The following is a 72,089-nucleotide window of genomic DNA, read 5'->3' as shown; positions in this document are numbered from 1 at the left end:
CTCTTCTGAGTTCCTTAGAAGGCTACTTGCTGCAAAGTTTTCAGCGCTATCAGTCTCGGTTCCAGAAGTTTATCCTAAGAACGAGTTGGCAAAAGGGACCCCAAAGCAATTTGCTAAGGCCAATGTGATAGAGACTTGGGAAGGTCCTAGTAATGTTGATGCGGAACTCAGTGGCTAAGATGTCGAGCTTGGTAATTGGAAAGATGCTCTTTTCTTGGCTAGCCGGGGAGGAGTCTTAGTGGCTTATTTTGTTGTCATTTCTGTTATCAGGGTTATTTCCGGGTTGTAATCCGAATATTGTCTTGTGACTCTTAAACCCTTCTATCCTTTTATTTTGCCTAGATCATTTAGTTGTAATAACTCGTTTAGTGTTATCTGGGTTTGTTCCAGGATTGTAACCCCAGTTTAGTTTGCTTGGTTTGTTGTTCGAACCCTTTCACTGTCTGTCTAATGCAATTTTCTGTTTTCTATTATTTCTAATCATTTTTGTTTAGTTCTCTTTTTCTTTCATAGTTTTTTTTTCCTTGTGACTCTAGTGACATGACATGCACGTATAATTCTCAGCCTGGTCTTAAAAGTTAGTTTAATCATGAAGCAATGAAATAATTTTGAAAATAATAGGGACACTTGAGGGAAATAAATACAGATTTGGACATTTTGAGATCATTGGAAGCTCGAACTGTGTGAAACTAGGGCAGATAATTTGGGAAGTTAATAGGATGACAAGAATTCGTTAAAGGAGAGTGCATCCTAAACAATTTGAAGCGAGCAATTTTGAGTTCAAGTGCACCTCAAGTAACAAGATAAAGCCAAGGAATTTTGCTCCAAGCAGGCGGAGGGTATCCATTGTGAAGAAGAAATAACCCAACGAGAGTTCTGTACTTGACAAAGCACTAAAAAAAAGAAGTGGAAAGCATATCAGTGATATCAATGTCGAAGCTGTAAAAGAAATATTGTGTGTGCTCTTCTTTTTTCATTTCAAGTTGCATGTGGTGTACTTGACATTTTCAAGGATTAGGAGGCCCTCTTTCAGCTACCCAAACACTTATACCATTCGATATCCTTTTGAGCCTGTACTGATTTCTTTGACCTCCTCTCTTTTGGAATCAAGTTAGAGTCATACGAAAAAAAAGAGTTCATGTCCCCATAGGTTTATTTTAGAAAGTTCATTCCAAAAGGAAAATTCAAAAAAATGAGAGAGAAAAAATAGAGATAAAGAAAAAAAAGAAAAAGAAAAAAAAAGAAAAAGAAAAAAGAAAGAAGAAAAAGGCAAATAGTAACAAAAAAGTAGTCTTGTGAACTACGTTTGACCTGATTCTTGTCACCACAAGATACGTAGGCAACCTTACGGTTCGGTCATACCAAATAAAATATTTCATAATCGCATAAAGTCAAGAGTGGGGAAGTCTTTTTTAGAAATTCCATCTCAAAAAGAAAAAGGAAAAAAAGAAAAAGAAAAAAAGGGGGATCAAATTCTCTTGTTTTGGAAATTGGGGCAAAGTTTTTAGAATGGATTCCAAAAGTGTTAAATAAATTAACCCCGTTGTCTTAGTTATTTTGAGCCTTTATGGCATCCTTTCTTTCTAATCCTGTCCAAAAGCCACATTACAGTCCAAAAAGACCTCCCAGATAATCTTTGAGAGTGCTGAGTTAGCCATGCCAGGAGCATATGATGTTTTTACTATGGTCAATGCCTTGTCATCTACAGTACCAGAGGAAAGAAAAAGAAAAAGAACAAAATGAGAGAGTCTTATCGGTGAAAACCATCATAGGCACCGTAAGACGACGGTAAGTTGAAAGAAAGAACAAATGAGAGAGGCTTAATTAATGGTGAAACCCCTCTTTGACTGGAAACATGAAGTATTTTCAGACAAAGAATTATCATACGAACCTATTAGAACCGTCAAATCCCGATTTCGAGGTCGTTTCCTCAAAATGTTGACCGAAGTCAAACTTAGCCTTTTAAGCCAACATTAAGGGACCAAGTATTCTGATTTCAACCCGAACCTTTCTAAATCCTAAACTAACTATCCCAGCAAGTCATAAAACAGTAAAAGAATGTACGGAAAGTCTTATTTAGGGAGACGAGGTTTTAAAAAGCAAAACAGTCGGTCAGGTCATTACATCTGTTATGGATAAATATTACCCCCAATAGAAGATTATCTATACCTGGTACAATAAGTTTATCCTTTCGGTAAGCCGTTATGGATAAACATTACCTCCGGTAGATTATCCATACCTGGTACAATAGCAGCTTATATGGCAGCTTGCAGTAACAGCTTATACAACAACTTCCTTTCTTCTATAAATAGAGGAGATTTTGATTCATTATGTACATCAGTTTGAAGTTGAATAATATATTAGTTTCTCTCTATACTTGTCTTTATTTTACACTCTTTATTTTATAACACGTTATCAGCATATTGTAATCATATATTATATTGTAGATGTTCATTAGTACTCCGTTGTAAATAAGCTTCTTAAAGAAGCTTATCCATATGGGACTTCGTCGTAAATATTATCTATTTAGTACTCTATTGAAAATAAGCCTCCTGAAGAAGCTTACCACTCTGGTACTCCGTTATGGATAAATATTACCCCTAGTAGAAGATTATCCATACTTTGTACAATAAGCTTATCCTTTCGATACTCTGTTGTGGATAAACATTACCCCTACTAGATGATTATCCATAACTGATACAATAAGCTTATCCTTTCGGTACTCCATTATAGATAAATATTACCACCAGTAGAAGATTATCCATACCTGGTATAATAACCTCATCCTTTTGGTACTTCGTTATGGATAAATATTACCACCTGTAGAAGATTATCAATACCTAGTACAATAAGCTTACCCTTTCAGTACTCCGTTATAGATAAACATTACCCCCGATAGAAGATTATCTATATCTGGTACAATAGCAGCTTACACATCAGCTCGCAACTTATATAACATCTTCATTTCTTCTATAAATGAAGGCATTCTTCATAATATGCTAAAACTGCTTCAAGCCAAGAACCAAGAACCTGGTCCTTCCCAGCCTTAAGACCTTCCTAGCCTAGTCAGAGAAACCTGTGACCCGAATGGGATTTTTTTGTTCTTTTTGTGATCCAGTATCTTTATTTCTCTTTATGCTTTGCGGATGACTAGTATCAATGATAATCAACTATTTTTGTGCTCTCACTGTTTGTTGATACTTCTTAGATGTTTAATATCATTCTATTGATAAACGATGCTTGACTCCATGAATGCATTTGAAGTAGTCCTAGTGGCCATGAGTAATCTCTATTAAAATCTGGTTATCTAACATAATTATGCAACTTTTCGATGATGTCAAAAAGAGAAGATAAGGTTGTGCTTTTTTACTTTGGACTGTGATGTTTATAACCTAATAAACCTGGTCCTTGATGATTTGTAACTTTAAAATGGACATTGTTCTAACATTATGTTGATGTTGAGCTGAGTTGAAACAGGGCTTACGCCTATGAAAAGCACTGAGTTTGTCATCATCAAAAAGCGAGAATTTGTTGGCCCAAGTAAAGTTTGTTTTGATGATTGACAAAGGAACTCAAGTATGAACCAGGTCCATACACAGTGTACATAGACATGGGCAGATTCGAGCATAAGAGATGCACGTGAAGGAGATAAGCTTAAGTTGTTATATCTGATATCTCATAATAGAAAAGGTTGTATAAATAATAAGGAGAAAGACTCCTTACTCGAAGAGAACTTTATCCAATATAAAGGATGAGTTAGAAATTGAAGATAACTAGAATTCTTCCACCAATGAAGAATATAATATTGGAACTCTAGTTATTTCCTATTCTACTAACTCTATATATTTCAGGATGTTCTCATTTACAGTGATGCACAAATCGAAGTTAAACGTGAGTTAAGAGCAAAATAGCAAGGCATTTTGCAGGCAATTCGGGTGTGATTCAAGTGTGCAAACCTGAAGTTACATGAACCAGATGGAAGAATCGGTTCCAAGAGTCTGTCTTTTAGTCTAGTTTCATTGTATTAGGGTTTTCAAGTTGTACCTTTCAACTTTATCTAGAAGCAATTATATTAGGTACTCTGAGTATTGTATTCAAGTTAGAGTTAACTTGAAGTTGTCACAACAATTAGAGGTTGGATGCCACAACGAGATTAGAGGTAATCCTTAGGTTTACAAAGAGTTTTGTAAATGCTGTTTTGGCTCAATGATTTAGTGAAGTGTTGGAGAAAATCTTACTGAGTAATGCGTCATGGTTTTACACCTTTTGAGTCGGGTGTTTTTTCACATAAATATAATTGTGTTTTGTACTTTCCGCATTTGCTATTTCCGTAACAGTAGTATAAGGAACACATAGAAGAACTATGTCCTTCTATAATTTATGCACAAGAAAAATTGGACACCATACAAATAACTCATCCCCTTGTATGACATTAAAGTATAAAACATCAATTTCCTTTATTCCATTTGTCAGAGTTACTTTATCGTCCCCGGAACGTAGTTTTTCCGCCTAGCGGCAAGAGTCAAAGTCCTGCTACTTTACTATCACCACATTATGCACTGAAAGAACCAGGGTACTTAAACTCTGTAATTGGTCAATTGGTTTGTGGACCATCACAAATTATTTTTAGTTTTATGTCTAATCTCGCAAGAGAGATTTATTTTTCCCTTTGTTTTATGGCATGGAGAGTTCACGTACACCGTGCTATGCACTCCGACATGGTGTATATGCAGAGTTTAAATACACCATCATAATACTTCCTTCAGTTCACAATAAGTGATCAATTTGCTTTTAGCACGCCCATTAAGAAAATACTAAATTCTATACAAAAATACCTTTTATGACTAAACTACCCTTAATTAAACATTTAATTGAGAAGTAAGAAAACTTTTTAGGGATATGTACATAGGGGTTATTTTGTAAAAACAAATTGAATTCTTTCTTGATTACATAACTGGACACTTATTTTGAACCAAAATAAAAAATCAAATTGATCACTTATTGTGAACCGGAGGGAGTAGTAAACAAGGAAAGGTTTGACTCTTGCAATCCGGAGGAGGAAAATACTGAGTTCAGGAGACGACAACAAATCCGGTACTGTCAATAGTACTGCTGTTACCACTGAGAAGGTTTCCTTTTGGAATCTAAAAACTATTGCTACTAAGCAAAAGGTAGCCATAATCAGTGTCGAGTTCAGTTAAAGATATGTGTGAAAGCAAAAAAAGAATATGTATTGCGTACGTATGTGCAACTTTTGATTTCTGCCAAACACAACAACGTCTACAACCCAATTTTTTTTAATTGATACTGCCAAATGCTTTCTGAAAATATATACTGTAAAGAATAATGAGTAAATTCGGAAATTGTGTTTGTAGGAATTAAAAAAGAAACAAATAATTTTAAAAGTAGTAGAAACAGTTAAGTAAACGAAAAATAGTGAATTGGACATAAATTGAGAAGACACACCGAGATTGTAGAGAAAATTGAATTTAGATAAATTGAGATAGAGAAACCTAATTCTGAATAAAAGAGCAATATATAAGACGAAGAGCTGTATAAAAATTTCAAAGGATACAATATCACCAATAATATATATCAAGACAAAGTCAAGTCAACTCTGTGTATAGTACAGGAAGTACATTTGATAGGATTAAATATATCTGCTACGTACTCCTATTATTTAGGGACTATTAAGATATTATATTCCCTTTTGAGAAACTAAAATAGTACTACAAGTATGTTCTTGGTATTTACATCAGTTTCATAAGGGTGCAGTACATTCAATTCAGTCGAATATTGTACAAAAAGATTAAAGTCAAATGTCGTAATTAGAGGCAAATTCAATATTTAAACTTTGTGTATTCAATTTTCAAGGTTCTTATCGTTGCTTGTATTTTTAAAATTATTGGTTTATATATATTTTTTGTTGCAATTTTAGTGAATTTTTACACAAAAAATTGTTCTTAGCATCAAAAGGTATGAGTTCAGTTAAATCCAGTATCAGAAGGCTAGATCCGTCTCTGCTTGGAATTATATTAAACTACAAGGAATAATAACTTGTTTGGTCAAGTTTCTCGAGAGGCCAAAAGTGTTTTTTCCCCAAAAGCACCTTTTATTTTTCCTAACTTGAGGTGTTTGGCCAAGTTTTATTGGGAGAAGGGGGAGGGGGAGTGCTTTTGGGAAGAAGCAGAAGCAGTTTCTGATAAGTAGAAAAAGTAGCTTCCCAAAAGCAGAAGCAGAAATAGTTTTGACTTTTCTTGTTACCTAAAATACGCTTAACAAGATGTAGTGTATACCAAAATAACCGTTAAACCTAATACTTAGGATATTAATGTATAAGTATTTCTTCTTATTTTTAAGATAAACTTTCTAATATATAGTGACTTTAGGGGTGAATGCTTTTATATTTGTTGAATGAATTTTAATATATTTAACTTATATTAAAAGAATTAAATATTTTTTAATTTTATTTTAATATTTTTCTTAAATAAAATAAAAAAATTTAATTATTGCATCTAGTAACAAATTTTTGAGATTATTTATATACTTATAATATTAACTATTAAGTAAATCTATTCATGTCCTTATTCGTAATTTGATACTTAAAGAACTTTCCGAAAAGCTTGGTCAAACACAAATTATTGTTCAAAAGTGCTTTTCAGAATGATTAGCCAAACACAACTTATTTTTCTCCAAAAGTACTTTTTTCAAAAGCACTTCTCAAAATAAGATGATTTCTCCGACTTGGCCAAACAAGCTATGAGATTCTAAAGTCACGTGCTTCTTAGTATAAGATTGAAGTTACAAACTGCAATCAAGTTTTAAAACTTTTATTAATGTTTTTTTTTTTAAACGTTGCAAATCCACCAATTCAAAAGGTTGGATCAACTTGTACTATATTGCTAATGCAAATCAACTCGTAAGAGAGTATTTTTTTTTTATCAACTCCTCAATCTAGAACTTAAGTCCTTAACTATTTTGATCGAAACCAACCTTAAGTAGATTGAAATCAATATTTGTTTATTGTCTTGACGAATTTTAACCCACTTAAGTACTTAGTCATATTATTTGTCACGTCCCTAAAGTCAGCATCAGGGAAGCAAACAAAGTGACAAATTAATGATGACCTAGGAAAGTTAGGATGTAATGCAGTCTATTCCACTGTATTTCTAAGTAAAAAATTGTTTTTGAACTTTCCGAATTAAGGAAAAAGACAACTTTTATAAGATGGATAAACTAGACTAAATTTCGAGAATAAGTCGTGAAACTTTCTCTAGGTATACTATTGATTAGGGGTGTATAAAGGAATCCGACAAACCGCACCAACCCGATAATTCGAGTCAAATCGACAAAAAAATCTAACTATGGTTTAGTTTGATTTGGTTTGGTGTTGGAGAAAAAAAACTCAACCATAATTGGTTTGATTTGGTTTTAACGGGCGATTTGCAGACGTACCCTATATTTTTGCCACCTTTTAACCTATACCCTATTTTTAAAAACTATTGATTTCGTAACTAACTAACAAAAAATCCGTAATAATATGACCATTATACCCCTTTCAAAACATATAAAAGATGCATCAAGCATACCCAGATTCAAATTCCAGATCTCCTCCATCACTCCGTCTCTCCTCAGATCGCCTCTCGCAAACCAGATTTGAACCAGATTCAAATTCAAAATTACAAAATACATTATAAGTATTCAAATTCATCTTCAGAATTCAAAATAGTTTTTGAATTATATGTTTTCTGATTGATTGATTGAAGTTGTTTGACAAACTTCACTGATATGCTGAATTTGCATTCTAAATCTGTTTGACGTTGAATTCTAACATTCTAATCCGACAAATATGCTGAAGTTTTCCACTGCATAATATGCTAAAAAATTTGGTTTATTTGCTAAACAAGCTGAAGTTATTTAGTTCATATTTAAAAAATTCAGCAAAATGAACTGGCAAATAACACAACATTATATTAAAACATTATATGAGTATTATCATTGTTTATTTGCTAAACAAGTTGAAGTTATTTACTTAATCTTTAAATACTTCAGCAATACGAGCTGAAGTTTTCCTCCTACGCTGGCTAAAAAAAATAAAACATAAATTAAAATTACATATTGCACAAAAAACTTCAACATAGGTGCTGAATTTTTTTAGTTAAATATTTAAAAATTTCAGCAGGAAGAGCTGAAGTTTTCCTCCTACACTTGGTAAAAAGAAACATAAATTAAAATTACATATTGCACAAAAAAATTCAGCATATGTGCTGAAAACTATGCTGAAGTTTTTTAGTTAAATATTTAAAAACTTCAGCAAGAAGAGCTGAAATTTTCCTCCTACACTTGGTAAAAAAAATAAAACATAAATTAAAATTATATACTGCACAAAAAACTTCAGCATAAGTGCTGAAGTTTTTCAGTTAATCTTTAAAAACTTCAGCAAGAAGAGCTGAAGTTTTCCTCCTACACTTGGTAAAAAATAAAACATTAATTAAAATTTTATATTGCACAAAACTTTAGCACAAGTGCTGAAGTTTTTTGGTTAATCTGTAAAAACTTCAGCAAAAGGAGCTGAAGTTTTCCTCCTGCACTATGTATTTTATTATCATTTTTTTGGAAAACTTCATACCAAAAAATACTTATATTTTCACGAATATGTAAAATATTTTTCATATAATTTTTTGTATGCTGAAGTTTTTTTAGTTCATCTGCTAAAAATGCTTAATATTTTGTCGTGCAATATGTAATTTTCGGATAAGTTTTTGTTAATTGCTCTGTTATTTTCTAAGTTTAAAAAGAATTTTTAGTTCATGCTTGAAAACTCAGCAAAGGGAGCTGAAGTTTTCATCAAGCACTGTGTATTTTATTATGATTTTTTGGAAAAACATCATACCAAAAAATGCTTAATTTTCTGATTAGTTTTTGTTACTTCACGCTGAAGTTAATTAGTTCATTTTTTCTGTTATTTTTCGAGTTTGAATAGAATTAATATTAAAAAAACGCACAAAAAACTTAAAACAAAAACTGAATATTTTATTAAACATTAAAAACATAAATTAAATTTCATAAATAACAAAATAACATTATAATCCTTTAACTAAAAGGATTATAGAAAAAAAGAAAAACTAATCGTCCATGCTATCATCACCATCATCGTCGTCACTACTAGATGGACGAGCATCTTCATCAGCAAGATTATCAAATCTTGCAAACATCACAAGTGTAACAAGCTTGTTGTTGATTTCTTGCAGCTCCCTATCGTACTTTTCTATGACCTCATCAAGCTTCAACTCAAATGCCTCAATGATGTCTTGCTTGATTTCGTCCACTATTTTCCTGATGACAACATCCATTTTTCTCCTTTTTGTATTTTATGTCTGCTAAAATATATGTGTTTGAATGAATAAACTCACAAGATATAGCGTCCTTATATAGGCGAAAAAAAACTTCTGCATGGTATATAAAAAGGCAAAGAGGAATTTTAAACATTGTCTAATGAAAAGCGTGTATGAATGTGATAGGAAAGTAATTATTACACTAACACATACTCCCAACGCAATATAATTACTACTTTAATTGTGTTTGTTATGTTTACTCTTGTAACCTATGCAATTAATCCTGAAACATGCTCAAGTTTGTTGAATTCATTTGCTAAAACTTCAGCCCAATGTGCTGAAGTTATTTAGTTCATTTCTAAAACTTCAGCACTTAATGGGCTGAAGTTTTTTCCCCTTGATTCATGAATCCCTGTCATATAACTTTTTCATAAAAACTTCAGTTGATATGCTGAAGTTATTTAGTTTATTTCTAAAAACTTCAGCACTTAAAAAGCTGAAGTTTTCTGTGCAGGATTCATTAATTATGTCATACATCTTTTTTCAAAAAACTTCAGCAGAAGATGCTTAAGTGATTTAGTTCATTTGTAAAAACTTCAGCACAAACAACCTAAAAATTCTTCTGTTCACTTTCCTAATACTTGCCACTAACGAGTTCGATTCGCGTTGTTATAACTTTCAATGGGAGGTAGACTCCTGATTTCAAATACTTGGATCATGACACAAAACTTGTTCTACTTAATTAACACATATCATTCAATACTTTCCTGGAGAAAATTAGTGAAGTTGCAAATATTGATTCAACCAGATATTCACTAAAAGTATGGTTTGATATCAAACTAAATACAAGCAAAGGAATGCTTGTAACTTCAGATGAAGAACTCAGTACCTGTATACATTTGCTTACAACTGATTCAGCCTACAAGAATTGCCATTTTGTCATCGAAAAAATACAACCTTTTGAATCTGCAACATTCAAACAATCTCTTGCATATGCGATAGATTCAGAACCTTTTGCTGATTATCAACATGAAGTAGGATAGCCGATAATGGAAGTAGACAATGAGCAACAACCTTCTAACATTACAGTTGCTTCAGAATATATAATGTTGCAACAATTACCCACTCCTCCAATAAATTCATACCAGTTTGTCGATGACCAAGGAGAAGAAAGACAGCTAATAATGCAAATTGACAACCAACACACAATCCAACAAAGTTTTTTGTTATCTTCTTCAATGATAAGCAACAACGAAGATGAAGTAAACAAGGAGATTATACCAATAACATCAGATACAATTGAAGAAATTGCTGAAACTTCTAGTGCTTCTCAGAAATCAAGAAAAAAAGTGAGGAGAAAGCTGAAAGAATCTCCACCATGTAAAATACTTAGGCACGATGTGTTGCCTGAGGAAGTAAGAGTCGGATCAATTTTTGAGAACAAACAAAAGATGACTAAATTTTTCTGCAACTTGGAGATAAACCAGAAAGTTGAATTCACTACTGTTAGATTATGTTCAAAGATATACGAGTTGAAATGCATCGTGGACAAATGTGGTTGGAATGTATGTGCTACCATAATAAAAAATTCCACACTATTCAGGGTGATAAAATATCATAACAACCATGAATGCTCTGTTGATGCAAGAAAATCAGATCAGAAGCATGCTACATCAAATTTTATAAGTGAACAAATTATAGAACATGTTTGAGACAAAAAGATAGAGGTTACACTAACCTTTGTAGAAAATGAAATGAAAAAGAAATTTGGGATTGGCATTGGTTATCACAAGGCATGACGTGCTATTCAAAAAGCTGTTGCTTGCATAAGGGGAACACCTGAAGAGAAGTACCAGATTCTTCCTTCATACCTGCACATGATGGTGCGCAAAAACCCAGGAACGTACACAAGCATAAAAAGAGATGGGCAGAATAGGTAAGCAAAATAATACTAACCATCAGCTTGAAGTTTCAAATGTTCCTATTTGAAAAACTTCACACCTTATGATTTGTTTTTTGTGTTTCATTGTACAGATTTGCTTACATGTTCTTTGCTCCTGCGGCATCAGTAGCTGGTTGATCCTACTGCAGACCCGTTATTGCAGTAGATGCAACATTTTTAAAGTCAAAATATCGTGGTGTTCTATTTGTTGATGTATCAAAGGATGCAAACAATGAAATCTTTCCTCTATGTTTTGGTGTGGCAGATTCGGAAAACAATGAGGCATACATTTGGTTCTTCGGGGAAATGAGAAAAGCAATTCAAGTCCGTCGTGAATTGATTTTCTTGTCAGATAAAAACCAATCGATCGCAAATGGGATTAGAAAAGTTTTTCCTGAAGCTCACCATGGTATCTGCCTCTATCACTTTGAGAAAAATTTAAAGCAAAGACATGCAAAACCCATGGTAATAAATCTATTTCAAAGTGCTGTAAGGTCATATAAACGTGAAGATTTTAATAAGTTAATGTACCAACTCAAAAGTGTTGACAAAAAAACATACAATTACATAATGGAAGAGCCTTCAGAGAGATGGGCTCAATCGTGGTTCCCACGGATACGCTAACAACAAACATGGTAGAGTCAATGAATTCCATTTTACTAAAAGGGAGAGAAATGTCCATTTTAAGTATGTAAGATTTCATCCAAGAAAAGTTGGGAGAGTGGTTTTACGAACGGAGAAAAAAGGCAAATGAAACTTTTCACAGAGTATCAATATGGGCAGAAGAGGAGATGACTAAGAAGATGGACTTGGCTTGCAAAATGTTTGTGAGTATATTTATTAACTTCAACTTTTTATATTTGTTGCAGTGAATCACTGCTTACATTGAAAAAACTTCATACTTTTTCTTTTTGAAACAACAATACACTAATATAGTTTATCTTAATTTTTTTATTCCTTGTTAGGTGTTCAGCTTGATTCAATATTGTTTTAGAATAAATAGTGAAGGAATCGAATTCATTGTGGACTTAAAGAAGAAAACTTGCGACTGCCTGAAATTTCAACTTGATGAATTGCCCTATCCACATACAATTGCTGCTATTAATAAGAGATATTTGCAGAAATCTGATTACTGCTCAAATTGGTATTCAAAAGAAACATGGTTGAAAACATATTAAGGACATGTGAATACCGTAGGAGATCAAAAATCATGGGATATACCACAAAATATACAATCTGATATCACAAAACCTCCCGATGTAGAGATTTTACAAGGATGAAGACAAAAGAAGAGGCATATCCCTGCGACTGAATCAGTACCATTGAAGTCTACCAAATGCAGTCGATGTAAACAAGTTGGGCATAACAGAACAACTTGCTTGTCATTTCCAGCACCTCATCCATATTCCAAGAAATACACTGTAAAATACTCCACCGTTCAATAATCCTTGGTCTGAATTTAGACTTTCATTATTGTATGACATATTTGAAATGTGATTTTTTTCATAGGAATAAAAAAAAGCTCTTGGACTATTTTATATACTGCTAAAGTACAAATCATTCATTTTTGTTGCACAGGCTTACAGGTTTGGTTGCATTTTTAAAAAGTATGCAATGACTTCACCAAGAAAAAACTTCAGTTTATAATAAGTGAAATACATATCCTTAACAAACACACACACGCATACGTGTACATCACACAAAATATACGCATGTACAATCAAAATCTTCAGCATCTCTAGGCTGAAGTTATAGAAAATGAACTTAATAACTTCAACATATTCACTAATGAATATGTTGAAGTAAACAAGAAAGCACAGCATAAAAACATAAAAAATGATTACAAAAACTAAACTTAAAAAGCAACTAATTATATTAACTCAAAATTGACTAGAAGTAAAAAAAGCAAATACCAACAATAACAAGGATACTACAACATAAAGCTAAGAAGAAAGATGATGAGAATTACATTGATACAGAAAGAGATGAGTACAACACACAAAGTAACAATAACTTCAACGTCCCTGGGCTGAAGTTATACAAAATGAGCCTAATAACTTCAGCATTTTCTCTAATGAATAAGCTGAAATAGACAAAAAAGTACAACATTAAAAACATAAAAAAGGATTACAAACACTAAGCATCATCATCATCATCACAGTACTCCTCAATTTCTCTAAATATCTCATCATCATCGATATCAGAGATAACTATAGGGTACTCAAGAAAGAGACCACAGAGTCCAACGAGATCATTCTTCAACTTGTTGAATTCATCACATAGCTGACTTTGTTCAACGATTACTCTGTCCATAAGAGAAAGAAGAGTCTTCAGGTTGTTTTACAGCTTGGAATAGTCTTCTGCACAACCTTGTCAAACGAGGTTGAATAACCTCTACAACTACGTTCTAGGTTAAGCCGGTTCTGGAATGATTCATTGGCAAAAAACTGTGGTCTGATTCTCTCCTAATCAGCCTTTATTTGATCCCACAAAAGCATAAGATTAGATATCAGTTTGTTATTGTACCACTCACACTTCAAAGTCTCCCACTTCTGCATGATTTCATCAAAATTAGGCTTCCTACTTCCGCTTCCACCAGACATTCTTTCTTTAACAAAAGCTGAAAGACTAAGGATGAATATAAATTTAAAGAAATATGATGGAAGTCTATGAATGACTATGAAATTTTCAAGTGAAGAGATTGTTAATATAGACAAAGAATTCACCTAATCAATTTAATATCTATAAATGTAAAAGTAACTTTTCAGGTATTTTTACTATTTTACGTTCAGAGAAATTGAATGAAACAAGATAAGTAGGTGGTAAAACAAGTATGTGGTAAATGCAAAAAGAAATGTAACTTCAACCCTAATAAGCCCACGGTTTTTATATAGTAAAAAAATAACTTCAGCCTGAAAATTTTTCACATAATCAATGTAAGTGCAAAAGTAACTTTTTCGGATCATTTACTATATGGTCAAACAAAATTAAATAAAATATGAAGTAGGTGACAAAAGACAAAAAGTAACTAGTAAATGCTACTTTACTAGCTACCAAAACATGCTGAAGTTTTTGTCCTAAACTTTTTTAAAAGCTTCAGCCCTGCTGAAGTTATTTAGTTCATTTCTAAAAATTTCAGCACCTTCAGAGCTGAAGTTTTCGTCGTGGACTCAGTAGTTTTGTCGTAAAGCTTTTTCAAAAACTTCAGCCCAAGGTGCTGAAGTTGTTTAGTTTATTTCTAAAAACTTCGGCACCTTAAGAGCTGAAGTTTTTCGTCGTGGATGCAGTAATTTTGTCGTAAAGCTTTTTCAAAAACTTCAACCCAAGGTGCTGAAGTTATTTAGTTCATTCTAAAAACTTCAGCACCTTAAAAGCTGAAGTTTGTCGTCGTGGATTCAGTAGTTTTGTCGTAAAGGTTTGTTGACACTTTTGTTATGACTTTTAACCAAAACGTAAGCTTAAAAAGCAGAAGTTATTTACTTCATCCTGAAGTGTAGCATGCTGAATTTCAACAAAAATATACTTAAAATTCATGAAAAAAGACACAAAACATATTTGATTCAATACAACTAAACTAAAAAACAAATTAATGCGAATAGAGCAAAAATTTAAAAGACATCACATAATTCACACAAAATAACATCTATTCACAAAATCAAATTTTGTTTTCACTTACATCCTCGAAAAAAAAAATTAGTCTTTTGTTTACAAGTTATTCTCTATTCAAAAAATTTACAGAGTGTCTTCATATTCTCCATAGTCATGTCCTAGTTGCTCTTCTTGGGTTTCTTAACCACGTTCCATTAGTCCAAAGATTTGCAACCAATTCTCTGTTGAATATCAATGCATGCCTTTGGTTATAGAACTCTAAAATTCGCTTCCAACTGAACTTTACTACTATGATTTTTTTAGGAACTCCCGTCTTCTTTCATAACAACTTTACTACTATGATTTCATGCTTACATATGGGACCTAGACACTAGCAAATCTCAGTGTCAAACTTAAGAGATATGCCCATACTGAAGAGCTTCTGGCATAATAACTTTGCACCATATACACATCAACATTCACTATGTCTTCAACTGATTCACAGAAGCAGTAATACGAGCCCCTTACTTTACCACCTTGTACGAACCTCTGAATTACATTTGCCATGTTCTTGCATTTCCCACATATGTGCATTCTGGGAGGAGACACTAAGTGTGAAAAAGCGATCATACAAATTCCCTGCAGCACCATTAGCTATAATACAGTCACGCTCCATTTCACCAAATTTAATTCCACCAAAGCGTTTTCTGTCAGCCACAGGTTGACAAAGTTTACTACTATGATTTTTTTAGCAACTCCCGTCTTCTTTCATAAGAAAAAAATAAGAAAATATTGGCAAAGACATGCTTACTGGTCTGCTGCTGGGAATTCGTGGGAAGCAAAGATAATGAAGGAGAAGTCCAAAATACTTCATATGTGACGGAGAGTGGCCACATCAAAAACTCGAGCTCCAGGAAATTTGCTTTTTTCCCTAAAAGTTAGATTTATCAACTAGTAAAAATAACAAATTGTCTTGTAGCTCGAGTGTTTGATCTGCCCACTCTCCTTCACATATGAAGTATTTCAACTTTTTCTTCGTTATCTTTGCTTCCCATGAACTCCCTGCTACACCCAATAAACATGTCTTTGCCAATATTTTCTTGTTTTTCTTTGGATATAAATTTAAAGAAATATGATAGAAGTCTATGGATGACTATGAAATTTTCAAGTGAAGAGATTGTTAATATATCCAAAGAGTGCACCTAATCTATTTAATATCTATAAATGTAAAAGATATCAATTTAATATCTATAAATGCTGAAGAGATTGTTAACTATTTTTTGTTCAGAGAAATTGAATGTAACAAAATAAGTAGGTGCTAAAAAAAGTAAGAGGTAAATGCTAGTAGTTGGTAAGTGCAATAAAATAATAGTAAAAAAATAAGGCCACAGTGTTTCTATAGTAAAAAAATAACTTCATTTACTATATGGTCAGAGAAATTTAAATGAAAGATGAAGTAGGTGATATAGGTGATAAATGACAAAAAGTAGCTAGTAAATGCAAAAAAGATAAGTATCAAGTTAAAAAAATACCAAAATATGCTCAAGTTTTTGTCGTAAAGATTTTTCAAAAACCTTCAGCCCAATGTGCTGAAGTTCTTTAGTGTATTTCCAAAAACTTCAGCACTTGATAAGCTGAAGTTTTTGTCCTGGATTCAAGAGTTTTGTCGTAAAGTTTTTTCAAATAAACTTCAGCCCATTGTGCTTGTAACGACCCGATCGGTCGTTTTAAACTTTTGCACTTTGATCGCTAGTTCCCAAGCATGACTTGCCCCATGTAACATATTATGACTGATGTAGATCATTGGTTTTGGTTTTCAGGAAAAATCAGAATGAATTTGAAGGAACAGTCTCAGTTGAAAGCTTTGAATTTGAAAGGTTTGACTATGAGTTGACTTATTGGTATATGAGCTCGGATCGGAAATTTTATGATTTTGATAGCTTCGTTGGGTGATTTATGACTTAGGAGAGGGATCGGAATGCATTTTGGAAGTCCGTGGAAGGATTTGGCTTGAATTGACAAAGTTAATATTTTGGCGAATTCCGGTTGATAGGTGAGATTTTCATCCGAGGATCGGAATAGAATTCCGAGAGTTTCTGTATCTTCGTTATGTAATTTGTGATGTGTGTGCAAAATTTCAGGTCATTTGGACATCGTTTGGTCGACTTTTTGATCGAATTCGGATTTCGGAAGTTTTGGAATTCTTAGGCTTGAATCCGAGGGTGATTTGATGTTTTGATGTTGTTTTGAGCATTCCGAAGGTTGGAACAAGTTTGAATTATGTTATGGGGTGTGTTGGCATGTTTGGTCGGGGTCCCATGAGGCTCGGATATATTTTGGTAGAGTTTTTGGAAGATTTTGCCGTTTTGAGCATAAGCATGTAATGATCCAAAGGTCCATTTTTAGTTCTAGAGATCGAAATTTGATTTCGAGACTTCCGAAATTTTGATAATGAATTATAGGACTGATCTGAAAAGTTTGGTCTAATTTCATCAAGTCGCGATTGGGTTTTTGACACGAAACATGAGTTAATTGTTTAACGAGCGAAATGAGTATTGAAATGAGCAAATGAGCTCTGAATTGAGTTCCGACTGAAGGGCTATATTCGTATTATTATTTGTGACTCATAGGAATAAGAATCATCGAATTCTGAGTTCGTATAATGGAGTTAGAGCCTTTTTAGTGAAAAGAAAAGCTGTTGTAATTTTCTGGGCAGTTTCTACATTTTTCGCACGTGTGAACAGTAACCGCACCTGCGTGAACATTATCCGTGTACAGTACCATGTACAGTAAACATGAATAGTATCCATGTACAGTACCCTGTATATAGTACCCATGAACAGTATCCATGAACAGTAAAATGCGTGAACAGTAACCACAGAAATTCTGGACAGAATGTTGAGTTCTGAAAATGGGACTTCATCCCATTTTCCATTTTTACCAAATTGGAGCTCGGGGAGAGGCGATTTTCGGGAGATTTTCAGAGAAAACAACAGGGTAAGTGTTCTTCACTTAATTTTGGTTAGATTACCTGAATCTATTACTAGTTTTGGCATTTAATTAGTGATTTTAGTTGGGAAAATCTTGAAAACCCTCTTGGTTTAATTTAAAGATTTTAGGGTCAAGTTGATGTCGGATTTTAGTAAAATTGGTATGGTTGGACTCGTGGTTGGATGAGGTTTCATATTCCGTAATTTTTGTCGGGTTCTGAGACGTGGGCCTCACGGGCGAATTTTGAGTGCAATTTCGGATTTTAATGGAAAATGTAGAATTTCATATGGAATTAATTCCTATAATTTTTATTAACTAAATCAAATTATTATGGCTAGATTCGAGGCATTCGGAGGTCGATTTGAGAGACAACGGCATCGCGAGCTAGAGGATTAGCCGGTTCGAGGTGAGTAATGATTGTAAATGATGTCCTGAGGGTTTGAAACCCCGGATTTGCACATCGTAGTGCTATATTGAGGTGAGACACGCGCTGGATGATGAGCGCAAGGTCTTTTACTACCGGGGATTGTGACTTGGTCCATCCCGATTGATGATTTTACCGCATATTTGATTGAAACTTATTTGTTATCATCATGATTTGGGCTGATTGCCATACTTGGGCTTCGTGCCAATTATTTGAATCCTTTGGAAATTTTTATCACTATTTCCTCATTGTTTTGACTTATATGTAAACTTAGTCCTGTTGATAATTATTGTTTTACAAACTCATCCGCTTTTATGCAGATTTGAAAACTCAAATGATATTTCTAAATGGTATTTTGGGCTGAGAACTACTGTTTTACAAATGCCCGAAGGGCTTATGATGATTTACGGACTGAGTGAGGCCGAGGGCCATATGTGAGGATATGCTGAGTGATATGAGGCCGAGGGCCTGAGATAGTATTTATGCCACCAAGTGGCTTGAGTGATGTGAGGCCGAGTGATATGAGGCCGAGGGCCTGAGATACTATTTATGCCACGAGGTGGCTTGAGTGATGTGAGGCCGAGTGATATGAGGCCAAGGGCCTGAGATACTCTTTATGCCACGAGGTGGCTTGAGTGATGTGAGGTCGAGTGATATAAGGCCGAGGGCCTGAGATACTTTATATGCCATGTGGTAGCTTGAGTGATGTGAGGATATGCTGAGTGATGATGCCACGAGGTGGCTTGATATAGCTCTTGGGCCATAAGGGACCCTTTCGGAGTCTGCACACCCACAGTGAGCGCGGGTACCCATTGTTCTGAGTGATTGATACTATGCCCGAGGGGTTGATATGAGTGATTGTGAGGTAGCCCGAGGGGCTGATACTATTCTGAGAGTGAGCCCGAGGGGCTGTTACTGATCTGATATTGAGCCCGAGGGGCTGTTACTGTTCTGATATTCAGCCCGAGGGGATGGCACTGTTCTGATATTGAGCTCGAGGGGCTGGTTCTGTTGATATTATGCCCGAGGGGCGGTTAGTTGTACATGTTTTGCCTGAGGGGCTGTTTACATTTCTATAATTTTTGTTACACTTGTAAACTACTTGCTTTACTTGTTGGAAAAAGGGATTTTCACTTGATTTCTCACTGCTTTACTGTTTAAAGTGATTTTACTGCTTCAGTATGGAATACCTTGTGTTTTTGCGTGATTTCTTGCCTTCAGTCTTTATTTATTATTATTACTCACTGAGTCGGAGTACTCACATTACTCCCTGCACCTTGTGTGCAAATTCAGGTATGTTTTGGCTGATTGGAGGCAGAGTCATCAGGGTTTAGCAAGGTAGTTGTCGGCGTTTGCAGCACTGCTTTTCTCTCTCCTCATTTCATTAGTCTGTATTTGTACACTCCAGGTTTTCAGTTGTATTTATACCCTAGTATATGCTCGTGACTTGTGACACCCCGGTATTTTTCAAAAGGCGATATGGGTTTGTTGGCTGGCCTTGTCTTCACAAGAGACGCCATCACGACCGGAGCGGGGTTTGGGTCGTGACAGTGCTGAAGTTTTTTAGTGTATTTCTAAAAACTTCAGCACTTGATAAGCTGAAATTTTTGTCCTGGATTCAAGAGTTTTGTCATAAAGCTTTTTCAAATAAACTTCAGCCCATTGTGCTGAAGTTTTTTAGTGTATTTCTAAAAACTTCAGCACTTGATAAGCTGAAGTTTTTGTCCTACAATCGACACTTTTGTTATGACTTTTAACCAAAACATCAGATTAAAAAGCAGAAGTCATTTACTTCATGCTTAAGTTTTTTCAATAAAAATGTACTTAAAAATCATGATAAAAGACACAATCATATTTGTCTGAACAAAAGTGAACTAAAAAAATAATTAATGTATATTTACAAATTTTGTGCAACCAATCCTCTAATCAAAAAATTTACACACAGTTTTTTCAAAATCTCCATAATCATGGCCTTCTTGTTCTTCTGGAGTTTCATAGCCGCTATCTTGTTTCCACTTTCCATGAGCCCAAAGATTGGCAGTCAATTCTCTCCTGAATGTCAATGACTGACTTTGATCGAAATTGAAGACATCTTCTTTATTCAACCGCATATCCATGAACTTAAGAGAAAATACACCACAATCAACACTACAAAAAGAATATGAAAAAGAAATTGAAGAATAGTTAACACAAGGTGAAAAAAATAAACATAAGATGCATGGTAAAACATATGCGAAACACGTATTTGTTACTCTGTAGTGGTGTCTGCATCCACTTAATTAGAAATTTTTCCACAGGCATTTTCCCATAAAATTTATTGTATGCCCCAAAATCCAAGCATTTGAGACAGTGTGGGATTAACCAGGCATAATGTCTGGCATGTTCAACCGCACGATCATATGTTACACTGCCATTGAATCATACACATATATAGTTTTATCTTGAAAGTCCAGAATTCCAAAAAAGTAGCGCTTAGATCTCTGGCCTATCCTTGGCTTAAGTCGAAATGGAAAAAATACTTTTCTAGCATATGCCCATGAGATACCACAGGAAAGTCGAGGCGTTTTACGTAGTTGTCCACCTTTTCATTCGTTGATTCTTCCTCAAACCAACTAAAGTTCGTAAGTGGCTGAATAACTGTTTTTTTTTCTTCTTCTTCTTCTTCTTCTTCAGCCTGTTGTTTGGATATCCTCTTTCTCTTTGATTTGCTTTTTTTTTTATCCTACATTCTCTTTTCCTTCCTTTTTCTAATTTTCTCCATTTGTTCTTCTGAAGGATGAATACCAACCAGCTTAGTCATATACTGATCAAAAATTAAATCTGTTACTGCACATCTTGATTTTGGATAACCTGGAAGGTAATAGCAATATTTTTTACGCAAGTAATATATGCCCACATCGATATGCTGCAAATGAACAGCAGCAAATGATAACATGTGAAAAAAAACTTCAGCATGCATAACTATGAAGTTTAGAAAAAATGCATTACAAAACTACAAACAACATGACAAAAACTTAAGCATATTCAGTTTGAAGTGTTAGAAAATAATCTAAAAAACTTCAGCATGTTTGATTTAAAAGTTTTTTAAAAAAAACTAGAGAATACATGTCAAAAATTTCAGCTTATTTTAGCAAATAAGCTAAAAAAACGTAAACAGTTTACTATGAATAAAGCTGAAGTTTTTCAAATTACAGTACAAAAATTTTACTATAAAAAATAAGCTGAAGTTTTGGTAAATACAGTTGAAAACCAATTCAAAAAACAAACTTAATAACTTACTTCATTCGTAAGATGAGAGTTAGGATCCATAAGCTCGGTAAAGAATGATTTTCGAATATCAATTCCAGCTAATCTGAATGGGTTGGAATCATATTCACTTGCATCCATCTCCAACCACTCTGTAAATCTTTGCATCAATCCACTATCTTGATTAACATAATGGAAGGGACACCTTCGTGTATTCTTTCCTACTTTCCAATCTTGCCCCATTTCTTTTCGTTTATGTACTACATAAGGAGATCTCAACCAAATACTCTCCATACGAATCATTATCCCTTTTTATCTAGTTTTTCTTTTGCTTGCTCTTCCTGCTGTTCCATCACAACTAACTGTTGTTGTTCACAAGCAGGGGGAGAAACCACAGCCATAGTGGAAGATACTTGACCAACTCCCTGTTGTTCACGACGTTCTTATCTCTCTTCACGAACAACAACATCAGCAGAATTACCTTATGAATCAGTCGCTTGTGTACTACCCAACGAAAATGAACATATATTGAAGTTTGGGATATCACCGGTCTCACACATAGGAAAACTGGAAATCTTCCTTCTCTTAGGATTTGGAAGAAGTTGCGATGCATCAGATGAGATTTGCAAAAGCAAGGAAAATATAAACATAAATAAAATAGATACAAAAACACATTAGGCAAAAAAACGACTTGTAATCGAATTGCAGAAAATAATTACCTGGTATAAGTGTTGAGACATAGATAGTGTTTGCATTCTAACAGATCCACTTCCTTTACCTTCATATATGCCTGTATCTTCATGAAAAAAAAACTAAATAATACTAACTAAATTTTATAAAATAATACCAATACACTTCACACCTGTCTGTGAGCCAACAGGTGTGAATATATGTATTTCTCCTTTTTGATATAGCTGCACAAGCTCACCAAATTCTTTTTGAGCTGCCTCGAGTCTTTCTGAAAAATCATTCAAAAACAAAACAAAAAAAAATAAAGTATGTAAAATTTCAAACTGTAAAAAATATACTTGCATCAAATGTAATAAATTCATGATCTATAGAATACCTTGACATTTGTCTTCCGTTGTGGTTTCCCCAGGCTGCATGCCTTTGTCGATATAAGCAGTTACAACTTCATTCAACTGTGCACCAACGTCAAGGAGCATTGGATCATTTCCTGGAAGGTTTTTCTCAACACTACCTTCATTCAATTCAGAGAGTTTTTGAGTTGTGTCAATTGAAGCACAACTAGTTTCAACTTCAACTGCATATTCATAAAGAAGGGGAATAGATCAACTAGTTTTTCTATATATATATAACATAGAAAAAATTTATACCTGTGGTGAAAATTTCACTACAGGATATTATCAAAAAAATCAGTTAAAAACTTCAATTCTAAGAAGGCTGAAGTTCGACAGTAACAAAACAAAAACTTCAGCTTTAGAGCTGAAGTTCAACGGTTACAAAACAAAAACTTCAGCTCTAGAGCTAAAGTTTGACAGTCACAAAATAAAATCTTTAGCTCTAGAGCTGAAGTTCGACAGTTACAAACAAAAATTTCAGCTCTAGAGCTGAAGTTCATCAGATACAAAACAAAACATTCAGCAAAAAACATTTTGTCGTTTTTACAAAAAATAAAACACAAATTCAAATCCAAAAATAATGCTGAAGTTCATAAAAATATATAACAAAAAAAAACAAAAAACATGAAACAAAACTTCAGCTCCTATCTAAGGTATCACTGAACTATTATAAACTTCACACTTTATACCTGTAGTAATAATTTCCTGTGTATCACCACCTAAAATTTCCATGCAAATAGCTAGTGCTCCATCAAACTGATCGCCTTTCCCAATAGTGCTAGACATATCACTCGCTTTCAATTCTAAATGTAACGACCCGAACCGTCGTTTCCTGTATTTTCATCCCGTATTCCCCGTTAAATGCTTATTCATGTTTCAATATGTGTACTTGGTGAATTTGAGTCAACTCGGATCGAGTTTGGTATGAAATGGGACAATTAGTCTCTTTAAGGAAGAATTAGTTTGGAAAAGTCAACCGGAAAAGCCAAAGAGGGGTCAGCCGCAAAAACCAAGCGAGACTCCCCCCACCATCGGATTTAAGCTACTTCTTCACATAAGATCTCCAAGACCTTATCTCCATCTCCATACACACACCCATAACCTAAGAAGCCATTGACTTGTGAGTTAGAGGGCTCGGAATTGAATTCTGATGATTCGGTTAGTTTCGGGGGAAGATTTAAGGCCTAGAAGCGCAATCGAAATTAATTTTGGAGGTCCGGTGAAGAAATTAGCTCATTTTGGCGAAGTTAGTATTTTGGGGATTTCCGGTTGATAGGTGAAATTTTGATCCGACGGTCGGAATGGAATTCCGAGAATTTCTGTAGCATCGTTATGCCATTTTGGATATGTGTGCAAAATTTCAAGTCATTCGGACATATTTTGGTCGAGTTTTGATCGAATGCTCGTTTTGGAAGTTTTAAAGGAACTTAGACTTGAATTCGATGTAATTCGATAATTTTGGTGTTAGTTGAGGTGTTTTGATAATTGGAACAAGTTTGAATAATATTATAAGATGTATTGGTATTTTTTGGTTGAGGTCCTGAGGACCTCGGGGTGATTTCGGATGGCTAATGGGAACTTTTGAAGTTGGGAAATTTCATAATAGACGAAATTGTAAATGAGTGTGCACAAGACCTCACTTTAAATGAACATATCTCCAGTTATATAAGGAGTTGTGTGAGGATCTACCTATCAAATTAAATCCATTTGAGTCTAGCTTCCAACTCAACAAACCGTTCATAATTTGGAGTTGTATACAGAAAGTTATGATCATTTTACTGGGCATGTGTCAGTACCGCGGCCTTAGCGCTGGAGCGCGTAGCCAGCGCTAATTGAGTTTTCTTCTGCCTCACTAGTGCGGGATTAGCGCGGGCGTGCTAGTGTCAGGCCTCTAAATACACTTAAGGACGGGAAATGACGGACTTTGAGTCATTTCTCAAGCCTAGGGCGTCCCCAACACCCCCAATTCGACCAAGGCACCCAATTGCACTCCTAAGGTAAGATTTTTGGAGTATTTTGAGTTGATTACTACTCCCAAACACTTATATTATCATGGATTGATCTTAAAAATCCTTAGATTTTCAAGAAATTCCTTCAAGAACTCAAAGAAGGGTTTTGTAAGATTTCTTCCAAAAGGTAAATCCTACACCTTAGACTCAGATATATGGATATATTATGGAAATATAAGTATGAATCAAGTATTACAACTTATTGTATGGTGGTTGGAAGCCATAAATTCCCAATTTAAATACATGAACATGGTAGGGATTTAAAGGTGTTTATTTGATGGAATTTTTGTTGGTTTGGGTGTGAATGGTTGATCACACATGTGATGTTAAGAGTATAAATTGTTAAAGAATAATAGTGTGATGAATTGTTGGTTAATGGTGATAGTTGGAGGAACCAATGCTATAGTTAAGAGGTGTAAATATTTATGCCTACAAGATGTTTGATAATATGCCTAAATGGCATAATTTATGGGATCTAGTACTAATATTGGCCATATTGAGTGTTGTATTGTAGATTGAAGTTACATAACTGTATGAGATCATTATAGTATCATTAAGGGGCGAATTTCAGATATGTATGGTTAAAACCCCGTCTTTTAGAAATTGAACTTCATCGAGGTTTGTGTGATTTTTGGCAGATTCGTCACACGAGGAGGCCAATTAGAGAGGCAAGGGCATAGCGAGCTAGAGGTGAGTAATGATTTTAAATGATGCACTGAGGGTTTGAAACCCCGGATTGCACAACATACTGCTATGTTGAGATGAGACACGCGTTGTATGACGAGCGCGGGGTCATTTACTATTGGGGATTGTGACTTGGTCCATCCCAATTGATATTTTTACCGCGTAATTGATAAAGATTTATTGTTTTTTCACTATGATTGGGGCTTATTGCCATATTTGGGCTTCGTGCCAATTATCTGAAATCTTTTGTGAATTTACATCACTATTTTCCTCACGAATTGATATATTATTTGAACTCAGTCCAATTGAATTATATTATTTTGTGAACTCAGCTACATTTATACTCAACTCGAGATTTAATGATATTTATAATGATGTTGAGCTGAGCACTATTGTTTTACTGATGCCCAAGAGGCTTATGATTATTTTCTGGATTGATTGAGGCCGAGGGCCATACGTGAGGATATGTTGAGTGATGTGAGGAGGCTTTCAGGCCTCCAGTGTTATATGAGGAGGCTTTCAGGCCTCGAGTGTTATATGAGGAGGCTTTCAGGCCTCGAGTGTTATATGAGGAGGCTTTCAGGCCTCATGTGTGATGTGTGAAGGCTTTCAGGCCTATTGATATTGCGCTTGGGCTGCAGGAGCCCCTCCGGAGTCTGTACACACCCCCAGTGAGCGCAGGGTACCCGCGTGAGTTGGGAGTGGGCCCGAGAGGCCGTTTTTTGTGTGTGGTGAGTTGGGAGTGAGCCCGAGGGGATGATGTTATGTGCTGGTGAGTTGGGAGTGAGCCCGAGGGGCTGATACTATACTGAGATTTACATATTGAGCCCGAGGGGTAAACCTTTGATTTATCCTTACTGTGGAAATTAATTGGCTTCACTGTTTTAAAAGAAGAATTATCTGATACTCACTGTTTTATTGTATAACTGATTTTACTGCATGGGATAGCGCTATATTGTGCCATTATGAGATTTCATGTTTTCAGTCATTATTTATTTTTATTACTCACTAGGTCGGAGTACTCACATTACTCCCTGCACCATGTGTGCAGATACAGGCAGAGCTGAGTTTGCTCCTGAGCGCTGATTCTTTCCAGGCCACGCGGTGACTAGGAGTAACGAGGTAGTTGTTGACGTCTACAACCCCGTTTTATCCCTTATCTTTGTTATTTATGATAATTCCAGACTTTGTAAAATATTAGTAAACTCTGTAGTAGCTCATGACTCGTGACACCCCAATTTCGGGCTCAGTTGGGATGGTTTTTCCTTGTTCTATCACGTTTATTTCGCATTTAAGATTATATTGCCCACGATTTAGACTTATTCCTGCTAAGTAATTATAAAGAGATGTACTGTTTTGTTGATTGGATGGCCTTGTCCTCACTAGAGGCGCCATCACGACCGGGTTGGGATTTTGGGTCGTGACAAGTTGGTATCAAATCCTAGGTTACTAGGTCTCGCGAGTCATGAGCTGGTTTAGTAGAGTCTCGCGGGAAAAAGTAACTTTTACAATTCCTTCCACGTATTCATATACGCGAACGAATGCTCAGTATTAGATGTGCCTTGATAGCTTATAATTCCCCGATCGAAGGGCGAGACGTGGTCGTTTTGAGTTTGATGTTAGGCCAGTCTGGAGGACTTGAGGCCGGATCTTTGCCAATGGCTTTAGCACCGAGGTGCTTATTGTGTGAGCAAGTATTTTGAACTTATATGTTCGGTATTGCCTCTATTAGTGGGAATCATGGCTAGATAGCTACGTGAGGAGTATGATAGTACTGCGATATGTATCTATATGACTTGGAAGTGACGAGGAAGGTCTACTGGATGAGAGATGAACTATTGAGTGTATGATTTTCATTGTGATAGGATGTGTAGTCCCAAGTTATGGGTGCGTGAAGGATCTTTTTATGTCTCATATTTGAAGTGAAGTAAATTTCATGTTACGGTATGAGTTTAGACTTAGGAAGATTAAGTGATGGTGTAATGTGTATGGCAGTGGAAGGTATACAAAAATATTAACTAAAGGTAAAGCTAGTGGGTAATTGGCTTATGAGGGGAAGCTATTTGTCATACTAGTTAGATAAATCTGGGAGTTGAGATCGCTTCTGTAAATGTATTATGACGAAATTGTTAAGTCAAGGAGACCACCTTGAAGGTCTAAAACATTAAAGAAAGAATATGTTCTTACTCGGTTGAATAGCCTAATAATGGAGGATTGAAAGGTATTTTCTATGTGTTATGATTCAAATAGGTGCAACACATATCCATGTATCAATTTTGATAGTATAATGCATGTAATATTGATATTAATGTAATTGATATACGTTGTGATGCTTTGTCAAATTGTGGATGTGTTGTTAGGATGATTTTGGTAATTCTCTGGCAGGTGGATAGGCCCAATTACAAAGGAGACTCTGCCGAAATTTTTGAAAAATTTGGGACTTAGTAAAAATTTGGTCCCCTAGAGAGTAGGCATAACTATTATGTGAGTGAATGCAAGAAAATGCGGAAGAGTTAAAATTTTAGATGAATTGTGTTTCCACAAGCTTATGAAGGAGTGAGTTTAATCTCACTATGGTATTATCTCAGTCTGCCACACAGATGCCTCTGTCTTATTTGATCCGGGATCCACCTATTCTTATGTGTTTTCATATTTTGCCCATCATTTGAGTATGCCCCGGGAGTCTCTTACTTTACCTGTTCATGTGTCTACCCCGGTGGGCAATACTATTGTTGTGGACCGTATGTATCGGTCATGTGCTGTGATTATTGGGGGTCTAGAGACCCGAGTTGATCTACTGTTGTTGAGCATGGTAGATTTTGATATTATTCTGGGCATGGATTGGTTATCTCCATATCATGCTATTCTAGACTGTCATGCTAAGACAGTTACTTTGGCTATTCCGGGTGTTCCGAGGATCGAGTGGCGTGGCATGACTGATTATGTCTCTAGCAGAGTAATTTCTTTCTTGAAAGCCCAGCGTATGGTTGGGAAGGGTTATCTATCATATCTGGCTTTTGTGCGGGATGTTGGAGCTGAGACTCCTAGTATTGATTTTGTCCCAGTTGTGAGGGACTTTCCTGATGTATTTCCTGCAGACCTGCCGGGCATGCCGCCGGACAGGGATATTGATTTTGGCATTGACTTAGTGCCGGGCACTCAGCCCATTTCTATTCCGCCATATCGTATGGCACCAGCAGAGCTGAAAGAATTGAAGGAGCAGCTTCAGGAACTCCTAGATAAGGGGTTCATTCGGCCTAGCGTGTCCCCGTGGGGTGCACCTGTTTTATTTGTGAAGAAGAAAGATGGCACAATGAGAATGTGCATTGATTATAGGCAGTTGAATAAGGTAACAATGAAGAACAAGTATCCTTTGCCTCGCATTGATGACTTATTTGATCAGCTTCAGGGAGCGAGGGTATTTTCTAAGATTGATCTCCGTTCGGGCTATCACCAGTTGAAAATCAGGGAGCCGGATATTCCCAAGACTGCTTTCAGGACTAGATATGGTCACTATGAATTTTTGGTTATGTATTTCGGGCTGACCAATGCCCCAGCAGCGTTCATGCATTTGATGAACAGTGTATTTCAGCCTTATCTGGATGCATTTGTTATTGTATTCATTGATGATATCCTGGTGTACTCGCATAGCCAAGAGGAGCATGCCTAGCATTTGCGTGTAGTGTTGCAGAGATTGAGAGAGGAGAAGTTTTATGCAAAATTCCCCAAATGTGAATTTTGGCTAAGTTCTGTGACATTTTTGGGACACATAGTGTCCAGCGAGGGTATACAGGTTGATCCAAGGAAGATAGAAGCAGTGCAGAGTTGGTCTAGACCATCCTCAGTCACAGAGATTCGGAGTTTTCTTGGGCTAGCAGGCTATTATCGCCGATTTGTTCAGGGGTTTTCTTCTATTGCATCGCCTTTGACCAAGTTGACTTAGAAAGGTGCCCCATTTGTATGGTCCGGCGAGTGTGAGGAGAGCTTTCAGAAGCTCAAGGCACTTCTGACCACATCTCCAGTGTTGGTGTTACCATCAGCTACAGGTTCATACACGGTATATTGTGATGCTTCCAGAGTTGGGATTGGTTGTGTGCTAATGCAGGAGGGTAGAGTTATTGCTTATGCTTCTCGTCAGTTGAAGCCCCATGAGAAGAACTACCCTGTTCATGATTTGGAGTTGGCTGCTATAGTTCATGCCTTAAAAATTTGGAGGCACTATTTATATGGCGTATCTTGTGAGGTATTCACTGATCATCGCAGTCTTCAGCATTTATTTAAACAAAAAGATCTTAATTTGAGGCAGCGGAGATGGCTTGAGTTACTTAAAGACTATGATATTACCATTCTATATCATCCGGGAAAGGCCAATGTAGTGGCCGATGCGTTGAGCCGAAAGGCAGTCAGTATGGGGAGTTTGGCTTACATCCCAGTTGGGGAGAGGCCTCTTGTAGTTAATGTTCAGACCTTGGCCAATCAGTTGGTGCGGTTAGATATTTCTGAGCCTAGCCGGGTATTGGCTAGTGTGGTTTCTCGATCTTCCTTATATGATCGCATCAGAGAGCACCAGTATGATGATCCGCATTTGCTTGTCCTTAAGTAGAGAGTTCAGCATGATAATTCCAAAGATGTGACTATAGGTGATGATGGCGTATTGAGGATGCAGGGTCGTATTTGTGTACCCGATGTTGATGGGCTTAGAGATTTGATTCTTGAGGAGGCCCACAGTTCGCGGTATTCTATCCATCTGGGTGTTGCGAAGATGTATCAGGACTTGAGACAGCATTACTGGTGGAAGAGAATGAGGAAAGACATTGTGGGATATGTGGCTCGGTGTTTCAACTGTCAGCAGGTGAAATATGAGCATCAGAGACCTGGCGGTTTGCTTCAGCATATGATTATTCCTGAGTGGAAATGGGAGAGAGTTACTATGGATTTCGTGAGTGGCCTTCCTCGGACTTTGAAGAATTTTGATTCGATTTGGGTCGTTGTGGATAGGTTGACCAAGTCAGCGCATTTCATTCTGGTGTGTACCACATATTCTGCGGAGCGGCTGGCTAGGATCTTTATTCAGGAGATTGTGCGGTTGCATGGTGTTCCAGTTACTATTATTTCGGATAGAGGTACTCAATTCACTTCTCAGTTTTGGAGGACTTTTCAGCACGAGTTGGGCACTCAGGTAGAGTTGAGTTCAACAATTCATCCTTAGACGGACGGACAATCCGAGCGTACTATTCAGATATTGGAGGATATGTTGCGTGCCTGCGCGATTGATTTTGGAGGTTCTTGGGTTGAATTTTTACCACTTTCAGAGTTTGCCTACAACAACAGCTATCAGTCCAGTATTCAGATGGCACCGTATGAGGCCTTATATGGGAGGGGGTGTAGAACTCCAATGGGTTGGTTTGAGCCCGGAGAGGCTAGGTTGTTGGGGACAGATTTGGTCCAGGATGCTTTAGAAAAGGTGAAGGTGATTCAGGAAAGACTTCACACAGCTCAGTCGCGTCAGAAGAGTTATACGAACCGGAAGGTCCGAGATGTGTCATTTATGGAGGGCGAGAAGGTATTGCTGAAGGTTTTGCCGATGAAGGGTGTTATGAGGTTCGGAAAGAAAGGGAAGTTAAGTCCGTGGTTTATTGGACCATTTAAGATACTTAGGAGGATTGGAGAAGTGGTTTACGAGCTTGCTTTGCTGCCTAGATTGTCGGGTGCTCATCCGGTATTCCATGTGTCCATGCTCCGGAAGTACATTGGGGACCCGTCTCATATTTTAGATTTTAGTACAGTACAGTTAGATGAAAATTTGACTTATAATGTGGAGCCAATGGCTATTTTGAGTCGACAGGTTCAAAAATTGAGATCAAAAGATATAGCATCAGTGAAAGTACAACGGAGAGGTCGGCCCGTGGAGGAGGCTACTTGGGAGACCGAGCAGGAGATGTGGAGCAGGTACCCGCACCTATTTGAAACTCCAGGTATGTTTCTTAACTCGCTCGAGGACGAGCGTTTGTTTTAGTTGGGGAGAATGTAACGACCCGAACCGTCGTTTCCTGTATTTTCGTCCCGTATTCCCCGTTAAATGCTTATTCATGTTTCAATATGTGTACTTGGTGAATTTGAGTCAACTCGGATCGAGTTTGGTATGAAATGGGACAATTAGTCTCTTTAAGGAAGAATTAGTTGGAAAAAATCAACCGGACATTGACTTGTGAGTTAGAGGGCTCAGAATTGAATTCCGATGATTCGGTTAGTTTTGGGGGATGATTTAAGGCCTAGGAGCGCAATCGGAATTAATTTTGGAGGTCCAGTGAAGAAATTAGCTCATTTTGGCGAAGTTAGTATTTTGGTGATTTCCGGTTGATAGGTGAAATTTTGATCCGACGGTCGGAATGGAATTCCGAGAATTTCTGTAGCTTCATTATGTCATTTTGGATATGTGTGCAAAATTTCAAGTCATTCGGACATATTTGGTAGAGTTTTGATCGAATGCTCGTTTTGGAAGTTTTAAAGGAACTTAGACTTGAATTCGATGTAATTCGATAATTTTGGTGTTAGTCGAGGTGTTTTGATAATTGGAACAAGTTTGAATAATATTATAAGATGTATTGGTATTTTTGGTTGAGGTCCCGAGGACCTCGGGGTGATTTCGGATGGCTAATGGGAACTTTTGAAGTTGGGAAATTTCATAATAGACGAAATTGTAAATGAGTGTGCACAAGACCTCACTTTAAACGACCATATCTCTAGTTATATAAGGAGTTGTGTGAGGATCTAACTATCAAATTAAATCCCTTTGAGTCTAGCTTCCAACTCAACAAACCGTTCGTAATTTGAAGTTGTATACAGAAAGTTATAATCATTTTACTGGGCATGTGTCAGTAGCGCGGCCTTAGCGCGGGAGCGCGTAGCCAGCGCTAATTGAGTTTTCTTCTGCCTCACTAGTGCAGGATTAGCGCGGGCGTGCTAGTGTCAGGCCTCTAAATACACCTAAGGACGGGAAATAACGGACTTTGAGTCATTTCTCAAGCCTAGGGCGTCCCCAACACCCCCAATTCGACCAAGGCACCCAATTGCACTCCTAAGGTAAGATTTTTGGAGTATTTTGAGTTGATTACTACTCCCAAACACTTATATTAACATGGATTGATCTTAAAAATCCTTAGATTTTCAAGAAATTCCTTCAAGAACTCAAAGAAGGGTTTTGCAAGATTTCTTCCAAAAGGTAAATCCTACACCTTAGACTCACATATATGGATATATTATGGAAATATGAGTATGAATCAAGTATTACAACTTATTGTATGGTGGTTGGAAGCCATAAATTCCCAATTTAAATACATGAACATGGTAGGGATTTAAAGGTGTTTATTTGATGAAATTTTTGTTGGTTTGGGTGTGAATGGTTGATCACACATGTGATGTTAGGAGTATAAATTATTAAAGAATAATAGTGTGATGAATTGTTGGTTAATGGTGATAGTTGGAGGAACCAATGCTATAGTTAAGAGGTGTAAATATTTATGCCTACAAGATGTTTGATAATATGCCTAAATGGCATAATTTATGGGATCTAGTACTAATATTGGCCATATTGAGTGTTGTATTGTAGATTGAAGTTACATAACTGTATGAGATCATTATAGTATCATTAAGGGGCGAATTTCAGATATGTATGGTTAAAACCCCGTCTTTTAGAAATTGAACTTCATCGAGGTTTGTGTGATTTTTGGCAGATTCGTCACACGAGGAGGCCAATTAGAGAGGCAAGGACATAGCGAGCTAGAGGTGAGTAATGATTTTAAATGATGCACTGAGGCTTTGAAACCCCGGATTGCACAACATACTGCTATGTTGAGATGAGACACGGTTTGTATGACGAGCGCGGGGTCATTACTATTGGGGATTGTGACTTGGTCCATCCCAGTTGATATTTTTACCGCGTAATTGATAAAGATTTATTGTTTTTCACTATGATTGGGGCTTATTGCCATATTTGGGCTTCGTGCCAATTATCTAAAATCTTTTGTGAATTTACATCACTATTTTCCTCACGAATTGAAATATTATTTGAACTCAGTCCAATTGAATTATATTATTTTGTGAACTCAGCTACATTTATACTCAACTCGAGATTTAATGATATTTATAATGATGTTGAGCTGAGCACTATTGTTTTACTGATGCCCAAGAGGCTTATGATTATTTTCTGGATTGATTGAGGCCGAGGGCCATACGTGAGGATATGTTGAGTGATGTGAGGAGGCTTTCAGGCCTCCAGTGTTATATGAGGAGGCTTTCAGGCCTCGAGTGTTATATGAGGAGGCTTTCAGGCCTCGAGTGTTATATGAGGAGGCTTTCAGGCCTCGTGTGTGATGTGTCAAGGCTTTCAGGCCTATTGATATTGCGCTTGGGCTGTAGGAGCCCCTCCGGAGTCTGTACACACCCCCGGTGAGCGCAGGGTACCCAGGTGAGTTGGGAGTGGGCCCAAGAGGCCGTTGTTTGTGTGTGGTGAGTTGGGAGTGAGCCCGAGGGGCTGATGTTGTGTGCTGGTGAGTTGGGAGTGAGCCCGAGGAGCTGATACTATACTGAGATTTACATATTGAGACCGAGGGGCAAGCCTTTGATTTATCCTTACTGTGGAAATTAATTGGCTTCACTGTTTTAAAAGAAGAATTATCTGATACTCACTGTTTTATTGTATAACTTATTTTACTGCATGGGATAGCGCTATATTGTGCCGTTATGAGATTTCATGTTTTCAGTCGTTATTTATTTTTATTACTCACTGGGTCGGAGTACTCACATTACTCCCTGCACCATGTGTGCAGATACAGGCAGAGCTGAGTTCGCTCCTGAGCGCTGATTCTTTCCAGGCCAGGCGGTGACTAGGAGTAACGAGGTAGCTGTTGACGTCCGCAACCCCGTTTTCTCCCTTATCTTTGTTATTTATGATAATTCCAGACTTTGTAAAATATTAGTAAACTCTGTAGTAGCTCATGACTCGTGACACCCCAATTTCGGGCTGAGTTGGGATGGTTTTTCCTTGTTCTATCGCGTTTATTTCGCATTTAAGATTATATTGCCCATGATTTAGACTTATTCCTGCTAAGTAATTATAAAGAGATGTACTGTTTTGTTGATTGGCTGGCCTTGTCCTCACGAGAGGCGCCATCACGACCGGGTTGAGATTTTGGGTCGTGACGCTAAATTACCAACAGGTGTTTGATCTCCATCACTAAACAAATTGCCTTTTCCAATATCACTTTCCAAAGCACAACTCAGTGCATGTTTTTCAGTACCAACAACTTGATCATCTGCACCTTTCTCAGTTGTTAACTCTTCATTATTTCCATCTTTACTCAATCTATAAACACTAGATTATTCCTCTCCACCTTGTTGTTGAACATGTTCATCGCATTCAACAGCCGCTTCCTTACGTGTAGCATTATCATCTGCGACTTTACGCGATGGATCATGAGAAGCATGTTCTTCAGTATAAACAACTTGATTATTTGCAACTTTCTTGCTTCCAACATTCTCAGTTGATAATTATTCTTCATCATTTCCATCTCTACTCAATCTATCAGCACTGGAACGTTCCTCTTCAACTTGTTCTTGAACATGTTGATCGCCTTCAAAAGTCGCTTCTTCACGTGTAGCATTTACATCTGCGACTTTATCTGATGCATCATCAACAGCATTAATATCTGATGGATGTTCATAACAGTCGTTCACCCTATCATATTCTCGATGGTTACTCAAATAAAAATTGTCATCGTTCATTCCATTTGATTTGTTGACAATCTTAAACAACTGTTCAAACTTCTCATCGAAATATTCCTAGAAAAAAAAAATTACTAACAATGACTAATCTGAATAACATCAGCAGAAATAAAAAGACTTCTCTATAAATTAGCTTACCTTCACTTTTACAAAAATCGCATCCACAATAGCAGATCACTCCTCCTTTTTAAACTTATCGAAAACTTCTTTCACGATCGTGCTTCTTTCTTTTTCTGCATGTCTTTGAACCTCCATTGTTAACCTCTAGAATAGACACACAACAAAAATTCAGATATAGAAGAAAACTTCAACTCAAAAACATGTTGTACTTTTACAAAAACAAAACCAAAAAACTTCAGATCAAAACTTACAGAACATATTGTGTCGAGTAATTCATTGTCATCAAAGTCAGTTGTAGAACGGTTAGAACAACTCTAGGTATGAGATGATTCGCAATAAAAGGAGTTTGATTCGCTTCTTTTGATCGACTCAGAGTACGTGGTGATTCACCAGTTGAAGGAACCACATTAAGTACCTTTGAACGAATCCGGTTGCATGGTAATTGTCCAATTAAAAGCATTGAATTTAATTCCTCTTCTGTAGGAATTATATCCAATACCCTAAAGTTGCGATATCTCTGTTTAATACAAAAAAGTATATTATGAGAAGAAAAAAACTAATACGTCAACATTTTAACACAAAGACAAAAAAAAAAGTAACTAACTTCATGACTACTGAACATAACAAAAGGTTCGGGAAATTTAAGCTCTCCCACACATACATAATGTAACATCCTGGGAACCTGAGGGGTATCAAGGTACTCATCCTCTCTTATATACTTCTACCAAATATCTGGGAAGCGCTCATAGAACCAAGCACATAACGGATATGGAAATCCACCAAGTTTATACTTAGTTGAACGTAATTTGTTCTGCTTGTCCAATGCATGTTTCAGTGAGTAAATGAGCTTCTCATAAGCCATATTACCCCAAGGCTATTAAGCACAAACCTTATAATCTTCAACAATAGATGCATACTCCTCCATCACAGATGACTCGGTCTTTTTCCCAAACAAAATAGACTCTACAACAAGAATTTCCATAAGCTTTACAGCATCATCATCGCTCTCGCATATGTGTATGTGATTCACAACATTCTTTGGAATTTCATTTCGAGTCATAAAATCTCAAATATCCTTCAAAGTCACACTCTTGGACTTACCAAAATAGCCTTCAGAATATTGCTCTCTCGATTAATTGGTTTTCAATATTATGTGTTGTGATCCGCAAACCGCACATAATGTGAAAGTCTTCAAGGGTGAAGGAAACATCATGGCCAAAAATCTAGAAACTAATAGAGTCTCGATCATTGGTTAATATTCGAGAAAGACACAGATAATGAACCAACTTCATGCTGCATTGGAAATTCTCCATAGCCATAATGTATCGAAATGTACCATTATTAAGCTTATCTCGTTGTGTAGGAGTCAAGAAAGTTGCAATTAATTTCTCCAAATTGTAGTTCCCCTTCCAGTAACCCTTACAGTTAAATCAATCTCGAAACTCAAAATATCTTTGCCCTGGTCTTGTAGGTGGAGGAGCACGAACATAAGGACCTGGGGGTATTATAAGTTGTCTAGGTGTTTTAGGTGTTTTAGGTGTTTTAGGTACATTAGCTGCTTTGCGTACTTTAGCTGCATTAGGATCTTTAGGTGTCATCTGTTCAAAAAAAGTAAAACATACAAAAAATAACATCAAGACATTATCAAAAAGATCAGTTAAAACTTCAATCTCTAAGAAGGCTGAAGTTCGACAGTTGCAAAACAAAAACTTCAGCTCTAGAGCTGAAGTTCGACAGTTACAAAACAAAAATTTCAGCTCTAGAGATGAAGTTCACCAGTAACAAAAATAAAAACTTCAGCTCCTAAAGCTGAAGTTCACCAGTTACAAAACACAAAACATGCAGCAAAAAAACATGCTGTAGTTTTTACAAAAAACAAAACGCGAATTCAAATCCAAAAATAATGCCAAAACATGAAAAAAAAAAAAACTTCAGCTCCTATCTAAGGTATCATTACTATAATAGTATCATCTATTTAACTCTCAAATTTTTAAAAAATTTGGACATCTAATCACTGAAGGAATTTTCATCAACAACATAAAAACTCGTTTAAAAAACCTAAAAACACAATCGTAAAAGTAAAACTAATGCACTTATCAAACTAAACCCTAAGAATCTATTTAATCATAAATACATGACTATCAAAACCAAAACCAGAAATAAAACCCAGAAATCGTAAAATAAACCCAGAAAGTTAATGCAATGTACCTGTGATTAAATCGTAATGCGGGAACAATGACGACTAGCAGTTGAAAAATCAAAACAACGACGAAACCGTTTGATTTCAGAGAAGAACAAATCAAAAAATGCGAATAACGGGAGAGAGAGACAGAGACAGTAGAGGACTAGCGTATACTTGGAGAGAAAGTAGTCTTTTAATAAAGAAGGGCAAAATAGTCTTTTAAAAGGCTTTTAACAAAAAATGGGTACGGGTGCAAACATAAAGACAAAGCGGCTACAGGTTAAAAAGGGGCGCCCAAATAGGGTGCCCCATGCAATTTTTACGGTTTTAACTAAAAAAAGTCAAACTAAAACCAAACGAACCCGATATTACATATATAGAAATTTTAGATATATTTAATATATATAAAAATATACTTATTGTGATATAATTTCTAAATATTTCTTAAAAAAATTTATAATTTTATCTTTAAAGGTTTTATTTCAAGGTTGAACTTAGAACTTTTGAATGCTCCAATAAGTTTTATAGCCATTAATATTAGTAAATTAAATAATGCTAACAATATCCCAAACCAAAATCAAATCAATATTAGTGCTAACAAAAGACATTCAATTCAATATTACGAACGAGGATGTATTGAATATCTATTTTTTATTTTGCAATAATTAGATAGAAATGCATAACCTATTTTTATTTTTCTTTTGCGTTTAGTCATGTAATTAATACTCCTTTATTAGTCTATTTATTTTAACATGACTTAGTACTTTTAGATTATATTTATGTTTATTATAGCTTTTTAATTAGCAATATTTATATTACATAATTTTATTATCTTTATTGTTGAATATTTTAGGATAACGCCATGACACGTCTCATATTTTATATTATTTTCTTGGAAAATACTTTATATAGTTGTATCTTACTAGAATTAAAGAAATATTTTGAGCATACGTTATATGTTTTGTTCTACGAAGATTCCCGAGAAAACCCGTATAACCTGAAAACCCGAGAAAACCCAAGATTAAAAAACCTGAGTTTCATTTTTTTGGCTTGGTCCTTAGATTTAATAACCCGACACAATTGGTTTGGTTTGGTAATTGTAAAATCAGAACCAACTCGACCTATGTACACCCCTACTACAGACTATTCACGAATAAGTTGGGATAGGCCAATTTATTGCATTTGGCTTGTTTTGATTATTTTAACGTAAAAGCACTTGGCTTAAAAACTATTTTTAAAATTACCAAACACTCAAACAAGTTAAAAAATTAATATTTTAAAGTTGATTTGACCATCTTTTAAGCCAATCCATTCCAAACACCCTCTTAAAGTTGAACTACTGTGAAGCAAAACACATGCCTAAAACTGCCCTTTTATTTTGATCTGAGTAAACGCTGAAAAAAAGAAATAAATACAGTGAATTCGGCCAAGTTAAAAATCATCTTAATGTATAAACTATCACATATTCCTTCAAGGTGACAGAAAGCCCGTCTAGCTCAGTTGGTAGAGCGCAAGGCTCTTAACCTTGTGGTCGTGGGTTCGAGCCCCACGGTGGGCGACGTTATATTTTGCTCTTTTTCTTGACTGTTGGAAAAAAGTTTGTTTTTCTTCCTTTTTTTTGCTTACTTGAACTTATAGCTTGGAACCTTGAAGCTACACATAATGCTCAATTTTCTTCCCTTTTTTTCTTGAATGGATTAAGAGAAGTTGGAATTAATGCCCACCAATCACCATTTTTTTTTTAAAAAAAAAAAAGGCTAATGAGGAAATAGAGGAGCTAAAAACAAAACAAAGGAAAAAAAATGCACCGGTGTTACTTAATAATCAAAATTAAGAAAACTCTGAGGACTTAAATATTATTATTCATCATTTTGAATAAATTTTAGTAATTTTTAATGCACGACCAATAGTTATTTAAAAGCTAATTGTATAACAAAGATATTGAAAGAGGGGTCCCTGAAGTACAATATGATGTATTGCCGAATTTCAAGTTAAAAATATGTTTTGTTACTGAAAGATAATCAAAATATCGACTTGGCTTTGCCTTCCTTTTTTTTTTTTTTTTCCTTTTCATACTACTATCTTCAAAATATATTTGATATTGTATTGATACAGTAAAGTAATTTGATGCAGCATGAAATTGAAGCTTTAAGTTCTCCACGTTTTTCGTATAATTTCAGTCTGTTGTTTTTTATTTGCCATATTTATTTTATGAGTTTGACGCTTTTTATTTTACTTTTTGCCCCTTTTTTGGTAGTTGGTTGCTAGTTCCTCGGCAAATAATTGTTTATTTAGCATTCAATTAAGTACAAACATAATTTTTGGCATCGCTAATTTGTCTTCCAAAAGGTGATTTTAGAGACGTCATGGTTTCATCAATTACTCCAGATAATTCAAAGATAAATCTATTGGCTAATTTAGCAAGGAAAAACATCCAAATAAAAACACGTGATAGTGAACATCAATATATATATATATATATATATATATATATATATATATATATATATATATATATATATATATATATATATATATATTCTTTGGAATTTCAAGATTTGTACTCCACAAAGTGGCTTGATATATATATATATATATATATATATATATTTCTTTGTAAATATGAGATTTGTACTCCACAAAGTGGCTTGATATGAACCACTAAAGTGAACACTACCTTGAGGACCAATAAAGTGCTACTTGTTACACGTACTAATTACTAGAATTTATACGAAGCAGCTCTTAGTGATAATAATTTAAGCTTCAATTCTAAGTGAAACTATTAAGTTGTGTCTTCTTCTAGCAGCAAAGCATGTTACAAGCTAGAAATACTGGACATCCTCTAAAGCCTAAAGCCTACTCTTGTAGTGCAATTTTACAAAGGATATGTACCTTTTGTTTCTTGTAGAATGAATATATGTGCCCATTCAACAAAACAAGTAAAATCATCAACCACTTCAATTAGAGCAGGGAAGGGAAGCCTTGGCGTAACTGGTAAAGTTGTTGCCATGTGACCAAGAGGTCACTAGTTCGAACCATAGAAACAACCTCTTGCAGAAATGTAGGGTAAGGCTGTGTACAATCAGGGGCGGAGCTAGCCTTCTGCTTATAAATTATTATTATAGAATCCAGTAATTTAAAAGAACTAGAATCCCGAACCCATAAATTTCAAATCCTGGCTCCGCCTCTGTATACAATAGACCCTTGTGGTTTGGCCCTTCCCCGGACCCCGCGCATAGCGGGAACTTAATGCACCGGGCTGCCCTTTTTTACTTCAATTAGAGCAGGGGCCAATGATACCAAGGATGTTGCATGATACTGGTGAGCCTGTGATTCTGAGAAGCACACTTGTATTACTTCTGGAAAATACACTATCTTGAAGCTGGGCAAGAACCTGATGGAGAATGTGAAGAGGAACTTCGATAAACGCTGCAAATCCACATTGCATAAGCATATGATGAAATATAGAGTAAGCACCATAAGAAAGACATCTGGATAACACATAACAACATCGATGATAAAATTTCCTCAGTGTCGCACCTTCGCATTGGAGTTACTTCAAATCATACTCAATGGAATAGTCATTCTTAACTGCCCCACGTACACCACATTGAATTTGTAGCTACAAAGTTGTAGTAGGCCAGGCCTACAGCATACACTTCAGGCAGTTATTCGCCTGAATCCTAAATTTTCTAAATCAGGCAAACAAGGACAAACACATTTTTGCTACCAAGGATGAACGACACCAAAAAGCTTCTTAACTTCTGAGATAGTAGCCTAAATTGTTAAGAACCACAAGACTTAAGTTTCTCCATACATGCAGCGGAGGCTATTACCAAAATATATCAAAATTTTGGAAGTGCCTCACCTAAAGATTCTATATAGGATCATGCTACACCAAATGAGCAGGCAAAAATATCAATATTCTCATTTCTCTGTATAGCATGGATATGCAATGCATTTCTGAAATAAATATTTTTATTTCTGTAAGCAAGTTAGAGAAACAACATTAATAACATGAATATGCTAGACACATGAAATTTCAAAAACGGCGACATACAAGACTGTGTTGAACTAATCATAGATCCGTAATTAAATAGCAGGGGCATTCTTGCGCACATAAGTCATATCGTGTTATGGAAAAAGATTGCAAAAGCACTTCTTGGGACATCAGAAGTTGTAGTAAGTTCCTCTTAAATTAACAACAAAAATGGCAAGCAGAAGAGAGAACCTTCAAGGTCAGGAAGTCACTAAGACACTTGAGTTTTTGCAAACTGCAGATAGCTGAGGTGAACATGACCCAAAAGTATCAGCAATTAAATTTTCTGAAAATTAACATGGAAAAAACCAGCTCAGTGCTTATATTTATGTTTTCTGAATGTGCTTCAAGAAATGAGGTTTTGTTACCAATTATGAATGTATATCCAAGTCTCTGTGACCTGTATCCAGTTTCTCTTCTCACCTGCAGTACTCTCAACCACACCAATCACAACACTAGGCAGAAAGTTTTTTCAACCTGTGTATTGGTGCAAGGGAAACAGTGCAGAAAAGCAGAATTGGAAAGAAATTGAATGCATTTCTGAATCTGCTTAGTGATGTAATAGTGGGCCTTTCTCCTTGGATTTTTCAAATCTAAATCTGATTCCTACAATTTCAAGAATTGGAATGAAATTGAATACATTCTTTCTTTTCTGAATCTGTTTAGTAATGTAAATTGTGGCCCTTTCTCCTTGGATTTTTCAAATCTCAATCAGACCAGAATTTCCAGAATACTAAGCTCAGCATTGTCTTTTCGCTTCTGTTTATTCCTCAACTCTATCATTTCAATAAAGTCTAAAAACTTTCTATATTTTCTTGCCTTCACATTCATCGGTAATAAGGCTAGAGTGCTTGACAAAAGGCCTAATTGGTAAGATTTACCACATCAAAGATCTTTTAAGTTCTTCCTGTTGGAGTTATCGTGTCAATTTTTGAGAAAATGTTCTCGAGTAAAATTTGATGAGCTGTCCAAAGTGGAGTATAGTACTATTACAGATAGGATAGTAGTTAATGACAAAGCTATAATCTATTGCCACGGAAATGATCAGCTGTTAGCCTACTGAATTTATTTTCCGTTCATTTTTCCATTTGGTTACTTTGTGTTCTCACTCATATGTTTTAAGTTTTGGCAACAATTTTGGAAGCTTAACGGTTAGCAGCTAGCATACTCAAACCTGAATCCTCTGCAAGCACATCTCATGGGAAGAGAAGGGCCGTGTTTCCATTGTGGTGTCAGGCGTGAGTTCTTTTGACAACCTTTATCACATCTTGCATGTTTATCTTCCATCTCGTTCTTCAATTGAATGTTTCTTGTTGATATGAATCGTCAAGATACAGAATTCCAAACGCTTAATTTTGCTCTCCAATCTTACTGAAATTTAAAACTTGCATGCATGAGACACCCGATATTTAGAATTTCCTAAAACGATTTATCTGTTTAAATGAATAAAATGGAACTTCGTTAACTTTGTTACCTCTCCACCCAAATAGCAGTTGATTTCAGATACAGCAACCATTAGTTTCATGTGCAGTGAATTCATCTAGGATAATTGCACAGTCGGTCCCAAATCATAGGCATCACACAATTTAATTCCCATTTATTTAAAATTTTGGCAATGATCCTTAAGTCTTAATTGTAGCAATTTCGGTGTCTTGCCTAACAGAAAATAAAACGAGAATGCCAGATGACACAGAGGAGAAAGGTACTGGATGTGCACATGCCGTTTTCATGCTATTGTTTATTGACAAATAACTTCACAATAATGCCCTCAGTCAATATTTAAAACCTAAAGACCACAGTATAAGAAGTGTGAAGAGTAAAGTGTAATTACCAAATGCTCACTGATCAGGGTTGGAGAGTGCATCGGCATTTTAACCAGCTTTTGATGTTCCTACAGTAATAAGTCTTTGTTGATATAACTGTATGGCTTTGTCCAGTGGTTTTGATTAACAAAACCTAGGCATATATCTGGAAATATATTAGTTTTTCCCAAAACGAAAAGGATGGAAAGGGACCAAACTGATACCAGATTGACATTGATTACATAGTTTTATTACCTTTGAACATGTGGTCTTCTGATAGGTCCCTTAGGAATCCTGCAGGTAGTGAAATCATAAGAACTTGTATCATTAGAGGTAAGAGGTGAAATCAAAGTGCCACCTCGCCAGTAGCTTTGCCCTACATTGACAGCTTGTTTCATGCTTTATACACAAAATCCTAAGAGATACCAGGCAATAAAGTGCAGTTGCAAAACTGGTTCCATAGCTCTTCCTTAAAATTTCTCTTTGAGCAACCAAATTTGATTAGCCAATGAATGATTTGACACTAAACATTTTCAGAAAGCCATGTTATATGACATGAACTAAACCAAGGCAGTAGGCTAGAATCTCTAGTGACATAAGTTGGATGGCCAAGAGGGAAAATTTAAAATGCAGAAAGTAAGAATTACCCACTATAACGCCTGTGTTCTCGATATAGAGTGCAGTCAAAATACTGGCCTCCTGAAGCAAACACATAACTAGTAACACATATAAAAGAAACAGATTCGTAATAGAAATAGAGATCGCCCCCATGATGTAAGGAAGAGCAATACATAAAGCCAATAAAATACTTCAAAGTTCAAACAAGTATAGTCTTTCTCGATAATTTGCGATATCCAGATTGCATAGCGATCTTTTCTTGCTCTCCCTCCAAAGTTAGTCCAAGATTCTACGAATATCTCTAACACTTATGTAGAAGAAGGTTATGTCATCCTGCTTGTTTGGATACAGTATTTGATGGACAAGAAGGCTGTGAAGCCTCAATCTGCGAGCCTGTTTATGATGAGTGTAAGGCATCCTATCTTCACAGTTAATTAGGACAAAGCCGGCAGTCTGAAAAATATCTTCACAGTTAATCAGGACAAAGTGGACAGTCAATGACGGCCGTGAAGCGTCAATCCATGAGCTTTTTTACAGAGCAAATTTCTGATATTTCCTGATTTGAACAAGACATATTATCTTTGCTCATTTTACTTCATGATCCATATTCATTTAATCATTTGTCGACCACCGTTTACCTCAATTTGTATGGGTCCTTTAACTGGTGAAGAAAATGCAAATGACAAACTTTCTTTTACACATTCTTAAAAGCCGAGGCATATCTTACATGGATGCACTTTCCACTGGTTTTGCCAAAAAGTCACTGTAGCTTTAGTTTCATAATACTTCTATTTATTGCTCAATGTTCATAGTTGTTTTCAATTATTCTATGCTTGAGCAGTTTCTGGGACAACTTCATCAGCTGTACAGAATTCCTTTAATAGTTGTTTCATAGTTGCAGCACTGATGAACTGTGAACTTAAACAGATACCCCACTTTGGAGACCTGGACCACCTGAAAAACCAGTGCTGTGCAATGCTTGTGGATCAAGATGGAGGATTAAGGGGAGTCTGGACGACTATATCCCAAAACATGCCAACAAAGAAACTCAAAGCTTTCTACTAGCCAAGTTACCTTCTGATGTGAAGCCACTTGTCTTGGCTCATGATAACCAAAGGCTAGAAGTTGGACAAAAGGTTGCTGGAACTGATGGCTCTTCAGCTTGTAGTGAAGAGAAAATAGATGACATATCAAGCTCAGGGTCACCAGGATCTTTCTCAGAGAACTGCATGCAGATGCAAGGAACAAATGGTAAAATAATTCAGTTGTATTTCCATACAAGTGGTAAAATAGTTAGTTATATGTCCATGGCGCTTGACTTCTTTATCTAATTAATAAGCATGCTTTGAATCGTGCCCAGACTAAACTGAGGGGTTTAAGTAAAATGTACGAAGATAATTACTCCCCTTTCAATCTGGTCAATTGTCTTCCATTTGTTAGCACAGATAGTCGCTCCTTATTCATTTTGTGAGAAAGCACGGGAGAAAATCTTATTGCTTAATTAAAGTGTTGTACAACCCTATTTATATAGGGTGATTACATAATAATAGGTATTTACTTCCCGATGTGGGACACTATACATGACTAACTACTTAACACTCCCCCTCAAGCCGGTGCATATAAATCATATGTACCGAGCTTGATACAGATGTAACTAATACGAGAACCAGTAAGAGACTTAGTGAAAATATCTGCTAGCTGATTATTCGATTTTACAAACTTTGTAACAATATCTCCTGAGAGTATCTTTTCTCTGACAAAGTGACAGTCGATCTCAATGTGTTTAGTCCTCTCATGGAACACCGGATTTGACGCAATATGAAGAGCAGCTTGATTATCACACACCAGTTCCATCTTGCTGATTTCTCCGAACTTCAACTCCTTGAGCAACTGCTTGACCCAAACTAGCTCACACGTTGTCATAGCCATGGCCCGATATTCGGCTTCGGCGCTAGATCGAGCAACTACATTCTGTTTCTTGCTCTTCCAAGAGACCAAATTACCTCCTACTAGAATACAATATCCAAATGTAGAACGGCTATCAGCAGGTGATCCTGCCCAATCAGCATCTGTGTACCTAACAATCTACTCGTGGCCTCGATCCTCGAATAGTAACCCTTTGCTTGGAGCTAACTTTATATACCGAAGAATGCGAACAACTGCATCCAGTGACTATCACAAGGAGAATCCATAAACTGACTTACAATACTCACCAGAAAAGAAATGTCAGGTCTAGTCATTGTGAGGTAATTCAATTTGCCAACCAACCTCCTATATCTCGTAGGATCTCTAAGAGGCTTCCCCTGTCCAGGCAGAAGCTTAGCATTTAGATCCATAGGAGTGTCAACAGGTCTGTAGCTCATCATTCCAGTCTCCTCAAGAATGTCTAAGGCATACTTCCGCTGTGAAATAACAATACCTGAGCTAGACTGAGCTACCTTAATATCGAGACGCCGAGGGAAATGGGAGCGGGTATGCTTACCGAGCTGACATGACTCACACTCTAAAGTGGACAAGTGAGATAAACTAGGTACCATTTTCTGAAGTTTTGACAAACTGGGATGTCCCAACCGTTTATGTAATAAATCTGGTGAATTGGTAACAAGACAAGTTATTGAAGGAAGACAAGATGTGAGTCCATATGATTTTGCAAGGATAAGGTAATAAAGTGCATCTGATTCATGCCTGGTACCAATGATCCGCCCCGTACTGCGTTCATATATAAAAACAAGGTCATCAAGAAATAAAACAAAGTCTTTAAGTGATTTGGCTAAGCAAACGGCTATGAGATTAAAAGGATTATTTGGAACATAAAGAACTGAATCTAAAAGTAAAGAAGGAAGTGGGCTTGCTTGACCTATTCCAGTTGCCATAGTTTGAGATTCGTTGGCCATTGTGACTATTGGAAGAGATTGAGAATATGAAATAGTAGTGAAAAGAGATTTGTTGCCAGAAATATGATCAGATGCACCTGAATCAATGATCCAAGACTCAGAGGTTGAAGATTGGGAGACATAAGTCACGCTACTATCTGTTTGAACAACAGAAGTTATCCCTGAAGATGTTTGTTTACACACTTTGTACTGAAGGAACCAATATAATCCAATAAAGAAAACATCTGGATTGGATTCAATGAATTGGATCCAACGGATTGTGAGTTAAAGGCTTCTAATACGAATGCCATTATAACGTTGCGCCAAAAAAGCAAAATTTTTCTGGGAATTACTGTTCACGCCGAAAAAATAAAAAAGTCGTCGGAATTTAGTGTAATCTGGATGGGTAGGCTCGGAATTCCCTTGCGAGCAAGCTGTCCTAAAGAAATTTTTTCAAATAGTTGCCGGAAAGGGCTCCACGCGCCAGATCTCGCCAGAATATTTTTTCTTTGACTAGTGCATGAGGGCGCGTGGGGAGGTGTTTTCTGGTGGGTTTTGTGGGGTCTGGTCTCCCGGGGATGGAGAACACTATAGTGGCGTTGGTTTATGCACAACATAGATAAAAAGTGGTTTTGACGCAAACAGCTTCTCAGGTCACCGGAAAATTGCACGGTGACGACTGATTTCTTTCCGGCTGTCGTTGGAATGACGCACAACGATAATTATCTCACATGCTCTGATACCATGTGAGAAAGCATGGGAGAAAATCCTATTGCTTAATTAAAGTGTTGTACAACCCTATTTGTATATAGTGATTACATAATAATAGGGATCTACTTCCCGATGTGGGACACTATACATGATTAACTACTTAACACATTTTGCGGCACTTGTTTTTATAGTATAGCTTAAGGAAAATTTTGGGATATGTGAAATCAGGAAAGCTAAATTTTTGAGAAGCATCTTGATGATCCCTGCAGTTTTTGGTCTTCAACCCCCTACCCCTCCCCCCCCCCCCCCAAATAAATAAAAAAGGGAACACAAAGCTTGTTTTGGATAATTCTGAGAAATGGTAGTAGTGGTACATAAACAGATATACATACACACACAAAACTTAAAATAAAATAGAAAAGAAGGGAAAGAATCTCAAACCCAACAGCAGTGACAGTGGGAATAGAAGCTTCCATTGGCAAGCTACCAATCTTCAACTAGTCATTTAAATTTTAGGATTCCCGTGAGTACATAAAATACAAAATTTTACTCCTACAATGTACTTTATACCAACAGTTCTCGTTGATGTTTGGCCAATTAAACTTTAAAAAACTCCCTTTACTTTCATACTGTGCTGCTTAAACTTGTGGCCAATTTTTACGTTTCCCTTCTCCTTAGATAACACATGGAATGTAATACTCATCCGCGTAATTATTTAATCTCTATGTCAGTTCATTTAGATTGTTCAGGAAACACTAGTATAAACAGTCTTTCTTTTCCCTTCTTCTCTCTTTTTTTCTTTCTGTTCTTGCTTCCACTCATTATTAGCATTAACCTTTAATAAAAAGGATAGCGATTCTTAATATATAACTTTTGACGAAGTGAGGAGTCATACATGTAACTGCCTGGCACTCATGATGGGAGAACTTTGAACTGTCGGCCTAAGGACAATTACTTATGCTTTCTTGTAACTGAGCAAAAATGCTCCAACAAACTGAACTGATCCCCTTAAAGGACAAGTCAGATCTTTCACTGTGAGCAAAAGGGAACATGGGGTCTCATGGTCGCCCTCTGTTGAGAATCCCTTCATAAAATTACCCAGCGTTATGCAAAATTTCGGTATTTGCATGTGCAGCAAGTAGAAATGGTTCCCACCTTTTGAATATGATGTGAAGCAGACCAGCCTCTTATAATTCAATAGGTTATTTGCTATGGAACCAGTAGCAAAGTTGAGTAGTAGACTATAAGGCTAAATGATACATTCTCTCAAGTTTCACCTTGTCATACTCTTTTGAACTATAAAGATTTGCTTTAGAGTTTAGAGTGCCAAAGGACGGAAGAGCAGCAAATGATTAGGTATCACATTATGAAGAGAGGATAAGAAGTAACTGCACTTCCAATCGGAGAAGTGAAACTTAGATGTTTCGCTTCATCGATACTATGCTGATGTTAAACGCTAAAGACAGAGAGAAGGCAAAACACTTTGGCAACAGAAATCAGCTTGTCAAATCCCCTCAGAGCTAAATTAGATGTCTTAAAACTATCCATTCATCACACTTTGGCCTAGAAAATCATATTATTAGTCACTCTTGACTTTAGGAGCACAGAGTTGCAGGCCTAAGACATAACATCCAAATCTTATCTTCATTATCAGACGCATGTTAACTGAACCAAATTGTACGACTATGTATAATCAAAACAGATCTTATTTTATTCAGAATATACAACATATAGTCTAAATCTCAGATAGGTTTGAACAGTTAAACAAGTAAACAGAAATACCAGATAACCCAGTTTTAGGGTTCAACCGATCCGGTTAAATTGATTCAGTCCAATTCTATATACATTTTTTGTTTTAAAGAATCAGGTTCACTCTGGCTGACACAATTTATATTATGCAGGAAGTCGTATTATTTACCCTTACTGTGATTTTTATATCTATGGTCAAATGAAATGTTCAATCACATTAGGGCTCTTAATAAGCAATAGAAGTGCAATCGTTAAACATTGCTTTATAAACTATCAAAATGTGTTTTTGTTATTACTTCTCATAGGCTAGAAACTATTCCACTAAGCTTCAAATTTTCTTTGATTTGATAAATTAATATTGTCAAAAATCCAATGTAATTTTGGACTTCCAATTATGAAAATATCATTGATGTTTGATTGTTATTGTTCACCTTTTGTCAGGAGAAGCAGCCAAAGGTCCTCTCTGGAATCCTAACAGTGTTCCGAGAAGAAAGAGATCAAAGCTTAAACAATATATTTTGTCACCTGTCGAAAGACTTCATAGGCAACTTTACCACATGCTACAAGAACCAGAGTTTGCCAATACATCTGCAAATGAAGAAGAGATTCTAATCTACCAAAAGAGCAAAAGTATTCCTCCAGATGAGATTGGTAACGGAGCAATGCTGCTCATATCACCAAGTACTGCTAGAGAAGACTCAAAGCCTCAATTCACTACAGCAGAAAATAACGGTTCTTGCTCATCAAATTTTCGTAATGAGAATTCATCTCTGTAAGTGTTCAATACATGCATGCAAATACTTTAACTTGGCATGCAAAACGAACTCTTATCATCTGGTTTGCACAATTTATAGAAACAAAAATAAGAAAATAAAATAGAAACATGGGTTTTTGGACCAACCAAATTTCCAATGTGTTATATAGTAATTTTTAATCTGTCGAATTTGATGTTCGTCATTAATGTTCTTAGTTCTTACCCACAAGCATGTTGATTTGGATGGATTCCATGGAAGAAATACATCCTTTCGCCTCTAGGTGTATTTATCCTCAATCTATATTTCATTACAAGGATGCTTGTTTGCATTATATTTTCTTCTCAGGATTAACAATTATATACTAGACCATGTGGCCATACAAAATGAGAGTTCTTCAAAAATTGGGGGAAAATCAAGGATACAAGAAAATAAAGTCTCTCTACATCATACAGGGACCAGAGTAAGGGTATGTCAATAAGTCGATCATCTAGTTTCTAGATTGTGAAGAGCCACAGCTAGTTGTGTTGGCTGCTATTGCAACCATTTTCATCTTATGCTGGTGTTATTTATGTTATATGTGCTTTGACATTCATTACTTCATTGAATATTTCCCTAAAAGGCTGCCACTACGAGAAGATAAAGTCTTTTTTTTGGTATAGAGGGAAGAAAGTTTTCTACCAAAGAGATAGGTATTTCAGTTTTAGGATAAGTTATCCTCAAGCACTAAATATTTGACAGCAATGTAAATTTCAAAAGTTACCTTCAATCTGTTTTAAATCCAGAGGCAATTAAGGATCTGAGAAGATTATTAGCATTGAGCTTTTCTGTAATGCACCAGAAAATACAATATGGCACACTTCAGATAAGATGTATACACTTGATTAGTAGCGGAGTCCCAAAATTTAATGTGACGTAGATGACAGTTAACAATCTTCAATACATTAAAAAACTCGTATCACAATATCTAGCCAACTGGTAGCACAGCAAACATAGAGGGAATGAGTTCAATTATTGAAACCCATGTCAATTCTGGAAACGCCAGAAAATATTATAAACCCTCAGTTCATGACCCAATAGCGAGTCATGTAAGTTCCTTGAGAGCAGGTAACATCGCAGTTGCTGCTCAGTCTGTAAGATAGAATCCTCTAGATAAGATCCTATTGATCTATTTCATGTCTTCATCCGCTCACTGCTTAAACATGCCATGTCTTGATCTCCCTTTTCAACATTTTTATTTTTCTTTCTTTCTTTCTTCTTTTTCCTTTGTGTGTGTGCGTGTGCGTGTGCGTGTGTGTGTTTGGTGGGGGGGGGGGGAGGCGAGGAGCACAAGAAAGAGCAAGTTCAGATTGAGCACTGATGCTATGTCAGAGAAAAATAGCTTGAGACGAAAAGAGAGGAGCAAAACGGGTGAAAAGATTTTTCCCTTGTAAAGGAAGGTGGAAAGTGGCAGAATTTAAATGATAGGTTAATATAAGTAAAACCTTGCAACTTAGGCTTCATAAGTAAAACACTTAATCCAGGTAGCTGGCTTTCAGATAAGTTTCCTTCTCTTACCTGCAAACCTGTTTTCATCTTTTCACCTCCATTGGCTATACCGTGTGATGTTACAACTATGTGCAGCATAAATGGTACAGCACAAACCTTAGCTAAAAGGCACATTCATAATACCAAAATGTTAGCTTTTGATCGTCAAAACCTATTCCTCTAACTAGGATACTTATCAGCATCAACAACAAGATTCATACCCTTCCTATCCCATGTTTATTGTCTTACTTCGACTAGAACAGGTAAATGTTGAAGAAAAATACATCCAAAAATAGAGAAAATGATTTTCAAATTATTTTTACAAGAATATATTTGAAGTAAAGTAATAGATGGAGTAATAAATAATGAACCCAAAAGGTTTCCATGTCGAGTTTTGGAACAAGAGTTTCTCAAAATGTAACTCCTGAATAAAACTTTTATAATTTCGAACAAAGTAATTAGAAGATTGAAGTTTCCTATTTGATTATGATGAATTAATACTTGTGAGCTTCTCATTCCAGAAAGGAAGGCCCCATATATGATCTAAGAATCTTCTCGACTATGATTATCCAGCTAAGTTGCTCGGACACGGGTGCGGGTGTCCAACACCGATGCCGATCTAGAGGTTGGATCATTTGAGATGTAAATTCTAAGATTCGAGGATGCGGATCCTAGTAGGTTACAGGTGCAGGGATCCGGCTAAAAATAATTCAAAAAATAAAAAATGAAAAAATCTCTAAATTATAAGAAAATTGTGGAATACTTAGCTATAGCTTATGAAGTGTGGATATTTTTTCACGTTGTAGGCATGATTTATTGATTTTGGCCTTTTCGGATTCTCCTACAAGTTAACTTTTTTATTGTTATCTTTCGTTTACAATTAAATATTAATTTTCATAATTTGGATTGTTCTCTAATTATCATTATAAAATCAGACAGTGTGTGTCAAGCTCACTACAAAGGGTACAATATTATTAAATATTAATAATATCCAAATAAAGTCAAAGGTCTTGCACTTTCCCAAATTGTCGAACGCTGTGTCTTCCCCAATCTCAATTGACACTTTTTGCTGCTCTTTCTGCTCGATCAAGAGGAGAAGCAGAAAGTAAGGGATTGATTTTCTAGATAAGGTATGCTATTTTCTTCAAATTTACTCTAGTTTTGGTTCTGATTTCAGGAATCAAATTGTATCTCGTTTGACCAGATCCGATACGGATCCCATACCCACACTAGTATCGTGTCGACATGGGCGTGGCACCTAAATTGTCGTGTCGGAGAAACTCACTTATCTAGTAGTAATATAGTAATATACTCCCCCAGTCCCAATTTATGTTGCACCATTCGGATTTCGAGAGTTAAACGAGTTTTTCTTTGGCCGTGATATTTCATATACCTTTTAAATATTTTAAATTGTTAATTATTGTGACTTATAATACTTTCTACATAGTTTCCAAACATGTAAATTTTATTGCATAAAACTGAACGATCTATGTTCAAATTCATGGTCAAAATTAAGAAGTATGACTTCCGAAATCCGAACGATGTCACATAAATTGGGATAGAGGGAGTAATTGATATTAGACACTAGTAGAAGATGTTCATAGTTTAAGACAAAAGCTACACACAGGCATTTGTACCATGTAATAGAAGAACTTTCTAATTTATATTTTAAATTTTAGTGTCGGGTTCCATAATTCATATGGAAATAGTGCCTTTTATAATTACAATACTTCCTAATATTGGAATTCTTTACATAGCCAAGTGGAAATATTTCCCTTCTACATGAGATCATATGCAAACCTTCTATATATATTCAACACATCCCTTAAGAAGGATTCTTTGTACACCTTTTCTATGAAAATTGAATAAATGTATCAAAGTATTAACATAGAGATAATATTGATCTTACCGTAAATTTATTCTATTTAATCATGCATATAAAGGCCTGAGATGAATTTAAATGGAGAAACACAGTCAGTGATGATTCATATAACTAACCCCTAGTTATTTGGGACTAAGGCTTAGTTGTTGTTATTGTTGTTATTGTTGTTTAATCATGTATCCAAACATAATAAACTTACAAGATACTCAAAGCACATACATTTATAAATAACTTTCTGTAATAAAATCAAAAAATACACCTACCTAATAGTTTGGGATAATAATATTAGTATCCTCAACAGGAAGTATTCCAGTTGAAGCTTTATGATCAGACTTGGTCACCAAAAGAAATTAGCGGTTTAGATTTTCACGACTAACCATGTTTACAAAAGCAATGATTGATGAAAGCGACAAATATTTTCTCTTTGAACTGCAATTTCTATCCCTTTGATTTCACTATTTGTATGTATTGTTTTGACAATTCATTGATTACGCTTTATTAGCCAAGTATTAACCACGTTAGTTACAAGTTTTTGTATGATCACAATTATCTCAATTAAAGACCATCTCTATAATGGTAGTCGCACTTGTTCAACTTGATTGAGATAATAGATGTCCCATAATCAATAAAGAATTCCGTCAGAGTACTTCAAAGTTCAGAGCAATTAAGCATAACAGCACCTGCTAGTCTCTTTCTAGTCCACTATGTCAATAAGGTAAACTGTAGCTGCTGCGAAGAATCATTTATTTATTCCAGTCCTTCACATTTCCGTTTGGTTCCATTTCTTTTTGTTCTCCCACTTATTCTCCAAATAGATGAACCAACATTTCCACTCCTTCGCCGTCTATCACAACCATTGCACATTTTCTTCTGTCACCTTCTCCTCTTTATCTTTTTGCTCAATTATCCATCCACCTAAAATTCAATGAAGTGGCATATGTATACACAGACACACACAGAGAGAGACGGAAAGAGAGAGTTAAGGAAAGTGTTTAAAAGACTTGAATACAACCTAGAAAATTTCAGCACGAGGATAATACTTCAACTACCACTTAGCATAAAATCCTAAGCACGTCATATGGATCTTTGTTATACTAAAAGCTATCAAACTAAAGAATAAAAAAATTTCTAGTTAAGGGAAGTGTTTAATGGGGCTTGAATATAAAGCATTTCTTTCCATTCTGATAGACTAAAAAATGGAGAGAACTCCGAAGTGACATTATCTGTTTTACAAAACAACACATCACACATGAACCAAGGACCACCTACCGTATCAATTTGATAGACTTTACACTGGAAGAATAGTCATCCCCCTTCAAATTCTCTATAGGTCTGCTAAGTTTAGACTTCCTTTGCACTCTAGAACTTAAAGATTGTGATTTTTAACAAATATTACATGTGGATTATAGTACATACCAGAAAACTTAGGCACTAAATATGAATTAAATCATTCTGGTGATTCCATATATACATATATTTCATATCTGGTTGAAATTCACTTCACTGCTTTAATCATCTAATCATGCATTGTCACAGCAGATATATTCTCAAAAAGCCACATGTAACAAACATTGGGTGTTCAGTTAAGAGATCGAAAGGGCGACCACGCCTCTCTACAGTGTACACTTCAATCAGAAGAGACCTAGAGGGCGACCATGCGTCTCTACAGCTCAAGGGACGCTTCAATCGGTTAAGATGCCTAGAGGGTGACCACGAGGCTCTACAGCTCAGGTACATATCAATGTATTCTTATTTTCATTTAAACAGTTACATTTCCACAAAGCTCCACAATTTTGGATTCGAACAATTACATCTATTTGAAGTGATGAAGTTTTTAGTACATGTTGGCATATCACGAGCATCAGAATTTTGCAATTTGCATACATGGTAAAGTGCCAATAAAGTTTATCTATTAACCAATTGTAGTCCTTCTGCACTTTGACAAGATTGATAGGATGGTATCTTTTGTGAAACTTTCTTCCCGCCTCCTAAAGAGCTCAACATGATCCTTTCTCCAAATTAAATTTATATACTTCGTTTCACTAGCCACACAGGATGTCAAAGTATGTTGTATTTCAAAAGAGAATCTGAGTGTAGATCTTCTTTTCTTTTTTTCTTTTTTGGGATTAACCATGGCATCCGGGCTAGCTTGTGCACCTCGACTAATTTCACGGGGTACTGCTATCTCCCACCAGCGCAGGTATCGGATAACTCTGTTGACTAAGGCTTGGACACAGAGAAAAAAATCACCTAGTGCTTTTGCCTCCGTTGGGATTTGAACCGAGGCCTCATGATTCTCAACCCACTGCATTAACCACTAGGTCACGCCCTTGGGTGCTAAAGTTTGGATCTTTTTATCTTTTCCTTTTCATAAACAATTATAGAGGTTTTCATTTACTGACACAAAGGAGTTGACTGCCCCTTTACAAAGTGAAAACGTAGCTATACTACTTCAACGGCCACAAGCAGGCTGTCCTTTGCAAAGCATTTTGAGACTAACCAAACAGCTGGAAACATCTTCATGTATAACTAGTTTTTGCTCCCTCGCAAAACAAAAAGATTTTGCATGAACCCATCACATATCTGCTATTTGCATCTCTTAATCAGTTAATCCTTAAAAACTCTATATTTTTTCCCATCCAAACTCTATGTTTTTCCCCATCCACCAACACATTCAATGATCATTTCACAAAGTTTTTCTCTAGCTCCTATGCAGTATTGTTTCCTAGCCAACAAAAGATACTTGAAACAGACGCATGATAGGAAAAACCCCAGCTGAAGAAATTATGGACCAGCACCCCATATTGATGGTTAATGTTTCAGTTTTCTCTTTGTGATGGTCAACATGCCAGTAGTGTCGTCAAATGGAATATCCATCTGAGTGGAGCTTTGAATTTGCAAACTATCTTTCCCTGTTGTTTGAGACCATCTGTGCAAGTGAAGACCTCTGCATGCACAGTTCATTGGAGGCAAGCAGTATGTATTGCATGTGAGAAACTCCTGTTGTATAGTTGTTAAAGAAGCAATTCCAAAGGCTCCTCTTAATAAGTAGAGAATAGAAATAGAGCAGAAAAAAGAAAACATATTGTTTATAAGTTCAATTTAATGTTTCATATATTTTTAAGTTGTCTTCACTCTTCCAGTGTATCAAGGAAAGAAACATCATCATCCATGTCTTTTACCTAAACACAGGCCTTTTACTTTCCTTCATGTGCACATAGCTGCTGCCAACATTCTCTCTCTCTCTCTCTCTCTCTGCCAACATTCTCTCTTTCTTACTTTATATGCTCCTTGCACCATAAATGTGCATGCAAGGACTCTGTCGTTTAAGAATGTGAACAGTACTTTATGAGGATGGATCTTAACTTTTTGTTCATTACTTTATGTAGGATATGTCTTAGTAGATGTTAGTAATCATGCTAAACTGTCATGGTTTGTCTACAGTGTTGCCCACATGTACTATCTCTTGTAATAGTTCCTGGTTCCAAAAAAGATTATTTTCTTATTCTTTCTTTTGATAAATCAAAGTAACTTTTAATTCTGAACCTTTAACAAAGAGGATTTTTTTTGCATAGGAAAGGAAAAAAGTAGGGAATGCTCTCGGCGCACGATAAGCCAAGGGAGGCTAGCGTGCACCATCGATGGCAAGGAGACGCAAACAAGCAGCGCCGGTGACTGCTGCTATAACTCCTGTGACCTTAAGAATGCAGAATTTCACTCCGTTAACATTTGGAAGTTGTCTACCACCTAGTTTCCAACCAATTCAAGAGGAAAAGGAGCTAAGTGAGGATGAAGAGGGGAACGGTACTCAATGGAACAGTAAAATTGCTATTACTGCAAAGGAAGCTCAAAAATCCAAAGATCAATTGCCAACCAGTCCAAAACGATTGCAATTTTCTGAAGCCGGATCTTCAAAACCATCTCCATCTCCAGATATCACAGCCAAAGCAGAGATAGGGAAGGTCATGCATGCAAAGGAGCTAAGACAACAGAACCGGAACTCACAGATGGGGATGAGGCTAGAGTATATTCCACCAAGTCATAGAGACGGTAAGATTGTCATTCAAATAGAGGAAGAAGATGTAAGCGAGCTAAAGGAACACTGGGCGATTGCTCTAATTGGGTATGTACTTAGGGATACTCCGTATGAGAAATCTATGGAGAGCTATGTTGAATCAGTCTGGGATTTTGTCAATAGACCTCAGATCCTGTATCACCAAGAAGGATATTATGTGTTTCGATTCACAACAGTGGAGGAAAGAGACGCAATCATGCAAGTTGGGCCTTACTCATATCATAACAAGCCATTTATTTTGCAGAACTGGGAGAGAGATTTCCACTTTGATCCTAAGTGTATCACTACTATCCCCTTGTGGATTCACTTACCTAGCCTATCAGCTGGGTATTGGACTGCTGATGCATTAAGCAAGGTGGCTAGTGCTGTAGGTTTACCATTGTACACTGATAAATTTACCGCAGATTTGAACAAAATTTCCTATGCCAGAGTACTTGTGAAAGTTGGCATCACAAAGCCACTAGTGGAGACTATTGAGATTCAAACTCCTACAGGTACTAGACAACAGGAAATAGTGTATGAATGGAGGCCAAAATTCTGTAATGAATGTTTACATTTTGGTCATGATAGCTTTGAATGCTGGAATTCAACTAAACAGAATGAAGATGCTGAATTCAAGGCCCCAAAAAGAAGGAATAGAGGCAGAGGGAGAAAAGTTATTCGGGAATAGAAGCCAAAAGAACAGCAGGAACAAGAGGAGGGGATTGGAGAGGAGAATGAAGTACAACCTCCACTTGACAAAGACAAGCAGACCTCAGTAGATAAACCAGACCAAAGGAGCTTGATGATAAAAGGAAGGAAAACAGTGAAAGACAGAATCCTGCAGGTGTTCAGCAGGTGATAAATGATGAGGCTAGCACTTCCAATAGATTTTCAATATTGGAAGAATGTGGTGTCCAGGGAGGGGTGAATAACTCTGATCCTATACAAAAACCACCATGATTATCAGCACTTGGAACATAAGAGGGCTGAACAAGCCCCATAAACAGAAGGAACTGAGAATCTTTCTGCAAAAGAATAAGATAGATATCCTAGGATGTCTAGAAACTAGAGTAAAAGAAAAAAAGGCAACAAATATCTTGTATAAGGTAGCTAAGGATTGAGGTTATTGTTATAACTATACTAAGGCTGAGAATGGGAGAATATGGCTGTTATGGAGAACACATTTGACAGTAAACATAATTCAAGTCCATGAGCAATTCATTCATCGTCTAGTGATGGAACCAGTGACTCGATACAAAATTATGTTGGACTGTAGTGTATGCTAGAAACAAATTGCAAGAAAGGGCTAGTCTATGGAATGATCTGCAACAGCTAGGGGGGCAGACTCAAATCCCCTGGCTCATACGTGGTGATTTCAACAATGTCCTAACCACAGATGATAGATTAGGACAACCAGTCACTATGAATGAGGTTCAGGAGTTCAAGGATTGTATAGATAATATGCAACTGACCCCATTGAGGACTAAGGGATGTTTCTTTACTTGGTGTAATAAGCAAAGTGCAAATGATAGAGTATACAGTAAGATTGATTGGGCTTTTGGCAATTTTGAATGGACTAAAGATTATGGGCATGTGGAAGCTGATTGCTTAGAACCTAGAGTGTCAGATCACTCACCAATCTTGGTCCAAATATGGAGAAGGAATACTATATATCCCAAGCCATTCAAGTTGTACATGGTAACAATGGAACACAAGGAGTTTAAGCCTACTGTAGAAAGAATTTGGAAGTAGAAGATGGAAAATGATCCTATGTCTGGTATCTGGTTGAAGTTACAAAAGTTGAAAGATGAGACTAGAGGGTTGAACAAGGAGATGGCAAGTTATGAACAGAGATTGATCCAGATTAGACAGAAACTGGAGTGTACACAGGCCAATTTGATACTTGATCCTTTCAACCAAGTATGGATGGATCAGGAAAAGCAAACACTACGGGATCTAGAGAAATGGAGCATCATAGAGGAGAAAATACTAAGACAGAAGGCTAGAGTTAATTGGATTGATCATGGGGATTCAAACTCCAAGTACTTCTATGCACAACTGAAGATCAGAGCAAGCAAGAACACAATTACCTCTGTATATAATGAATTGGGAGTTAAGATCACTGACCCTAAAGCTGTAGAAAAAGAATTCACTAGCTTTTTCAAACAGCTTATGGGAAAAGCCACAGGTCTAAAGTCATGTCCTAATACCAAATTCATCAAAGAAGGAGAGTGCCTCTCAATGCAACAACAACAAGACCTAATTCAGGATATCACATATGCAGAAATAGATGAAGCAGTGAAGGACATGCCAAATGATAAAGCCCATGGAGTCGATGGATTCCCAATAGAATTCTTCACAAAGCATTGGCAGGAAGTGAGACAAGATATATATGATGATGTGCTATTCTTTTTCCAAACAGGCAAGATGAAGCAGGCATGGAACTGTACAGCCATAACTTTGATCCCTAAAGTTCCAGCTCCTACAACAGTGAAGGACTATAGGCCTATTGCTTGTTGCACCACTGTATACAAAATCATTGCTAAGATACTGACTAAAAGAATCAAAAAGGTGATTGAGCTTATAATTGGGAAAGCACCGTCTGCTTTTATAGAAGGGAGGAGTATTGTTGATAATATCCTATTCAGTCATGAACTCTTCAATGGCTATAATAGGTGTTAGAAACCAAAGAAGTTCTATATTTCATATCTAGAAGAGAAGATTACAAGGCCTATTTATAATACTAATTCACCTAATCTATTAGTTGTCATACACCTAATTACACCTACTATACAACTCATATACATGTGCTAGCTATGATGTAGTACATGTGTATACATGTGCTACACAACTTGTATTACACCTACTATACAACTCATATACATGTGCTAGCTATGATGTAGTACATGTGTATACATGTGCTAGACAACTTGTATGTCAACACTCCCCCTCAAGTTGGAGCATATATATTGATCATGCCCAACTTGTTACAGATATATTCAACTCGAGCTCCATTCAAAGCTTTTGTGAAAATGTCTCTCAATTGATCTCCAGTTCTAACATGACCTGTAGAGATGAGCTTTTGTTGAATCTTTTCACGAACAAAGTGACAATCTATTTCAATGTGCTTAGTCCTTTCGTGAAATACAGGATTAGAGGAGATATGAAGAGCAGCTTGATTATCACACCACAACTTTGCTGGCAATGTAGTTTGGAAGCCAACTTCACTTAATAGTTGATGTACCCATACAACCTCACACACAGATTGTTCCATAGCTCTATATTCTGCTTCCGCACTAGATCGAGATACGACATTTTGTTTCTTACTCTTCCACGAAATCAAGTTTCCACCAACAAAAACGCAATATCCTGTCGTGGATCTCCTATCGGCTTTTGACCCTGCCCAATCTGCATCTGTGAAACACTCAATGTTAGTGTGTTCATTATTCTTATATACTAGACCCCGTCCTGGAAATCCCTTTAGATAACAAAGAATCTGCTCCAGAGCCGCCCAATGCCTGATTGTTGGGGAAGACATAAACTGACTCACAATGCTGACAGAGTATGCGATATCGGGACGAGTTACTGTAAGATAGTTCAGTTTCCCAACCAATCTCCTATATTTCTCTGGATCTTCGAATAACTCACCGTCTTCTTTCACGAGTTGTGTGTTAGGAACCATTGGCATGCTGCATGGTTTAGATCCCAACTTTCCAGTTTCAGCTAACAAGTCAAGAGTATATTTCCTTTGGGACAAGAAGATGCCTTTCTTGCTCCGTGTAACTTCAACTTCCAAAAAATACTTTAGTTGCCCTAAATCTTTCGTCTGAAATTGAGTGTGAAGGAAAGACTTTAGAGTTGAAATTCCTGTAATATCACTTCCAGTAACAACGATGTCATCAACATATACTACCAATAAAAGAATACCATTATCAGACTTTTTATAAAACACCGTATGATCGCAATTGCTTTTATTCATCCCATATTCTAGAATAGCCTCACTAAATCTGCCAAACCAAGCACGGGGACTCTGTTTCAGCCCATAAAGAGATTTTCGAAGACGACATACCTTTCCACACTCCCCCTGAGAAACAAATTCAGGTGGTTGCTCCATATATACTTCTTCCTGAAGATCTCCATGTAGAAAAGCATTCTTTATATCAAGTTGATGCAGAGGCCAATCATAAGTAGCTGCCATGGAAATGAATAATCGAACAGAAGCTAACTTGGCGACTGGGGAAAAAGTATCCAAATAGTCGACTCCATAGGTCTGTGCATACCCTTTTGCAACAAGGCGTGCCTTAAGGCGAGCTACTGTCCCATCGGAGTTAAACTTAACAGCAAATACCCACTTGCACCCAATAGCCTTTTTGTTAGTGGGCAGATCGGCCAACTCCCAAGTATCATTCTCATCTAAAGCCATCATCTCTTCTATCATTGCATCATGCCAACCTAGGTGGGACAATGCTTCACGAACAGTTTTAGGTATCCTAGCAGAATCTAATGATGCAATAAACGAGCTAGAAGAAGTAGACAAATGGTCATAAGACACAAAAGAAGAAATAGGATAAGTACATTGTCGTGTACCTTTGCGAATGGCAATAGGAAGATCCAAACTAGGATCTGAAACACAGGAGGTTGGATCTACCGACGAAGCAGAAGTAGGTAAAGGATCGGGTTCTGAGGTTTGTTGTCGCCTGGTATACACACGAAGAACAGGTGGCTGCTCGGATGGTCGATCGAGGGAAACGGGTGACTGAGGAAGAGGTGTTGGAGAACTAACTGGATGTGTGACAGTGTAGACCAAAGTATCATCTTCTTCCTCAGGACTGTTATAAACATATGAAGAAAAGAACGGATAATTTTCATGGAATGTGACATCGGCAAACACTAAGTACCTTTTGAGATCTGGAGAATGACACGGATAACCTTTCTGAAGACGTGAGTACCCTAAGGACACACACTTAAGGGCCTTTGGATCTAATTTAGTTACCTGTGGACGAACATCACGAACAAAACAAGTACAACCAAATATTTTGGGTTCAATAGGAAATAATGGCTTGGAGGAAAAAAGAATGTTGTAAGGAATATTACCATGAAGTACAAAAGATAGCATACGATTTACTAAAAAACTAGCTGTAGAGACGGCATCAGCCCAAAAACATTTTGGCACTTTCATTTGAAAGAGGAGTGCTCGGCCTACTTCAAGAAGATGTCTATTTTTTCGTTCCGCAACCCCATTTTGAGAAGGGGTGTCAACACAAGAAGATTGATGTAGAATACCATTTGTAGCCATATAATCTTTAAACAAATCCGAAAAATATTCTTTTGCATTGTCACTCCTTAAATTACGAACGGAAACATTAAAATGAGTTTTTATTTCAGCACAAAAAATTGAAAACAACTCCGAACGATTTTTCATTAAATATAACCAAGTAACACGAGAATGATCATCCACAAAGGTAACAAAATATCTAAAACCAGTTTTAGAGATAATAGGACATGGACCCCAAACATCGGTGTGAACTAACTCAAAAGGTAAGTCGACCCGTTTATTGACTCTAGAAACTTTAGGAAGGCGATGGTGTTTAACAAACTGACATGACTCACAATCTAAAGAGGAAATACTCTGAAACTGAGGATATAACTTCTTCAAACTAGACAAGGATGGATGACCCAATCGACAGTGTATATCAAAGGGAGACAACACAGTTGAACAAGAAATGGATTTCGGCACCTGTGATTCAAGAACATAGAGACCCCCAGACTCAGAACCTTTACCAATAATTTGCTTCGTCGTAAGATCCTGAAAAAGACAATAATTGGGAAAAAATGAGACAACAATTTAGAGTACGAGTAAGTTTACTGACAGATATTAGATTGAAAGAAAAATCAGGCAAATTTAAGACGAAACTAAGGGAAAGAGAAGATGTTGGGTTAACAGTGCCAGACCCTAAAACATATGAGGTAGACCCATCGGCTAAAGTAACTGTGGAACATTGGGTATGTGACTGAAAAGTGGAAAAGAGTTTAGAGTTACCTGTCATATGATCTGTGGCACCAGAATCAATGACCCATTTGGATGACGAAGAGAGAAGACACTTAGTGGTTTTACCTGACTCGGGGATAGTATTGATAGGAGGAGATGATGACTGAGATGGTGAAATAGTCTCGGAAGTGGCGATGTTGGCATACTGAGATCTTTTGTTCTTATTCTGAAGCTTCACACAATAACGTATGGTATGACCGAGCTCATGACAATAAAAACATTCAACTTCCCCTTGCTTTAGGTCTCGACTATCGCTACTCCGATTGCGATTACTATGACTCCTATTCTTTTGGACGCGGCTAAGCAGAGCACCACTATCGATTGTGGCTGTCGGACCTGGATGAGACTTTTCAGTACGCAACACTCTTGTAAAGGCCTCTTTCAAGGAAGAGATAGCAGTCCCAGATAAAATCTGCGATTTGGCCCCTTCAAATTCGGGAGAAAGACCAGAAAGGAAACTCATGACCGCCAGTTGTTCACGCTGAGCCTGTTGTACCTTCACATCTAGACTAAACGGCAATATAACATTAAGCTCATCATACACCTTCTTAAACTCTGAGAAGTAAGTGGTGAGAGAGCGATCTTGCATGGATGGATGGTAAAATGCCTGGCACACATCATACATGCGAGACAAGTTTCCTTTGCCAGAGTACAAAAAATCTAAATAATCCATTAGATCCTTCACATAATCACAATGAGAAACTAGATCATTTACCTCACTGTGCATCGAATTCTTGATTTGGAGAAACAATTTTGCATCCTCCTTTAACCAGACTGATTTAGTCTCATCCTTGGGTGGATCATCAACCAAGTGGTTCTCTTTGTCAATGTTCCGCAAATAGAGACGGATCTTCTTACTCCAATCCATGTAATTGGAACCCATGAACTTATTCTCCGTAATTTTGGACATAACCGGAATGACATCAACGGTAGGTTTCGTTTCAGTCATCTTGCACCCGAATAATAGCAGAATCAAATAGTCAAGAACAGTGCAGTGAAATTTGAACAGTGCAGTGAACAGCGAACAGTGATATTTTGAACAGTACAATGAACAGTGAATAGTAATATTTGAACAGTGAACAGTGCCGGAACAGTGATCTTGGAAAATGAAAGTTGTCAGGAAAAAAAAATTCTGACAGTACCACTTTGGTCGGAATAGTGAGTAGAAAAATCTGTAAAGAAGCGGCCGGGGCAAAAAATGGCCGAAAATAGTGAAATAGAATCAAAGCAGCGAAAGACTGTTCTGAACAAAAATAATTCGAACGGGAAAAAAAAAATTCCCAACAACAAACTGATGAAAAAACGTCAATGCTCTGATACCATGTTAAAAACCAAAGAAGTTCTATATTTCATATCTAGAAGAGAAGATTACAAGGCCTATTTATAATACTAATTCACCTAATCTATTAGTTGTCATACACCTAATTACACCTACTATACAACTCATATACATGTGCTAGCTATGATGTAGTACATGTGTATACATGTGCTACACAACTTGTATTACACCTACTATACAACTCATATACATGTGCTAGCTATGATGTAGTACATGTGTATACATGTGCTAGACAACTTGTATGTCAACACATTCCATTAATAGATGAAGCAGTGAAGGACATGCCAAATGATAAAGCCCATGGAGTCGATGGATTCCCAATAGAATTCTTCACAAAGCATTGGCAGGAAGTGAGACAAGATATATATGATGATGTGCTATTCTTTTTCCAAACAGGCAAGATGAAGCAGGCATGGAACTGTACAGCCATAACTTTGATCCCTAAAGTTCCAGCTCCTACAACAGTGAAGGACTATAGGCCTATTGCTTGTTGCACCACTGTATACAAAATCATTGCTAAGATACTGACTAAAAGAATCAAAAAGGTGATTGAGCTTATAATTGGGAAAGCACAGTCTGCTTTTATAGAAGGGAGGAGTATTGTTGATAATATCCTATTCAGACATGAACTCTTCAATGGCTATAATAGGAAAGTCTTGTCTCCAAGATGTGTTCTCAAGGTAGACTTAAGGAAAGCTTATGATTCACTGGATTGGCAATTTATTAGGTACATGCTTACTGATCTTGGCTTCCCTCAGAAATTCATCCTATGGATAATGGAATGTGTGACAACATAATCCTACTCGTTGGTTCTAAATGGGGGACTGGCCAAACATTTCCCAGCTAAGAGAGGAATAAGGCAAAGAGATCCAATGTCTCCTTATCTCTTTGTGATTGCTATGGAATATTTACAAAGGGAGATGAACCAACTGGCCATACAAAAGGAGTTCAAATACTATCCTAAATGCAAGAAGCTGGGAGCAACACACATATGTTTTGCTGACGATTTGTTAATGTTTTACAGGGGTGATATAAATTCAGTTACTAAATTACAGGAAACTTTTAATAGATTCTCAGTTGCATCAGGGCTGCAAGCAAATGCAGAAAAGAGTTCCATATATATTACTGGTATAGCACAACACATAAAGGAGCAATTGATAGAGCTTACTGGATATACAGAGGGCTCTTTATCATTTAAGTACCTGGGGGTTCCATTGTCGCCAAGAAAGCTGAATATTCACCAATGTCTATCACTGGTAAAAAAGATAACTGAAAGAGTAAGATGCTGGTCAGCCAGGTTGCTTTCATATTCTGGGAGAATTCAACTCATCAAATCTGTGCTGTTTGGAATACAAACATATTGGGCTCAAATTTTTTTGTTGCCAAAAAAGATCATGAAGATGATAAAAATCATATGTAGGACCTTTTTGTGGACTGGCTCAACAGAATGCTCAAGAAAAGCTTTGATTGCATGGGATAAGTTATGTCAGCCTAAAGCTACAGGAGGTTTGAATGTTATAAACATGAAGATATGGAATAAAGCAGCACTACTGAAACATCTCCGGGCATTGGCTATGAAGAAAGATACATTGTGGATCAAATGGGCTCACAATTATTATATAAAGAACAAAGACATTGCAGAAATGGACACACCCAAAGCAGCAGCATGGGTGATCAGGAAGATCATTGAGGCAAGTGAGGATGTGAAGCAGATGAGGTCGGGACAGAATAGCCTTATATCTACATTGGAGACCTTAGTAAAGCAAGGCAAGTTCCAAATCCATAGAGCTTATGTTCAAATGCATCCTCAATTTCCAAAAGTTATGTGGAAAAGCATTCATTTACATACACATATTCATCCTAGATTCAAATTTCACCTATGGCTGGCTATTCATCAAAGGCTAGCAACAGTAGATAGACTCATGAAATTTGGAATTCAAGCTCCATTAGAATGTGTGTTCTGTGCAACCAACATGGAAGCTTTTGAGCATCTATACTTTGGCTGTCCAAAAACTCACAAACTATGGGACAGAGTATTGAAATGGCTTGGCATCACAAGACAGATAGGAAGCTGGCAAGATGAGCTGAATTGGATGAGCAGATTGGCAAGTAGGAAGAACTGTAAAGCAGAAATGACTACAGCAACTTTCGCGATGGTAGTTTACTGTATTTGGCGCGAAAGGAACTCGATTAGATTCAACAAAGGCAGATATAACATGGATGAAGTATGCAAGGAAATTGCTATGCATATACACATACAAGGGAGAAAGAAGACCAAATGGCAAAAGGAATTGGAGAGCTTAAACAATTTTCCTTAGGCGAGATATAGTCACTATGAAGTAGTGTAGATCAGTGTTATGTATGTAAATAGTTAATAGGAGATTAATGGTCAGCATTAATCTGGATATGTAATGACAGTTTTTTGATGAAATAAAATGTTAGTTTTATCAAAAAAAAAAAAAAGTAACTTTTACTTGTTCCAAAAAGATTATATTGCCTTCACTTTTCTTCTGTCCTAAGCTTTCTAGTTTCTATTTTAAACCATTTTCATAAATATATCATATTTTGAATATTATACTCTTCGAAAGTTATATGGTATCTGTAAAATGTTGACATCTCTGTTGCACCCACATCAAAACAATTCTCCTTGTACCCAAAAATAAAAGAAAATTAAGAAGAGTAGTAACTTTTAACTCTACGCTTAGATCCCCTTGTCTGAGGGTTTTGTTGAGGAAACAAGTAGATTTTATTGGTTCGGACCGATACAGTCCTGGTGGATCGGGGAGGCTAAGGAAATTTGAAGTTACAAGCAACGAGAAAAATAAATGCAATAGCTAAATGGTGACGGGCAATATCAGTCACCCATAAACTTTGCATTTGTGGATGGAATCCCCCCGTATCATTTCCAAAATTTTGCCTAGACAGATATGCCTTATTTACAAGATGGAAGATCCGCTGATATGGTCTTATGAACTGAGCACTTCTGGGTTTAGAAGAGAAGAAGGTAAACAATGACAAAGAGTTGATTGTTAGTAAACTTGGAGTTTTGGTGGCTGGATTAATATCCAAGTGTAACGGCAATTCCTATGGATGTTATTTGTAGGTAGTATTAGAAAAGGATGCAGTTAAGACCTGGTCTTTTTTTTCAGAAAATCACTTGCATGGGATTTGGTTAAGACCTACTTACAACATTAGGTTCTCTTTTCCATAAGCAAAGTAATTTTCTTAATAAAACTACACCAGATAGTGCAGGTAAGACTACAGCGGAGGACTAGTCTGACTCCTTCTATGACTGCAAGGAATCAATAATCAAGAATGCCATCTATCATGTTTACGCTTTACAGGACTCAACTTATACCAAAAATGAAGATTTTGAAGACATTTCTACTTTTATCACAAGCTATAGTACCCCCTACTCCATCAAAACATCTATGGTTCCTGAAACACAAAGGGGAATTGTTCTCAAACCTAGTCTTTGGCCTTGTCAGCTGCATAATGTTTCTCTCAAGCTTCCAGGCATACGCATATCCGCCAGATCTGATTGTCGTGTAGGAAAAAGTGATTCACAGTCTCTATTGAAGATTTACAAAATAACACCTGTTATATAACCTGAATCCTCTTCTCAGCAGATTATCCTGTGTTAAGCATGCATAATGTAAACCAGTTCATCCAAAATATACCACATTGGTGGAGCTTTTGTTCTCCATAACATTTTCCAAGTCCACTGTACTTCATTCCGTAGAATTCAGATTTGACAGCTGCTCCAAGCATGAATTCACTGAAAACTTCCCACCTGCCTTAGCTGTCCAGAACAATGAATCAACCACATCATCTTGAATCAACACAGGTTTCAGTTTCTCAAACAATAGATTGACCCTTTCAACTTCCCAATCATAAAAAATATCCTCCTGAACTATATATACCATCCTCGTGGACTATATATTACAAATACCTCCTTTGTGCTGAGAATCAGCAATAAAGTACCTTCCTCTTCTTTTCCTTTGTCTATTTTATCATTTCAATTACTGAAATTCTCTCTGTCATAGTTCTGCCCCAACTTACAGCGATTAACACTTCATGGTAATTGAGGTCTACTGACTAAAATCACCCTTCACCGGGTGAAAGTCGTTGGAGCAAATAAGTACTATATGTGATATTGGGCATGGAGATGTAAGAAAATATAGAATCAATTTATCAACTACATGTCAATCCCACAGTTGGAATCGGTTTAGACGAATCCTCTATATCCATTCTGCTCAATTCAGTTCCGCAAGGATTCATCATAAACTAATTTTATTACTTGCCGTCAATCTATCACAACCACCTTTTTTATCCAGGATAGGGAGTAGGAACAGGCTATGCTTTGCAAGCTCATATAGACGGAATTTCCAGAAAAAGAAGTTTAAAATAAAAAAAATAAAAAGGTAACTTTCTTTCACTCAGTTCAAACTAACAAATACACTATAGTGACTCTGCATCTGAACTGGCACAGAACAATATGATCTTTATCAAACTCAAGGGAATACAAAAAGAAGTTTTAATTCCTTAATTGTCATTAAAAAGAAAAGCTTATATACATTCATTGATTTTAAAATACTTATCTTAAACACTTAAATTGACACCTGTCACCAATCCGACCCTTTTGGGTACGCATAGAATATGATCATAGCCACACCCATAACCTTTGACTTAAACCATATATATTGTTAAACAATTTGGGGGGGGAAACAAAAACTAACAGCTTGTTTGGATGGTTGTTCCCCATTGTATCGTATTATACTGTTATCACAAAACAATGTTTGTTTTGATTGTTTCATTAAAATTGGTTGTATTGTATTGTTAAATCTATTGTTCCGGAACAGTGAAAAGTCCCCTTTTTTGAAATAACCAATTTGGTGTGGTGGGATTGTTTCCTTTTTTTTTCAATTATGGCCTTACTTATTACTCCACAATTCTATTTTACCCTTTACCTTTTTTGCTATTTTAACTCCAAATCTCCAACCTATAATCTGCTTTATTTTTTTCCAGAACTTCTGCCGCCTTCTGTTTTATTTTTTCTCCTAATTTGCTTTTAACTCAATTCTAATTAGTTGTGCTCCTTTGTTTTGCCTTTTTCTGTCTCGCTACTTTGTTCTACTTTCTTAAGGTGTTTTGCCTTCTTCTGTTTTGTTTTTTAAATTATTTTTATGCATAATTTTTGATAAATTTAATATTTAAACAATTGAGGGTATTTTACTAAACTTATCAGTTACAATACAGTACGATACAATCAAACCAAACAGCAAAATATTTTTTAACAAGAACAAACAATACAATATATCCAAACATTGTATTCATAAAACGATACGATACAATACAATACATTACAAAACGATGCAGAAGAATGATCCAAACATAGTGTAAGTTCACGCCAAACCCCACAAATTAGTAGTCCATGTGGAAATATTTTAAAGGCTTTGGACAAGTGTCTAAGCCATTCTAGAAGGCTATGCTAAGTGGCAAACTTGATCAGCCACTTTCTTGCCATGCACAACAAATTTACATGCAATTACAATTATAAATAGCCATCATTTGGCTGCACAATTCATCCACCATCAGAAGTGCTTTTCTACTTGGCCCTTCTTCTCTTTCTCTCTTAGCTTCCCTTATTTCCATTTCTTTGTCCTATTCTCTTTTCAATATTGTTGGATTATTGTTATATAAATATTTTGATGATTCTCTAAATAAAATAGAGGTAAGCTTGTTTAATCGTGGAGAAACATTTCACATTGCTGAAATAGTTTATTAGGACAATGCCCAGTATGACTCAAGTTAATTCCTGTATCTACCTACAAAGAATATTGAAACAGTGTTATTGAAATTCTTGCTCTCAATTACTACACTCCAAATCATACTCTATCTTTTTAATTAGTTGGTAAAACGACAACGTATTATACCGAAAATGCAGACAAGAAGCGAACCGTCGATGGACCCATAATAATAATAATACTTGCTTGAAATTTGTGTATGTAGTATAATATATATGAGAGGAAAGCAGTACCTGTGAGCTCTTCAATCTTCTACAGGATATAACTCAATGAAGAAAAACTCTGGGCATAATAAGCTAATTTGAATTCTTCCTTGGCTAATTGCCTTTTTCCTTATCTTTTCAGTCGTATTATTATGCGTTAGCTAACAATTAGTAGCACCTAATAATGGCGCATCTCCACTTGGGGGGTGGATGGCGCATCTTGTTACCTCTGCCCCTCGTTATATATTGGTCTATTTATACCCCTATCATCGTACTATTGGGTTATTTATAGTCCTACTGTCATACTTTGAAACAAAAATAACTCTATTTTAGATGGAGTGCCACGTGGCAACACCAGATTAAAACGACTCATTTCTTTTTTTTACCCGACCCATTTTTAAAAAAACCACAACTCGACCCCTATTTTCATTTTTTCCATTTTTTTTTAATTTCAGTTTTTAAAAAATGAAAATATTTTGTTAAAAACAAAAAATATTTTTTCCTGTTTTTACAAATTCGTTTTTCCAGTTTTTACAAAACAAAATTCTTTTAAAAACTGGAAAAATGAAAGAAAATATTTTGTTGAAAATAATTTTTTCAGTTTTTAAAAAACGAAAATATTTTTTTCTGTTTTTACAAAAAAAAAAATTCAATTTATACAAATTTGTTTTTTCAGTTTTTACAAAAAGAAAATCTTTAAAAAAACTGGAAAAAAAACATTTTTCAAAAATGAAAATATTTTGTTGGAAATATTTTTTTCAGTTTATACAAAACGGAAATATTTTGTTAAAAACTGGAAAAAAATTCAATTTTTACAATTTTTTTAGTTTTTACAGTTTTTGCAAAAAAAAAATTGTTAAAAAAACGATTTTTTCAGCTTTTACAATTTGTTTTGCAAAATTTTTTTAGTATCTACTCAGTTTAAAAAAACGAAAATATTTTGCAATTTTTTTAAGTTTTACAAAAAGAAAATTCTTTAAAAAAAACTGAAAAATGAAAATATGGTTCGGTTGTGGGTTTTTTGTAAAACGGATTGGGTAAAAAAAAGAAATGGGTCATTTTAATCTGGTGCTCCATCCAAAATAGGGGTATTTTTGTTCAAAGTATGACGGTAGGGGTATGGATAGCCCAATAGTATAACGAAAGGTACAGGTAAACAATATTTGGAAGTAGAAGGATATATTTGGCCCTTTGCCGAAAAGTTATTGACAAATAAAAAAGGAAATAGTAAATTGATCCATGTTTTCTCCACAAAAATAAATTTTAATTTCTTTTGGAATATTATGAGAAAAATT

At 36.2% G+C, this 72,089-nt stretch overlaps 1 long non-coding RNA gene and 1 other non-coding gene across 16 annotated transcripts; one reads left to right on the top strand and one right to left on the bottom strand.

Moving 5' to 3' along the window:
* Positions 1-38,871: 38,871 nt before the first annotated feature.
* On the top strand, positions 38,872-38,944 carry TRNAK-CUU (transfer RNA lysine (anticodon CUU)). Its single transcript has one exon. It is a non-coding gene; the product is annotated as a tRNA-Lys (tRNA).
* A 1,158-nt stretch (positions 38,945-40,102) lies between these two features.
* On the bottom strand, positions 40,103-71,026 carry LOC142164691 (uncharacterized). Of its 15 annotated transcripts, none has more exons than XR_012695578.1 (7): positions 70,825-71,025; positions 43,483-45,070; positions 43,257-43,393; positions 41,794-42,796; positions 41,618-41,711; positions 40,927-41,032; positions 40,129-40,815 (listed from the first exon to the last, which is right to left on the bottom strand). It is a non-coding gene; the product is annotated as an uncharacterized LOC142164691 (long non-coding RNA). The 15 variants fall into 15 exon arrangements; XR_012695585.1 differs by having other exon boundaries at positions 41,618-41,670; XR_012695580.1 differs by adding an exon at positions 65,987-66,053 and having other exon boundaries at positions 40,103-40,815; positions 40,927-42,796; positions 70,825-71,026.
* Positions 71,027-72,089: the final 1,063 nt, after the last annotated feature.

Source organism: Nicotiana tabacum, chromosome 10 (assembly GCF_000715075.1).
Source record: "Nicotiana tabacum cultivar K326 chromosome 10, ASM71507v2, whole genome shotgun sequence".
In the NCBI taxonomy this organism is placed as follows: domain Eukaryota; kingdom Viridiplantae; phylum Streptophyta; class Magnoliopsida; order Solanales; family Solanaceae; genus Nicotiana; species Nicotiana tabacum.
Note: the sequence above shows the minus strand (reverse complement) of the source record. Positions and strands in the feature narration are given on the sequence as shown.